This window comes from Ochlerotatus camptorhynchus, unplaced genomic scaffold (assembly GCF_037179485.1).
Source record: "Ochlerotatus camptorhynchus isolate MF236.1 unplaced genomic scaffold, CSIRO-AGI_Acam_v1.1 ptg000377l, whole genome shotgun sequence".
NCBI lineage: Eukaryota > Metazoa > Arthropoda > Insecta > Diptera > Culicidae > Ochlerotatus > Ochlerotatus camptorhynchus.
Window position 1 is genome coordinate 18,818 of NW_027040865.1, and position 72,089 is coordinate 90,906.

Here is a 72,089-nt window from a genome sequence, read left to right on the forward strand (position 1 = left end):
ATTAGGGCCCCTGTTATTTATTATGTATATTAATGACTTGCGACGTGTTTTACGATTTTGCGACATTAATCTTTTTGCAGATGATACTGTGTTATTCATTGCAGCTAAGGATTTAAATGAAGCTTTTTTACACTTGAATGAAGATTTGCGTTTTCTAAGTAGATGGTTGAAGTATAAGCAGTTAAAATTGAATACAAGTAAAACTAAATTTATGGTAATTTCGCGGAATCGAGTAAATGAGAACGTCTCTGTTGTAATTGATGATGAGACTATTGATCACGTTCGGGAGATTAAATATCTTGGCGTGATTATTGATTACACTTAAGTTGATGACTGGGCACACAGTCGCTGTGACACGGTTTGTGGAATTCCTACCGCACTAAAACCTCCTTGGACGCCTTGCCCTTTTTCCCCGGAACCACTTGTCATATTACTTTGGAGGGGGCCGAGAATTACGCACCTCAATTTACCTCAGCCAATTGGCACTTCCAGTTCGCTGATCGTCGATCATATTTGTGAGCCATTTAGCTTCCAGCGTCGCTTTCTATTCGGTTAACCCCGGTGGTGGATTCAACCTACTCTGACGAAGAATTCTTTCGGCTTCGGCTTTCAGTTCGTAATTGTGTGAGCACATTACTACTTTCTAGCTGTTCCTCTCGCCATTTTCACTGCAGTGCTGACATGATCTGCGTTACTGCTCTGCTGACGGCGTTAACGGTACCCTCCTCTCGATACATTTCTTCGGCGACATTTTCCGTGCTAAGGGCGAGCATCTCCTCTCGCACATTATCAAATCTAGGACATTCGAAGACCACGTGCTCTGGTGATTCTTTCACATTCCCACACTCCGGACAGAAGGGTAACGTTGTGTGTCCGAACCGATGCAGGTACTTCCTTAAGCAGCCATGACCAGATAGGAACTGCGTCAAGTGGAAGTTGGCTTCTCCATGCTGCCTGTTCACCCAGGACGAAAGAATCGGTATAAGCCTGTGTGTCCATTTACCGTTTTCTGCTGCATCCCACTCCTGCTGCCACTTTGCCACCATTTTTCGTACTCACCATTTTTCGTACTCCTCTGGTTTCTCTCGTCATATAGCACTCGTAGTCCTCCGCCAAGGTGATGCCAATTGAGATCATACCGGCGATAACGCATACTGCCTCCATCGAAATAGTTCTGTACGGATTAACGACTCGCATGGCCATGAACCGGAACGTACTGCTCAATTTCCTTTGGTTCTGCTTCGTTTTCAGCGCTTCAATCCAGGCTAGACCTCCGTACCTTAGTATCGATGAGGACACACTAGCCAGAAGACGCCTCTTGCTGCTGCTTTGACCAGAATTGTTCGGCATGATTCTGGTTATTGCGTTGATGACCTTCGCCGCCTTCTTGCAAGCATATTCGATGTAGCTGTTAAAGCTTAGCCGGTCATCGCATCACTCCCAGATACTTCAGCACGCGCTTTGAAACAATGGTGTGCTCTCCAACGGTGATTTCTGCCCGCTACACTGCTTTGCAGTTACTGACCGACATCACTTCTGTTTTGTTGTGGGTTATCTGCAGCGTCGCTCCTTGCATCCAGTTACCAATCGTATCTATCGCCTCGGTCGCCAGCATTTCCACTTCTTCCAGCGTCTCACCGGTAACCGTCAAGACGACATCGTCCGCAAAGCGAACGATCTCAACTCCTTTGGGCAGCTTGAGCATCAGCACGCCATTGTACATCCGTTCCACAGCGTGGGACCTAGAATGGAGCCTTGTGGAACTCCCACCGTGATTTTAAGCGATTTATGCCCCGTGTCTGTCGCGTAGACCAGGACCCGGTTCTGGAAGTAACTACTTAGAATCTTGCAGAGGTAGTCTGGAACCCTCATTCTATGGAGTGCCTTGGCGATGGCCTCCCAGCTGGAGCTATTGAATGCATTCTTCACATCAATCGTAATCACGGCGCAATATCGGTTTCCTTTCCGCTTCTGTTTGGAAGCTTTCTCGGCTCTGTCAATCACTGTCCGAATTGCATCCACCATCGATCTCCCTCTCCGGAATCCAAACTGCCTCTCCGACAATCTGTGTTCACTTTCTGTGCATTTCGTCAGCCTGTTCAGGATGATCCTCTCCAAGAGCTTTTCGACAGTATCCAGCAAGTGTACCTTCCATCTATCAGGGAGCTGACCATCGTCCAGACATTTCTGCAGCACCATCCTGAACATGTCCGGGAACGTCTGGATCGCCGCCTTCAACGCCACGTTGGGAATTCCATCCGGGCCGGGAGCTTTATTCGCCTTCAACCCTATCGCTGCTGCTATGCGCGCGTAATACAGATATAGAGCACTTATTTTAACATTTTATAAAATAACTGTATACTAGTGGGAATTTATAACTGTAACTGTAACCAGTTTGATTTTGTTTGCAAACCTGGTTAAAATTTCATAATTAATTATCTTATGATAAAATCGTCCAGCTCAAACCTTTGTAGGGGTAAAAGGTGGGACCATCATCATCATCATCAAGTTTCCTGAACTTCTGTTGCAATTTTCTGAAGATCTACAAACTTTCCTAAGGTTCAGTGAATTACCCTGAAGTCCTGCCAATTTCCTACAAAGTAAAATTATGTAAAAGTTTAGATAAAGGTATACTCAAGTTGAATTAAAATAAAGACACTGTTAAGTTAAAGTTAAGCGAAGGTTTAGTTAAAGTTAAGTTAATTTTCAGTTAAAGTTAGGTTAAATATTTGTTAAAGTAATGATAAAGCTGTAAGTTAAAAAAATGTTTAGTTTATGTTATATTAATCTTATTTCCATGGAAATTCGGGAAAACTTCAGTTCGTGGACTTCTTGGAAGTTGTTGAAAGTTTTTGGAATTTATTGACTGTTCTTGGAATTTTTTGGAAGTTCTTGGAAGTTTTTGATAGTTCTTGAAACTTCTGCAAGTATCAAGAATCACTTCACTTGGAAGTTCTTGCTATGTTAAAATTCATTCAAAGCTAATTTAAAGTTGATTTAAAGTTACGTTTATGTTTAGTTGAAGCTTTAGTTAAAGTGAAGTTTCTTCAATTGCAAAGTTTAGCTTACAATTTCAAGTTTAGTTAAAATAAAGTTGAACGTTTGTTAAAGATAATATCAAGTTGAGTTTAATTTAAGTCAATGATAAGTTGAAGTTTAGTTTAGGCTACGGTGAACATATGCGGTATATGTTTATGTTCTTCGGCCTTGACTATTTCGGCCCTCTTATGGTCAAATTCGGACGATCACAAGTCAAACGATTGGTGGCACTGTTTACGTGCCTTACCATTCGAGCAGTCCATCTGGAGGTAGTGCACTCCCTGACCGCGGAAACATGCAAGATGGCTATTCGTTGGTTCCGTGGATCACCTTTAGAGATAAGGAGCGATAACGGTAGTAAATTCCTCGGAGCTAGCCGTGAGTTGCAGCAACAGATAGCGGAAATGAACCAGCAGCTATCATCGATCTTCAATCCGCCATCCGCTCCGCACATGGGAGGATCATGAGAGCGACTAGTTAGATCTGTTAAGGTCGCATTCGTCTCATTAAACACAAGCAGGAACCCCGACGACGTCACACTGATGATCGAGGCAGAAGGTATCGTCAATTCACGTCCTTTGACGTTTGTCCCAGTTGAGTCAGAAGCCCAAGAAGCCCAAGAAGCCTTTAAGCCAAATCATTTTCTGCTTCTGAGCTCTCAGGGGGCTGCTCAGCCTCCACAACCGATGCTAGAATATCCAGAGTGCCTTATAACCAACTGGAAGCTAACGAGAAGCCTGGTTGACCAGTTTTGGCATTGTTGGGTACGGGAATACCTCCCGACATTCTGCAAGTGCACAAAATGGTTCGAGGAAGCAAAAGCAAAACCGAAGGACGCAGACCCAGTCATTATCGTTGACGAATCGATCCGGAACGGGTGGCTACCAAGACGGATTGTCTCAGTTGTGAAAGGACGCGATGGACGGGTCAGGCAAGTCCTAGTGAAGACGACAGGAGGAGTTTTACGGTGTTAAAAATGCTAAATATGTTAAAAATGTAAAAAAAAAAATCTTTTTGCGGAATTGACCTCAATTTAAAATCTCATTCTGCGTTGATATTTTTGCTAGCATTCCGTCATTTGAACCGCGTGATCTTGAACGAAACTAATTATGTAACCATGACACCAACCCTCTAGGAAGTATGGATGAAGCACTACGATTTTTCTCCAACAAAAGTACTATTCTGTCCCAGTGGCCACTAGTGTTCTAGTTTTTGGATGTAGAGCACCGCTTTGCTAAGAAAACTGAAACGAAATGAAATGCTTTTCAACGTATATACTTTGGTGACATCGTTCCGTGGCACATAAGCGTAGTTTTCACTTGATGACCTTTTCATTGATTACCAAGTAACCTTAAATCGTCACTATACAAACCATACGTTTTACGATTGGGTTCTTTAGGGGAATTGTGGACTACACTGCCCATAATTGCATATCAGTCCCATATGGATAGGAAATCAAGCAAAGATAAAACTGATATGCGATTATGGGTAGTACATGTCAAATGGAACCGAAATCCTAAATTTCATCAATTTTGGAACACTGAAATTATTTTAAATAAGTGTGATTAAATTGGTACTTTGTATGGAAGCAAGCTATCAATTTGTTAGTTTAGTGTCAAACAGTGAAGTGGCTATTTTGTATTACTCCGTTACCAAACCAATGCAACGCAACGCAAACAGTGAAGTAATTGTTTTGCTTTAAATATTAATTTAAAAATCAAAATGAAAGTAAATAGAATCGAAAAAAAATCTTTGCGCTCGGAAAGCGAAGCTCTTTCAGATGACTTATAGTAACCGATATGTTTCTCAAAATGAAATAGCCCAATTTAAGGCGCTCCAAGAGCTTTTGGAGCTATGTTGGCTGATGCAAATATTATTTTCAGTAAGGGGAAGTTCACCACTCCAAATATAATTTTTTTCGGCATGTTTTTTATTTTTTGAAAAAAATTGGGAAAACTAATCAAAAATACAAGAAAAACAGTTTTTTCCTGGTGCTCTACCTAACGGGTAAGATTTACCTCGGTACCTGGTAATTATTCTTTATTTGGGAAAACATCCTAACGGTAAGAGGTATAAAATAGTCTGACGAATGTTGCAACGAAAAGTGCACTTTTGATGATACCTGTAACAACATGGAAGCGAAAATGGGAGGTGTGAACAGTTAAACTCCTCCGGGAAATCACCCATTGCACGGTACACTCGGATACACTTTCACACTCGAATGAATGCGTGCGTCCAAACCATCTCTATTGAATGATGCCACCCACACATTCCCCTTCTCGTCCCGAGAAAATGAAATGAAATTAAGAAGTATTTAAAAACGGGCTACGATGTGCCTTCAAGGAAAAAAAAAAAACATAGTAGCCTGAGGCTTCAGCGGTTCTACTTTTTTGACACAATGTTTGTGAATATCGAAGCAAGAAGACATAACTGGAGTTTTTGCCGAGCTTTGCCAGCATGACAGCTTCGGTCGCGACGGTTGCGGCAGTGACACCAGTAGTGGAGCCGGAGCGGACTGAAACGCCAACTGCCAACACCACCCAATGAACTTCCTCGTCCGGTGGAGGTAATACTGAACGTTACTACTGGTGTTGTGGAGTGCGTCTGTCCAATGCATAGGGGTTCCCGGATTGGAAGAAGTGAGCATGAATTAAAGTGGGAACTATAGTAAGAAGACCGATTGTTGGAAGGTATCCAAATTATGAAAAGAGGCCGTTTTTCATACCACTCAGATTTTGTTATTTTTTTAAGAATTAGACCTCAAATTTCCTCCATATATTGGTAAACCTATCTACGAATTCACCAGAATTTAACAGATCAGGGCTGGCTATAATCCTTTTTGGACAACACGGGGAATTGATACAGGACCTTAAGTTACTGTTCGATGATATCAATACAAACAAACTTAATTCAGCTGAAAATGAATATATCTTTTTCCTATGTGCAACGGAATTCAACTAGTAGTATTCAACACTGACGTTTATTTTTTTATTTTCAGGGATTCTGGAAGTTTGTACCGAGCTTTGACAGCACGAGAGCTTCGGTCGCAACGGTTGCGGCAGTGAAACCAGCAGTGGTGCCGGAGCCGACTGGGACAAAGGAACTTTCTCGTCCAAAACGTCGAAAAACAATGGTAAGTCCCGTTGTTAGCCTTTTAACCAATCTTGGCTAAATTTTAGATTACATGCACAAGTGCAGGTACTTTACAAAGCATAGGTTATAATTGATTAGGTTGATTAAAGATTTCAATTATTTATTAAATTAGGCGAATGAGATATCGTAATCATCAAACGAACTAAAATAAGTAAATTTAGACAGTTTAATAGCATTAAGTAGATTATCAAAAGTTAGGATGCGGGAGGTCCGCTTAGGGAGGCAACTAGACTTTAACGCAACTGGCAACTAGCCTTTGCATATATTGTCTGTTTGCTTTAAAATATCAATTTGATATATATGTGAAAGGATTAATCTGTGGGAGATGGATTTTCGGTTTCTTTACATTTTGCAGCACAAATCTAGTGCTATGTGTCATTTCCTCAAAACCCCCCAATAACCGATCTCTATTGAAGGACCCTTGCTTTTCCCATGGCGTTCAAGTGGTCGCGCAGACTATTCAGCCATTACCCTTCCTTTATCCTCGGCTTTGGATTGACCTGCGCTCCCATTGCCCCACTAAACGCTGCAAAATGAAAATGAAATAAGTTTTGACTGCACCATGTGTAAAAAACATGTATTTTATTCTGAAACACATTAATATCGTTATCGCTTCCTATTTTGTTAATGGCTAGCCCGATGGGCTAGTTTAAAGGAATTCCCCTTACACCAACACTCGCCTCTTTTGTTCGATAGCTCGAGTTCGAAGCCCTAGAGCTTCAAGGTCGGATCCTGGCTTGTCACTACTGATCCAAAGCCCAAAAAACACACTTTCACTTTTAACTATTTTATTACGGTATCGGTGTCTGTACTGTTGGCCAGCGATGACAAGATTTTACAGCTGGTGGGGTTTCTCGGCGGCAGCTGAACGGTACGTTCCCGGAGGATGACGGGGCTCGACGGTTGTCACAGTGTGCGGGGCTCGATCGGCTGTTCGACGGTGGACTTGCTGTTCACCTGTTGTTGGTTTAAAGCGGTCGTCGGTAGCTTGCCGCTCGACGCTTGCTAAACGGGTGCAATATGGCGGTATAGCGTCCGCCCTCGCACTTTTCGACCAACGTTTTTTGCGTGGCCGGAACGAAATGTCTTTTTAGCCCGTATTTACTGGGTCCTGACTTCGTATTTGGCGGTATTGGCGGTATTTGTTCGGAACTCTTTTAACTTCCTTACTTGACTCGTATCAAACTATCGAACAATCTTGCGCAATTGCTGAAGTAGAAGAGCACCACCTCTTCAGTTTGACCCAGTAGCTTCCCCCATGACCTAAGCCCATTTCCACCTCCCTCCCACTTCTGCACCACCCCATATCCATGTCATTCTCCTGTTTCCAACACCCACCTTCATACTAGGAAGGTCATGTGCACACTAATGCTGCGTAGTGAGAGAGTTTAAACTACTATGACCACCATCCGAAAGAAATTGGTCACCTGAAGAACTTTGCTCAAGACAGAAACTTTCTATATGGCCAAGTTCGCGAGATACAGTTTATTCAGGAAACACAAATTCGAAATGGTTTGTGTTGGTGGCCTTTAACAAAGCCATGTTGTGCACTAGTTATTCTTTGTTTTATTTGGCCAAAAACGTTTTTATTTATATTTGAAAACTCTTCAATTTTGTAATGCACGAAATGATAGCAATCCCACGATATTTTCGAGTATCGGATTTGTTACCAGATTTTTAAATGGGTATTGAGTAGGATTTTTTTCATTCCTTCGGGAATATACCGGATTCAAGTGCAATATTAATAGCCATAATAAAGGGGTTGTGAGTTCAGTTGCTAAGTTTAAAAAAAAATAGGAATTCCATCTGGTCCTGAACCTTCAGTCCAAATCTCCAAGTCCAAATCTCTTAGACCATCATGGTCAAATTCGGACGATCGCTAGTCAAACGATGGGTTGCACTGTTTACGTGCCTTACCATTCGAGCAGTCCATCTGGAGGTAGTGCACTCCCTGTCCGCGGAAACATGCAAGATGGCTATTCGTAGGTTCCTGGTACGGCGTGGATCCCCTTTAGAGATAAGGAGCGATAACGGTATGTACTAAATTCCTCGGAGCTAGCCGTGAGCTACAGCAACAGATAGCGGAAATGAACCAGCAGCTATCATCGATCTTCAATCCGCCATCCGCATCCATCGTGAGAGCGACTAGTTAGATCTGTTAAGGTCGTATTCATCTCATTAAACACAAGCAGGAACGACGTCACACTGATGATCGAGGCAGAAGGTATCGTCAATTCACGTCCTTTGACGTTTGTCCCAGTTGAGTCAGAAGCCCAAGAAGCCCAAGAAGCCTTTAAGCCAAATCATTTTCTGCTTCTGAGCTCTCAGGGGGCTGCTCAGCCTCCACAACCGATGCTAGAATATCCAGAGTGCCTTATAACCAACTGGAAGCTAACGAGAAGCCTGGTTGACCAGTTTTGGCATTGATGGGTACGGGAATACCTCCCGACAATCTGCAAGCGCACAAAATGGTTCGAGGAAGCAAAAGAACCGAAGGACGCAGACCCAGTCATTATCGTTGACGAATCGATCCGGAACGGGTGGCTACCAAGACGGATTGTCTCAGTTGTGAAAGGACGCGATGGACGGGTCAGGCAAGTCCTAGTGAAGACGACAGGAGAAGTTTTACGCTGTTAAAAATGCTAAATATGTTAAAAATGTAACAAAAAAAAAAAATCTTTTTGCGGAATTGACCTCAATTTAAAATCTCATTCTGCGTTGATATTTTTGCTAGCATTCCGTCATTTGAACCGCGTGATCTTGAACGAAACTAATTATGTAACCATGACACCAACCCTCTAGGAAGTATGGATGAAGCACTACGATTTTTCTCCAACAAAAGTACTATTCTGTCCCAGTGGCCACTAGTGTTCTAGTTTTTGGCTATAGAGCACCGCTCTGCTAAGAAAACTGGAACGAAATGAATAATATCATTACTGTTATTGTTGATGTTTCACTTAGCATCTCTATACCTTTCCTTTCTTAAGATATGGTATTAAGCAAAAATATAAAGACGCACCATTTTCCAACGCTGACACTTGTTAATTTTTTATTACTTGCACAGCTTATTACAGTGCAGTTTAGATTTTATTTATTTATTTATTTATTTTGTCAAACAAAGTAGACAGTTCAAATTTTCGCGTGATTTATTTGAAACGTGATATATTTGAAAGCTATCGAATTAAACATAGAAATTACTGTCATTCTATGTCCAAAGCACGACTCAAATTCCAATTCAATGCACTGTTTTAAGTTAACTTATTTTACTTAAAAGAACTCCGAAAAAAATGCATGTTTGTTCTTCAACTTCGATCACATTAATCAGTAAAGAAAATGGTGGACGCTTCCTCGCTGCACATGTTTGTTTTTGGGCATCAAAGTTGGCAGTGACACAGCAACGACCGAAGCACAAAAATCATCGCAGCAACCATGCTGCTGGTAATAATTTTTTTTTTCACTTCACGTCAAATCACCGAATCAAGTGGATGGGTTTTGAAATGGATGCTTGAAGATTCCCGAAGAAGTCCTCAAGCAAGAACACAACTGTTCCGGGTTTTAAGTTTCAAGACTTCGTGGACCACGAGTATCGTAAGATACTCCCAAGACAAACGACTCCTCAAAAATAAGTTCTGCATTCTGAAGTGCCCTCTTGAGGTGAGTTTTTGCACTTTTTACCCCAGCATCCCATAATCCAGCGAAATTTGTTGTGATTATTCGATACATTTTTATTTCGTGTGAAATAAAGGACACAACTGGATGGCGGGCTGCTGTTTTCCAATGTTCTTTTAAATAGCTTCACCGATATCATTGAAAGCTGCTGCTTTCACAATAAACTTGATTCGAATTTTCGGGGGAATTTTCCAACTAAAAAACTGTAATGTTTTTTTTTGAATATATTTGAATTTAATATTTAATTTTGTAGGACAATCGTGTTCCTTGGACTAAAACATATAACATAAGAAAAGTTAACAACAAAATTTCAAAGTATAGTTGCTGTAATAAAGAATTTTGAGAGAAAAAAATATATATCAAGAAAGTGATTTTCCAAAGCAGATGGAATCCCTCTTCAGACAAATTGTTTTGAATGTTTTTATGTTATGTTTACATTGTTATCTTTTGTTCTCTTTTTCACTACTGTTAGTATCCAACTCTATTATTTTTTTTTGCATTTCAGGGATCCTGGAAGTTTTCCTCAAATATTTTGTTCCTGTTCAAGGGTTTACTGGAAAGCCTATTGGTAAGCAGTCTTTTTCTTGATAATGTATTTATTTTACATTTACATTCATATATATACAAATATATACATACATATGCCCAGTGTATATATACTCAAGTAAACTGCTTTTGAATAAAAAAAAAAAACAAAACAATATTGATATTTTTTGTATTTTTTTTCAGCCGGTTGGAATCACGGTAAGTAAACACGATAATATACTACTAGATACGATAATTAGCTTTTCCCGGACGCATGCTACAAGCAGCTGAGGTTCGGCGTGTAAATTTTTCACGTGATAGTAGGTCACAATTGACTTGGTAAGTGGATGTCGTGCCAGTAGGATAATAGGATGTTTCCTATTTTCGGGTATAGCCACGTGCCTGAGGCGGCCACGGATTTTAAAAATTCCGTCGACGAGAATCGTCATAATTCGTAAGTCTGAATTGGGTGCAACCTGCCTGTTTCTGGCTATTGCTGCGATGTCTTCAGCGAAAATTTCGAGTTGTGCCAACCGAGCTAGGCTGTTGGTGGCTTCAGTGAGTTCATAAGAATCCATACGCGCGATCATGGGTGGTTGCCGGGCTTACTGTTGTGACTAAAGTGACGTAGAAGAGCAGCGATACGCACGAAAGTCTTAAAAATGCACCGGTAGGGAAACGGATCTCTCTTCGTCTCTTTCTAAAGATGCTAAAAAAAAAATAGAATCCGTAGAGCACACTGCAGCAAATTATATTGTCGCCTGGACCTTATTGGAACAGCGATTTTAACAATAGAAGATTAATTGTGAAATCCTACATTGACGCCCTGTTTTCAAATTGTGCCCATGAAAAGAAAGTACCACGAATCTCTAATGCACTGGATAGATGATTTGAAGCAAAACCTGTGCATGGTTGACAACATGGGCATTCTGACGGACGGCTGGAGTGCGTTGCGGGCACACATGGTTTGTAGCTGTCTAGATGCGTCGACCCTAAAGCAGTGGGAAATCCATCATTAACAACAAATGTTCCTTAATACAAAGATCTCATCAAATTTCTACGTACTCATCTTAAAGTGCTCCAGTCGCTGACACTGTCGAAGTCTCGTTCAATCGATCCAGTCAAATCGAACTCGTTTCGATCTCAGAAGTACAAAACACGGTTACCAATACCAGCTCATCCCTCGGTATCATGCTGTTGATGTTCGGATAGGGTCTCGTTGCACCAAATTTACAATCGAAGACTGAAAAAAAAATATACCCGTGAGCTTAAAGTGAACACGGTCGATTCTTCTTGCTGAAGCATTCCATTCGGAGTTATACTGGCCGATCACAAGTTCCATGAACCGGGATCGATTGATCTGCTGCTGGGTATAGAACTGTACTTTGAACTGCTCTTAGAAGGATTCATTAAGCCGGGTCCTGAGAAGCCTGTTCTACAGAACACTGTGTTCGGATGGGTAGCACTTCATCTTCCTCGTGACCAACCTAAGGCAGCTCACGTATGTAGCACAGAACCACTCGATGACCCAATCTCCCGCTTTTGGGAAATATAATCTTACTGGTCATCTAGCACTCGTTCTCCTGAGGAACCCTTCTGTGAAGAACACTTTATAGCTAACACATTTCGTGACCAATCGGTTAGATTTGTGATCACCCTTCCGAAACGACCCGACGTGTTGTCCCAACTCGGAAGTTCTAAGGAAATAGCCACTCGTAGATTTCTTGTCCTTTAACGCAGACTTGATGTGAACCCTAAGCTCAATGAGGTTTATGCTGCATTTATTGTGGAGTATTTGCACCTCAACCATATGCAGGAAATCGACGACACTGACAACACATTCCCATCTTACTACCAACCTCATCATGATGTGGGGAGAGCTGACAGCACGTCTACCAAACTACGGGTAATGTTCGATGCCTCTTGTCGGACGGATAGCGGAGTATCCCTTAATCAAGCGTTGATAGTGGGTCCAGTGTTGCAGGACGACGTACAGGATATATCGCTTTGCTTTAGGATGCACCAGTTTGCGATTATTGCCGATGCTGAGAAATTTTATGGACAGCTTCGTCTTAACTCTGTTGATTTTTCACTGCATCGTATTCGCTGGCGTTTCTCCTCTTCAGAACCGCTCAAAACTTTCTAATTAACCTCCTACGTTACGTACGTTACTGCCTCGACACCGTAACGCTGCCGTACTGCTTCGACACTGCTTGGCCACAAGATGTCTTTTAGAGCTGTCAAATCAAGGCGCTGATCAGTTTACTCAAGCGGGGGATGTCCGACGAAGAAGGACAGGAATAGTGCAGAAAATTGCAAAACCTGTTGCAGTCTGCTGGATTCAATTTACGCAAATAGGCACCCAACTCGCCGTCTATTCTCTCAGTCAAACCACCAGAACTGCGTGAAGAACGTTTCGTGCTTGCGCTAGATTCCCCAACAACCATCAAAACCCTTGAACTCATGTGGGAACCATCGATGGATCTACTCCACTATTCCGTTCCCAAATGGTCCCAAACGAACATTATCACAAGACGAACCGTGCTGTCAGACACAGTAAACTTGTTCGACCCACTCGGGTTGATTGGCCCTGTGATAGTCCTTGCTAAAATCTTTGTCCAATGTCTGTTGCGAACGTCTGAATCCTGGGACGAATCATTAGACGAGCTCCAACAGAAGCATTGGTTAGAGTTCCGCAACTGTTTACATGCACTAGCATTTATCACCATTCCTAGATAGGCAACACCCGCCTCCGTTTGCGTATCAATTGAAATACACGGTTTCTGTGACGCTTCTGAGAAAGCCTAAGAACCGTTTCAACCGACGGGAAGATTGTCGGTCATCTATTGGCTGCCAAGTCGAAAATAGCACCTCTTTTTTTTTTCCTCTGGTTTGTTTTTTCTGTTAAAATTATATTGCATTTTATTGTTTCTATAATACTTATTCATATAAGTTCCAAATAAGATTATTTTTGTTTTAAAAACCCACATTTCAATTGCAACTACTGTAAAACTTACAATATTCTTTTATTAAGCCAACAATAGTAAGTTTTAATTGAAAATTTATTTGTTGTGTCCATTTCCCATGAATGCAAAAATATCTACCAACCATTCTTTCGTTTTCACCCGGATAAAGTGTAAACAATAACACAAAACTGTTCTCTTTTGAATTCAGCTCTTTTCCGGGTTCCACGTTAATATTATTTTGAACTGTGAATTTCGGGAAATAAGTGCAAAATTTCCAAAAATATTGAGACTTGAGGTAAGTCAGCATGCTGCAGTTGCTAAATATAAACAGTTTGTCTTTTTTTTTTCTTTGATTTGTTTTTTGTAATCAGAGATTTTATGATTCAGAAAGGTTTTCTAAATAAAATTGCAATTCTGTATATTACAAAAAAAAAAAAAAACAAAACACAAAAATAATCGCCAAATTACTATTGAATCAATAAACGTATTTCTATTTCTACTGCGTGTATTGATGATGATGATGATGGTCCCACCTCTTACCCCTACAAAGGTTTGAGCTGGACGATTTATCTTTAAGATAATTAAATGAAAATAATGACATTTTAACCAGGTTGGCAAACTAAAATCAAACTGGTTTCAGTTACAGATATAAATTCCCTCTAGAGTTTACAGTTGCTTCACAGTTGTCAGACTTCATAAAATAAATATGATTGAATCAACAAGCAATCTCTTTTAAAAACAAACATTTTTTTGTTGAACCAGCTACAAAATTTGACAGTTTACGTCAAAACCATGTAAATACGAAAACATTTTCTTTTTGATTCAACAATCCATGAGTTTTCAGGAACAAAAATACTGGATTGTTGAAACAATAATGATATCATTTTGCAGCCAAAACAAAATGAAATTCTTATTGATTTTACGTCAGATATTATTACGTTTAAAATATTTTTTCTGCGTGTTTTTCTGACAAGGTTGGAACTCTCTTTAGCACTTCTGTTGGGCCATCTCTACCAGAATTTTCAAAACAATACAGCATAGGTAAAGACCATCTTTTGGACTGACTCGATAATAACGCTACACTGACTCCGTTCAACTCTATCGCGGTGGAAGACTTTCATTGCCAAGTTTCGGAAGTGCAACATCTCACGGTCAACGGCCTTTGGGCACATGTACCTGGTATCGAAAATCCGACGGATATCATCTCCCGTGGAATGTATCCGACACAGCTGATGAGGCAACCATCACGGTTTTGGCCCTCTAACGCAACAAACATCCATGGACTTACCGGCTGAACTACTCGAAGAGAGATCCGTTTCACTAACGGTGCAGGTGCATTCACCAAATGAAATCTTTTTCATTCGGTCGTCGTTTCCGACTCTCGTGCGTATCGTTGCTCTTATAGGGTTAACTACCTCATTTCCGGCCTATTAAGCACAACCCGCACTTAGTCTTTTTTAATCTAGCGCAGTTTAGCACCAAACGGAATGTTATTATTACTGATGGCTTTCAAATTTATTTACCTTTCCGCACGTACCGCAAGATTTGAAAAAGAGAAACCAATTGTTGAGATGTTGTCAAAAGTCTAACACTGCTTCTTGACACCAAACTCGGCCTATGGATTCTAAACTCGGCCTAACGCATTGAAACGCCATCGAAACGCCAATGAATTCACATCGGCCTATCGGAGGAAGATGAAAATTGATTCGGTCGGAGCGTTTCTTTTGTTTTGGAAATAATGGGTGCAAACCTTCATACCACGCGTTCTCATTGACTTCGTTCGGTAGCTTATTTACTCAAGTATCGTAACAAACGCATATTTGACTTGTTAACTCTGAAATCATGGATTTATTTGAAGTATTCTGCTCGATAGGCCCAAAATGGGCGATTAGGCCGAAGTAGTTCTTTACCCTACGTTGCTCTTCTATGTTCCTTTAGTCACAACAACCGCCATGATCGAACGTATTCACACTTACGAATTGTGACGATTCTCGTCGACGGAACTCTTAGAATCCGTGGCCGTCTCAGGCACGCGGCTCTACCCGAAGATAGGAAACATCCTGACATCCACTTATCGAGTCAATTGTGACCTACTATCACGAGAAAAAATTACACGTCGGACCTCAGCTGCTTGTAGCATGTGTCCGGAAAAAGCTCTGGCCAATTCGCATTTGAAACATGGCACGAAGCATACACAGCAAAAAAATAATTTTGATATCACATCAAAGTGGATGCACTACAATCATGTCGAAAATTTCATGTAATTTTTATGACCACATAAATAAACAAATGCAGTAAAAGCAGCGTAATGTCAGCTCATGCATTTTATTAATAATAATTTTGTCCTTTTTAGCAAGTAATATTACACCATATTTTCGACATGATTGTAGTGCATCCACTTTGACGTGATATCAAAATTATTTTTTTGCTGTGTAGTGCACTCCGAGGGGCTGTCAACTTGAGTATATTCAATTCATACAAAATTACAGCCCATGGGAGGTTTGCCTCCAGAAAGAGTTACTCCAACGTTACCCTCCCTAAACACCGCAGTGGACCGCTCCAGTATTGTAAAGGGCTCCGTCAACAAAGTGCTTCGTACATAGCAAAAGAAAATGTAATATCGATCAACGTAATTCAAACTGATGTATGAAATAATGATGTAATAGACAAAGCCGATGTAATTTTGTTCGCAAATCTGTATACATCGTACAACGTAATTTTTTTTTTATTACACTTAAAGCGGAATGACCTCTGTGCAGCTGTTTGGATGTAATACTCAACCTCAACTATTCTTTTTTGTGTAGCCATGTCTTGTCGTGTGTCTTGTCACTAAGGCAGTTCATGTAGAGTTTGTCTACAATCTCTCCACTATTACTTTACCAGCATCTTTAGAAAGAGACGTAACGCGGTACGACAACTTGTCGATCGGCGACAGTTGGGGATTTGAGCCTATGAGGGACTTGAAAGTGTCACGGAAGGTTAACCATTCTGACACGCCAATTTCAGGAAACAATTTCCAACTAAAGGTTGGAAGTTTGACTTCTGGGAGCTTAATGCATGAATAAGGGTGATCTGTGAAATTTGCACTACCTCTGGAGTTAGTCGGTAAATTCAATTTCGTTTCCGCGGCTATCTTGTGAATTCCATGGTTAGAAAACTAAAGAGTCGCACATAATTATTTTCAAACGATTGCCGAATAAGCCGATTTGCTTATTCTGTAGCCATTGCTGCTGCTTCGTCGTTGTCGAAGGATATAAAGATGCGTACTGTTCAGAGGTTTATTTTGACTAATTTGATACTGGTTTCTATATAGGTAGTAAGGGGAAACGGCTCTAATGTTGGCCTATTGATCTAAGATTGGGCCCATCGCTAAAAATCAACTATTTATCAATTTTATCTAGATGGACGCGTTGGGACGATACTAATGGATATTTTTGGTCGCTATTGAAAATTTAGTCGATTGCTGAATTTATGTATAGGCATTTAGGCCGACATTACATCCATATATATAGGATTTCTGTGCAGAAGGGATTGATCAAAAGGCCGACTCTATCGAGATCAATTTCGCTCCCTAGCTGAAGGCCAGTGATAGCAGAGGAAAGATTGTTATTGACATTCATATGGGAGTAAACGAGATCGTTAGTGCTATCGTATACCATTGCCTATATCAGTACATGAGAGTGTGTTGAAATCGGGATAAATTGATTCTTAATCCTAGAGTTGCTCCAACATACTGAAAAGATAAATTTTTATCACAAGTGATTATTTTGAATTTAATCATGCATGACTACTGGCAATGTAATCATGGCTCGGACTCAATAAGGTGAAGCGTGAATTTGCATGCTTTTAAAGCTTTTTTGATTTCATTTATTATTGAGTGTATCCTCTTCGCGTTCAGACTCTTATCCCTCTGAAACTTTTTAACACCCCTCATTCAGACTGATTCTCTGATCCATTCCCATCTAATTTCAAAAAAAATCTCATCATTAATGTGTTTCCCCGAAAACCTAAGTAATTACTAGACTGTTAAAAAGCAACCAAGTGAGTGTCACTCCCCCTGGCACAAGAGATGGTAAAATGGCTAACTAGAAATCACTAAGGCCCTATATAGTAAAAGTATGGACGTCTGTCAGAGGTTGTTCCAAGCGAACCGACAAAATGCACCGCTTTGCTCGATTGGAACAGCTTTTTCAGTTTGGTGGTGACAGTCGTCCATACTTAGAGGGCTTTAGTAATCACCAGCCGCAAAAAAATCTCAAAAAATTTGCTAAGTTCCATCCGCAGTTTGCTAGTCTACGAGATTACGTGGTTGGCCATTTTTTTTTCATCTCGTGCGTGTAGCGCCCACGTTTATTTTTATCCGGGTCCCAAAATTGGCCTCCGATGGCCATCTACAGGAGCGGATGTTCTTTCAACGGGACCAAAGAGAACGAGTCAACTTGTTGAATATTTATAATGCTTTTGAACAAATAAAAAAAAACCAAAACAATATTGATAATTTGTGTACTTTCTTTTCAGCCGGCTGAAATCAATGTAAGTAAACACGATAATTGCACACCATTCATTATAATAATTTTAAATGTTGACGAATTGATCTGTTTGATGTGTTGAAAAGAGATTCACAGTGAAATATTTGTTGTGTTGGTGCTGTCAAAGTGATTGTGACAAAGTGAGCTTGTTTCAGTTAAAAACAATGTGTTTGTTTCCTGCCGGTATAGCCTCGATCGCGCGTGCTCTACTTTGTGGTTTTTGTTAGAACAAAGAAAAGTGATACTGTCGGTAAGGTGTGCACCCGAGTGCATAAACATAGTTGAGGCTTGTGGGGCAAAAGACACTATGATTTATCCCAGGCTACTATTGTAGAAAATCGTTAGTGATAGAACGCCAATCGAAACATTGAACGTCGTGTGATAGTGGAACCTAATGAAGGCCATGTGTTTTTTTCGTAGTTTTTAGATTTCGGAGTTGAAAGATCGTCGGTGGCAGTCGTTTGCTTACTGAGCAAAAAAAAACGGTCCAGGTCATTCATATTAATGAGATTTATGGTCAAATCACTTATTTATCGTGTATTTTGCAAAACTTGTCGTCGTTGCTGGTACCGGCTTTCAATGGTTATAACAACTAGAATAATGATAAGCCCCTCGTGGCCTTAGAGCGACCGTTTTAACTTACTGAGCAAAACATCATGAGTCTAATCTCAGGCCCATCCACATTCAAGATTCGTCAATCGTTTTCGTTTTTCGTGTTTCGTTTTTTTCGATGATTAACAAGGAGCTCGTTTACCTAGTGGCAAACGTTTCTGCTTACTGAGCAGAAGACCGTCGGTTCAATCCCAACATCCGTCGTATATGATCGTTAGGTGATTAATTCATATTATAGTTTACCAAAACGAATTATGCTGCAAACCCAACCCTCTTACCCAAAATGTTAGAATAAAGTTAAGTTATGAAAAAGCAAAAAAAAAAAATTAAATTAAATCAAGTTGAGTTTATATAAAGTTAAAGTTTAGATATTTTAAAGGAAAGCTTAAGATGAATTTAAGCTACAGCTAAGTTAAATATGTGTTAACACTATTTTATAGCTATGTTGAGTAAAATTAAAGTTAAATGGAATTTAAGTTTATGTTTAGATGAAGATGTTTAGATGAAGCAGGTCATGTCAATTAATGTTAATAAGTTAAAGTTAAGTTTAAATTATGTAAAACTAAAGTTGAGGTTATGATATAGCTTGGGTTAAGTAAAGACAAATTTGAAATATTGTTTAATTAAAGTCAAGTTGAAGTTAAGTTCAAGTTATTTCGAGATAACTTCAGGGAAACTTCGGGTCTTGTCAGTTTTTGAAACTTGAAAGTTCTTGTCCAGATAGAATTAAACCAAAGTTAACTTAGATAAAGAAATAAAAGTTAATGAATAGTTAAAAAAGTAAGTTTAAGTTGACTAAATTAAATTAGTAAAAGTTTAGTAAAACATATGTCATAGTTTTATTAGAGATAAAATCCAGTGAAGTTAAAATTAAGCCAAAGTTTAGTCAAAGTTTAGTGAAGGTTTCGTTAAAATTCAGTTAAGGTATAGTGAAAGTCAATAATATGTTAAAATTAAGTTAGAGTTATTAAAAAACTCTGCTAAAGCTCAGTACTATATAAGTTGAAGTTATGTTAAACTAAAAGTTATGTTTATTTTATTAAATAAGGTTTTGTTAAAGTTATATTAAACAAATGTTAAAGTTAAGTTGAAGTATTATTGTTCAGCTTTTAGTTAACGGTTTTGTAATACATAAGTTATGTTATGTTTGGATTAAATTAAAATGAACTTAATTTGTTAAAGTTATGTTACAGAAAATATAAAGTAAAGTTAACATTGAGTCAAAGTTTTGTTGAAGTTTATTGAAGGTTTAGTTAAAGTTTAGTTAAAGTTAAGGTAATGATACTTTAAAATTATGATGAAGCCAAGTAAGTTAGTTAGTTGAAGCTGTGTTAGAGTTTATTAAAAGCTTCGTAAAGTTTATAAGATAAAGTTAAATTTAAATAAAGTCAAAGTTTAGATAAAGGTTTATTCAAGTTGAAATAAAATAAAGACTCTGTTAAGTTAAAGTTAAGCGAAGGTTTAGTTAAAGTTAGGTTAAATATTTGTTTAAGTAATGATAAAGCTATAACTTAAAAAAGTGTTTTTGTTTAAGTTGTATTAATGTTATTTTCATGGAAATTCAGGAAATCTCCAGTTCATGGACTTCTTGGAAGTTGTTGAAAGCTTTTGAAATTTATTGACAGTTCTTGGAATATTTTGGAAGTTCTTGGAAGTTTTTGATATTTCTTGAAAATTTCATTTGCATCATTTCACTTGGAAGTTCTTGCTATGTTAAAATTCATTCAAAGGTAATTTAAAGTTGATTTAAAGTTAAGTTTATGTTGAGTTGAAGCTTTAGTTTAGTTAAAGTGAAGTGTCTTTAATTGCAAAGTTTAGCATACAAGTTCAAGTTTAGTTAAAATAAAGTTGAACGTTTGCTAACGATAAAATCAAGTTGAGTTTTATTAAGTCAATGATAAGTTGAAGTTTAGTTTAGGCTACGGTGAACATATGCTAAATATTTTTCAAAGCTAAGTTAAAGTTATGTTAAAGATAACTAAATGATAACTTTATGTTGAGTTAAAGAAAAAATTAATTTGAAGTTATTAGTTTATGTGTAATTTAAGTTAAGTTGAACATATGCTATTATTAAGTTAATGCTATTATAAGCCCAACAAACGATTCTGGCTGCAGACTAGCTCATGCAGTTTAAAAATGGCTCTATGTACTAATCTGCACCTAAAATTGTTAGTTGGAAAGTTACGTTATAGTATTATTATGAATATGACTATGACTATGACTATGACCATGACTATGACTATGACTATGACTATGACTATGACTATGACTATGACTATGATTAAGACTATGACTATGACTATGAATATGACTATGACTATAACTATGACTATAACTATGATTATGTCAATGTCTATGTCCATGGCTTTGTCTTTGTTTATATCTTTTTTTTTTTATCCTTATCTTTGTTTTAGTCTTTGTATTGGTCTTTGTTATTGTCTTTGGCTTTGGCTTTACACCAGTAACACTTGTAGATTACCTTCACGTGGTGTGTTACTGTTGCAGGCTTGCAATTGCTCATTACTGCTAAAATGCTAATTTTTAGAAATTATGAAACTATGAGATACTATAATGATAGTTTTTATTTGTAAGAAGCAAGAATGGGTGGTAAAGTTTGTGTATGACATACACAATGTATCAATTTTGCTTTCAGAAGGTCACAACTAGCGATTTTATGATCTCTGATTGCTCGCTCATCACGTTGCTCATCGTTACAGCTAATCGCTATTGTGACTCTCTAAAGGCTTAATTAACAAGTTTTATGTATCATACAACTACTTTACCTTCTCTTCTTGCATCTTGTCAATAATAATTACCATTAAACTATTTCATACCTTCATAAATCCGAAAAATAGCATTTTAGCTGAAATGAGCATTTGCAAGCTTGGTTATAAGATCTATTTCCTAAGCCCTAGTCCTGACATCTTCAAACTAGGGGAACAGGGTTTTTCAGTAATCAGAGGAACACATTTAAGTCCTTGTTACTTTTTCTGCTTTTTTAATAGTGACAAGACTCGGAGAAGTAGTCACAATGCATGTTGAATTGTAAAGTTAATGTAAATTAAATTTGAAAATTGACTATGACTATGACTTTGATTATGGCTATGACTATGACATGACTATGACTATGATTAAGACTATGAATATGAGTATGACTATGACTATGACTATGACTATGACCATGACTATGACTATGACTATGACTATGGCTATGACTAAGACTATGACTATGACTTTGACTATGACTATGACTATGACTATGACTATGACTATGACTATGACTATGACTATGACTATGACTATGACTATGACTATGACTATGACTATGACTATGACTATGACTATGACTATGACTATGACTATGACTATGACTATGACTATATGACTATATGACTATGACTATGACTATGACTATGACTATATGACTATGACTATGACTATGACTATGACTATGACTATGACTATGACTATGACTATGACTATGACTATGACTATGACTATGACTATGACTATGACTATGAATATGACTATGACTATGACTATGACTATAACTATGACTATGTCAATGTCAATGTCAATGTCTATGTCCATGGCTTTGTTATTGTCTATATCTTTATTTTTGTCTTAATCTTTATTTTAGCCTTTGTGTGTGTCTTAGTCTTTGTATTTGTCTTTGTTATTGTCTATGGCTTTGGCTTTACACCAGTAACACTAGTGGATTACCTTTACATGGTGTGTTACTGTTGCAGGCCTGCAACTGCTCATTACAGCTAAAAAGCTAATTTTTGGAATTATGAAACTATGAGATACTATAATGATAATTGTTATTTGTAAGAAGCAAGAATGGGTGGTCAAATTTGTGTATGACATACACAATTTATCAATTTCGCTTTCAGAAGGTCACAACTTGCGATTTTATGATCTCTGATTGCTCGTACATCACGTTGCTCATTGTTTTAGCTAATCGCTATTTTGACCCTCTAAAAGCTTAATAAACAAGTTTAATGTATCATATACATACTTTACCTTCTCTTCTTGCATCTTGTCACTAAGAATTACCATTAAAATATTTCATACCTTCATAAATTCGAAAAATAGCATTTGAGCTGAAATGAGCATTTGCAAGCTTGGTTTTAAGATCGATTTCCTAAGCCCTAGTCCTGACATCTTCAAACTAGGGGAACAGGATTTTTCAGTAATCAAAGGAACACATTTAAGTCCTTGTTACTTTTTTCTGCCTTTTTAATAGTGACATGACTTGGAGAAGTAGTCACAATGCATGTTGAGTTTTTAAGTTAATTTAAATTAAATTTGAAAATTAAACACCATTTTTTTTGAAAAATTGGATAATCTTCTTTGGATAAATTGACATAGTCATAGCCAATACCATAACCATAGTCATAACCAAAGCAGTTGTCTTTGTGTTTTTCTATTTCTTTGTCTTTGTCTTTGTCTACGGTTATGACTATGTCCATGACTATGACCATGACTATGACCTTGAAAGTTCTTGTAAAGATAAAATTAAACCAAAGCTAACTTAAATTAAGAAATAAAAGTTAATGTATAATTAAAAATTTAAGTTAAAGTTGAGTTAATTAAATTAAAATTAAGCCAAAGTTTAGTTAAAGTTTAGTGAAAGTTTCGTTAAATTTCAGTTAAGGTATAGTTAAAATCAATAATATGTTAAAATTTAGTGAAAGTTATAAAAAAATTATGCTAAAGCTCAGTACAATATAAATTGAAGTTACGTTAAACTAAAAGTTATGTTTAGTTAGTAAGATAAAGTTTTGTTAAAGTTATATTAAACATATTTTAAAGTTTAGTTGAAGTATTATTGCTTGGCTTTCAGTTAACGTTTAGTTATGTTTGGTTAAAATTATAGCGAAATTAATTTGTTAAATTTATGATAAAGAAAATATCAAGTTAAGTTTAACATTGAGTCAAAGTTTTGTTGAAGTTTATTGAACGTTTAGTTAAAGTTAAGGAAATGATTTTTTTAAATTATGTTAAAGGCGAGAAAAAGTTGAGAAACTGTTAAAATAAGCTAGATAGTTGAAGCTGTGTTAAAGTTAATTAAAAGTTACGTAAAGTTAATAAGATAAAGTTTAGTTTAAATAAAGTCAAAGTTTAGATAAAGGTTTATTCAAGTTATTGACTATGACTATGACTATGACTATGACCATGACTATGACTATGACTATGACTATGAATATGACTATGAGTATAACTATGACTATAACTATGATTATGTCAATGTCTATGTCCATGGCTTTGTCTTTGTCTATATCTTTTTTTTATCCTTATCTTTGTTTTAGTCTTTGTATTTTTCTTAGTCTTTGTATTTGTCTTTGTTATTGTCTTTGGCTTTGGCTTTACACCAGTAACACTTGTAGATTACCTTCACGTGGTGTGTTACTGTTGCAGGCTTGCAGTTGCTCATTACTGCTAAAATGCTAATTTTTAGAAATTATGAAACTATGAGATACTATAATGATAGTTTTTATTTGTAAGAAGCAAGAATGGCTGGTAAAGTTTGTGTGTGACATACACAATGTATCAATTTTGCTTTGAGAAGGTCACAACTAGCGATTTTATGATCTCTGATTGCTCGCTCATCACGTTGCTCATCGTTACAGCTAATCGCTATTGTGACTCTCTAAAGGCTTAATTAACAAGTTTTATGTATCATACAAATACTTTACCTTCTCTTCTTGCATCTTGTCAATAATAATTACCATTAAACTATTTCATACCTTCATAAATCCGAAAAATAGCATTTTAGCTGAAATGAGCATTTGCAAGCTTGGTTATAAGATCTATTTCCTAAGCCCTAGTCCTGACATCTTCAAACTAGGGGAACAGGATTTTTCAGTAATCAGAGGAACACATTTGAGCCCTTGCTACTTTTTATGCCTTTTTATTAGTGACAAGACTCGGAGAAGTAGTCACAATGCATGTTGAATTATAAAGATAATGTAAATTAAATTTGAAAATTGACTATGACTATGACTTTGATTATGGCTATGACTATGACATGACTATGACTATGACTATGATTAAGACTATGACTATGACTATGACTATGACTATGACTATGACTATGACTATGACTATGACTATGACTATGACTATGACTATGACTATGACTATGACTATGACTATGACTATGACTATGACTATGACTATGACTATGACTATGACTATGACTATGACTATGACTATGACTATGACTATGACTATGACTATGACTATGACTATGACTATGACTATGACTATGACTATGACTATGACTATGAATATGACTATGACTATAACTATGAGTATAACTATGACTATGTCAATGTCAATGTCAATGTCTATGTCCATGGCTTTGTTATTGTCTATATCTTTTTTTTTGTGTCTTAATCTTTATTTTAGCCTTTGTGTGTGTCTTAGTCTTTGTATTTGTCTTTGTTATTGTCTATGGCTTTGGATTTAAACCAGTAACACTAGTGGATTACCTCTACGTGGTGTGTTACTGTTGCAGGCCTGCAACTGCTCATTACAGCTAAAAAGCTAATTTTTGGAATTATGAAACTATGAGATACTATAATGATAATTGTTATTTGTAAGAAGCAAGAATGGGTGGTCAAATTTGTGTATGACATACACAATTTATCAATTTCGCTTTCAGAAGGTCACAACTTGCGATTTTATGATCTCTGATTGCTCGCTCATCACGTTGCTCATTGTTACAGCTAATCGCTATTGTGACCCTCTAAAAGCTTAATTAACAAGTTTAATGTATCATATACATACTTTACCTTCTCTTCTTGCATCTTGTCACTAAGAATTACCATTAAAATATTTCATACCTTCATAAATTCGAAAAATAGCATTTTAGCTGTAATGAGCATTTGCCAGCTTGGTTATAAGATCTATTTCCTAAACCCTAGTCCTGACATCTTCAAACTAGGGGAACAGGATTTTTCAGTAATCAAAGGAACACATTTAAGTCCTTGTTACTTTTTATGCCTTTTTAATAGTGACATGACTCGGAGAAGTAGTCACAATGCATGTTGAGGTTTTAAGTTAATTTAAATTAAATTTGAAAATTAAACACCATTTTTTTTGAAAGATTGGATAATCTTCTTTGGATAAATTGACATAGTCATAGCCAATACCAGAACCATAGTCATAACCAAAGCAGTTGTCTTTGTGTTTTTCTATTTCTTTGTCTTTGTCTTTGTCTACGGTTATGACTATGTCCATGACTATGACCATGACTATGACCTTGAAAGTTCTTGTAAAGATAAAATTAAACCAAAGCTAACTTAAATTAAGAAATAAAAGTTAATGTATAATTAAAAATTTAAGTTATAGTTGAGTTAATTAAATTAAAATTAAGCCAAAGTTATGTTAAAGTTTAGTGAAAGTTTCGTTAAAATTCAGTTAAGGTATAGTTAAATTCAATAATATGTTAAAATTTAGTGAAAGTTATAAAAAAATTATGCTAAAGCTCAGTACAATATAAATTGAAGTTATGTTAAACTAAAAGTTATGTTTAGTTAGTAAGATAAAGTTTTGTTAAAGTTATATTAAACATAATTTAAAGTTAAGTTGAAGTATTATTGCTTGGCTTTCAGTAAACTTTAAGTTATGTTTGGTTAAAATTATAGCGAAATTATTTTGTTAAATTTATGCTAAAGAAAATATCAAGTTAAGTTAACATTGAGTCAAAGTTTTGTTGAAGTTTATTGAACGTTTAGTTAAAGTTTAGTTAAAGTTTAGTTAAAGTTAAGGAAATGATTTTTTTTTTAAATTATGTTAAAGCCAAGAAAAAGTTAAGAAACTGTTAAAAGTTTAAATAAAGTCAAAGTTTAGATAAAGGTTTATTCAAGTTGAATTAAAATAAAGACACTGTTAAGTTTAAGTTAAGCGAAGGTTTAGTTAAAGTTAAGTAAATTTTCAGTTAAAGTTAGGTTAAATATTTGTTAAAGTAATGATAAAGCTATAACTTAAAAAAGTGTTTATTTTAAGTTATTTTAATGTTATTTCCATGGAAATGCAGGAAAACTCCAGTTCGTGGACTTCTTGGAAGTTGTTGAAAGCTTTAGAAATTTATTGACTGTTCTTGGAATATTTTGGAAGTTCTTGGAAGTTTTTGATATTTCTTGAAAGTTCTGTAAGTATCAAGAATCATTTCACTTGGAAGTTCTTGCTATGTTAAAATTCATTCAAAGGTAATTTAAAGTTGATTTAAAGTTAAGTTTATGTTTAGTTGAAGCTTTAGTTTAGTTAAAGTGAAGTGTCTTTAATTGCAAAAGTTAGCATACAAGTTCAAGTTTAGTTAAAATAAAGTTGAACGTTTGCTAACGATAAAATCAAGTTGAGTTTCATTAAGTCAATGATAAGTTGAAGTTTAGTTTAGGCTACGGTGAACATATGCTAAATATTTTTTAAAGCTAAGTTAAAGTTATGTTAAAGATAACTAAATGATAACTTTATGTTGAGTTGAAGAAAAGATTAATTTGAAGTTATTAGTTTATGTGTAATTTAAGTTAAGTTGAACATATTCTATTTTTAAGGTTATGCTATTATAAGCCCAACAAACGATTCTGGCTGCAGACTAGCTTATGCAGTTTAAAAATGACTAAAATATATACGTACCCTAATTAACAAAGCACAAGCAATAAAAAATCTTAATTTGGCCACTAAATACTACAGGGGTGCACCAATAAACAAAAAATAAGTTGCAATAGAAATGAAGAAAAAGGCAATAAACAAATAAAAAGCTTCTTTTAATAATTTGAATGTGAGCGGTGAAAATGGCAAAAAGGGCAATAGTAAATAAAATACGCTCAATTATATAAGGATGAATATCCACTAAATTATGAAATTTGAGCACTAAATAACTCACTTTCGTCACCTGCAGTTGAACATATTTTCCCATAAAAGTGGCAAAATGAGCAATGTTATATTGAATAACCGCAATAAATAAATCTAAAATGTCCCACACAAAGCGCACAGTTATCACTGTTTTAATCCAATTATGCTGTAAAATCGTGATTATTTCCCCAAGAAAAAAAAATGAAAATATCTTTTAAAAACTGAAAAAGTTCCAGGATCCAGAAGATACATGTATGCTTGAACATGAGGATGAGCCATCGTAAAATATGAATCGTTCTTAAAGAAAAGAAAATAATTCATGCAGGAAAGTAAAAATGAGCAATTAAAAACGAACACTGCGCAATATAAAATAAAACAAAATTCCAATGATATTCAGGAAATATTCCTTTAAATTGAAAGTTTATGAGCCAATAACCCCGATCAATTTCCATATGGTATTTTCAAGACAGCGATAAGTAGTGATACTGTGTCTTGGCTAACAAAGTCGATGTCGATAAAGAAGATTAACGAATGTGGGTCTCATTGAAAAAGGTACCATTAAACAAAATCAAAAGAGCACTAAAAACAGCTGTTTGAGCAATATATACGTCGAAAAAGAGCACTAGAAAATGCCATTTGAGCAATATAAAGGTAAAAAAAGACACAAAAAGCACAATGAATGTCCCAGGGAAAATTTCAAAAACGCTCAACAAAAAATAAGAAATGAGCAAGAAACGTATAAAATTAGCACTCTGAGAAATAAGTTGAGCATTTTATAGGCCATGAAGGTCACTAAGAACGAAAACAATATCTTTTGAAAACCTGCAAATCTTCATCGAACCATAGACAAACAGACATAACACTCGCATCTTGTACATCGAACACGCATTTAACGATCAATTTAAATATGTGTTAGTTGATAACACCTCCGCCGGTGGCGCCCATAGTTAATTTTCTTGCGTTTGATGTTTACACACTACTGCTATCTGTTGAGCGTGCTACCCGTGACAGTGTTCTCAACAGATGGCGGTAATGTTTTAGAGAAGATGGTTTACAGTGGAAACTATTCAATGTGTTATGTCTGCTTGTCTGTGATCGAACTATCGCCTCATTTTTTTTAACAACAATCAAATGAAGGCAAGATTAAATTAACTATGGGGGCCACCGGCGGAGGTGTTATCAACTAACACATATTTAAATTGACCGGTAAATGCGTGTTCGATGTACAAGATGCGAGTGTTATGTCTGTTTGTCTATGGTTCGATGAAGATTTGCAGGTTTTCAAAAGATATTGTTTTCGTTCTTAGTGACCTTCATGGCCTATAAAATGCTCAATTTATTTTTTAGAGTGCTAATTTTATACGTTTCTTGCTCGTTTCTTATTTTTGTTGAGCGTTTTGAAACTTTCCCTGGGACATTCATTGTGCTTTTTGTGTCTTTTTTTACCTTTATATTGCTCAAATGGCATTTTCTAGTGCTCTTTTGTGACGTATATATTGCTCAAACAGCTGTTTTTAGTGCTCTTTTGATTTTGTTTAATGGTACCTTTTTCAATGAGACCCACATTCGTTAATCTTCTTTATCGACATCGACTTTGTTAGCCAAGACACAGTATCACTACTTATCGCTGTCTTGAAAATACCATATGGAAATTGATCGGGGTTATTGACTCATAAACTTTCAATTTAAAGGAATATTTCCTGAATATCATTGGAATTTTGTTTTATTTTATATTGCGCAGTGTTCGTTTTTAATTGCTCATTTTTACTTTCCTGCATGACTTATTTTCTTTTCTTTAAGAACGATTCATATTTTACGATGGCTCATACTCATGTTCAAGCATACATTTATCTCCTAATTCCTGGAACTTTTTCAGTTTTTAAAAGATATTTTCATTTTTTTTCTTGGGGAATTAATTACGATTTTACAGCATAATTGGATTAAAACAGTGATAACTGTGCGCTTTGTGTGGGACATTTTAGATTTATTTATTGCGGTTATTCAATATAACATTGCTCATTTTGCCACTTTTATGGGAAAATATGTTCAACTGCAGGTGACGAAAGTGAGTTATTTAGTACTCAAATTTCATAATTTAGTGGAGATTCATCCTTATTTAATTGAGCGTATTGTATTTACTATTGCCCTTTTTGCCATTTTTACCGCTCACATTCAAATTATTAAAAGAAGCTTTTTATTTGTTTATTGCCTTTTTCTTCATTTTTATTTCAACTTGTTTTTTGTTTATTGGTGCTCCCCTGTAGTATTTAGTGGCCAATTTGAGATTTTTTATTGCTCATTTCGCTTTTTTTATTGATGATTAATTGTGCTGCCGTTTAAAAATGGCTCTATATACGAATCTGCACCTAAAATTGTTAGTTGGAAAGTTACGTTATAGTATTATTATGAATATGACTATGACTATGACTATGACTATGACTATGACCATGACTATGACCATGACTATGAATATGACTATGACTATGAATATGACTATGACTATGACTATGACTATGACTATGACTATGACTATGACTATAACTATGACTATGACTATGACTATGACTATGACTATGACTATGATTAAGACTATGACTATGACTTTGAATATGACTATGACTATAACTATGACTAACTATGATTATGTCAATGTCTATGTCCATGGCTTTGTCTTTGTCTATATCTTTTTTTTTATCCTTATCTTTGTTTTAGTCTTTGTATTTTTCTTAGTCTTTGTATTTGTCTTTGTTATTGTCTTTGGCTTTGGCTTTACACCAGTAACACTTGTAGATTACCTTCACGTGGTGTGTTACTGTTGCAGGCTTGCAGTTGCTCATTACCAGCTAAAATGCTAATTTTTAGAAATTATGAAACTATGAGATACTATAATGATTGTTTTTACTTGTAAGAAGCAAGAATGGGTGGTAAAGTTTGTGTATGACATACACAATGTATAAATTTTGCTTTCAGAAGGTCACAACTAGCGATTTGATGATCTCTGATTGCTCGCTCATCACGTTGCTCATCGTTACAGCTAATCGCTGTTGTGACTCTCTAAAGGCTTAATTAACAAGTTTTATGTATCATACAAATACTTTACCTACTCTTCTTGCATCTTGTCAATAATAATTACCATTAAACTATTTCATACCTTCATAAATCCGAAAAATAGCATTTTAGCTGAAATGAGCATTTGCAAGCTTGGTTATAAGATCTATTTCCTAAGCCCTAGTCCTGACATCTTCAAACTAGGGGAACAGGATTTTTCAGTAATCAGAGGAACACATTTGAGCCCTTGCTACTTTTTATGCCTTTTTATTAGTGACAAGACTCGGAGAAGTAGTCACAATGCATGTTGAATTGTAAAGTTAATGTAAATTAAATTTAAAAATTGACTATGACTATGACTTTGATTATGGCTATGACTATGACTATGACCATGACTATGACCATGACCATGACCATGACTATGACTATGACTATGACTATGACTATGACTATGGCTATGTCTATGACTATGACTATGACTATGACTATGACTATGACTATGACTATGACTATGACTATGACTATGACTATGACTATGACTATGACTATGACTATGACTATGACTATGACTATGACTATGACTATGACTATGACTATGACTATGACTATGACTATGACTATGACTATGACTATGACTATGACTATGACTATGACTATGACTATGACTATGACTATGACTATGACTATGATTAAGACTATGACTATGACTATGAATATGACTATGACTATAACTATGACTAACTATGATTATGTCAATGTCTATGTCCATGGCTTTGTCTTTGTCTATATCTTTTTTTTTATCCTTATCTTTGTTTTAGTCTTTGTATTTGTCTTAGTCTTTGAATTTGTCTTTGTTATTGTCTTTGGCTTTGGTTTAACACCAGTAACACTTGTAGATTACCTTCACGTGGTGTGTTACTGTTGCAGGCTTGCAGTTGCTCATTACTGCTAAAATGCTAATTTTTAGAAATTATGAAACTATGAGATACTATAATGATTGTTTTTACTTGTAAGAAGCAAGAATGGGTGGTAAAGTTTGTGTATGACATACACAATGTATAAATTTTGCTTTCAGAAGGTCACAACTAGCGATTTGATGATCTCTGATTGCTCGCTCATCACGTTGCTCATCGTTACAGCTAATCGCTGTTGTGACTCTCTAAAGGCTTAATTAACAAGTTTTATGTATCATACAAATACTTTACCTACTCTTCTTGCATCTTGTCAATAATAATTACCATTAAACTATTTCATACCTTCATAAATCCGAAAAATAGCATTTTAGCTGGAATGAGCATTTGCAAGCTTGGTTATAAGATCTATTTCCTATGCCCTAGTCCTGACATCTTCAAACTAGGGGAACAGGATTTTTCAGTAATCAGAGGAACACATTTGAGCCCTTGCTACTTTTTATGCCTTTTTATAAGTGACAAGACTCGGAGAAGTAGTCACAATGCATGTTGAATTGTAAAGTTAATGTAAATTAAATTTGAAAATTGACTATGACTATGACTTTGATTATGGCTATGACTATGACATGACTATGACTATGACTATGACTATGGCTATGACTATGACTATGGCTATGACTATGACTATGACTATGACTATGACTATGACTATGACTATGACTATGACTATGACTATGACTATGACTATGACTATGACTATGACTATGACTATGGCTATGACTATGACTATGACTATGACTATGACTATGACTATGACTATGACTATGACTATGACTATGACTATGACTATGACTATGACTATGACTATGACTATGACTATGACTATGACTATGACTATGACTATGACTATGACTATGACTATGACTATGACTATGACTATGACTATATGACTATGACTATGACTATGACTATATGACTATGACTATGACTATTACTATGACCATGACTATGACTATGACTATGACTATGACTTTGACTATGAATATGACTATGACTATGACTATAACTATGACTAACTATGATTATGTCAATATCTATGTCCATGGCTTTGTCTTTGTCTATATCTTTTTTTTTATCCTTATCTTTGTTTTAGTCCTTGTATTTGTCTTAGTCTTTGTATTTGTCTTTGTTATTGTCTTTGGCTTTGGCTTTACACCAGTAACACTTGTAGATTACCTTCACGTGGTGTGTTACTGTTGCAGGCTTGCAATTGCTCATTACTGCTAAAATGCAAATTTTTAGAAATTATGAAACTATGAGATACTATAATGATAGTTTTTATTTGTAAGAAGCAAGAATGGGTGGTAAAGTTTGTGTATGACATACACAATGTATCAATTTTGCTTTCAGAAGGTCACAACTAGCGATTTTATGATCTCTGATTGCTCGCTCATCACGTTGCTCATCGTTACAGCTAATCGCTATTGTGACTCTCTAAAGGCTTAATTAACAAGTTTTATGTATCATACAAATACTTTACCTACTCTTCTTGCATCTTGTCAATAAGAATTACCATTAAACTATTTCATACCTTCATAAATCCAAAAAAATAGCATTTTAGCTGTAATGAGCATTTGCAAGCTTGGTTATAAGATCTATTTCCTAAACCCTAGTCCTGACATCTTCAAACTAGGGGAACAGGATTTTTCAGTAATCAAAGGAACACATTTAAGTCCTTGTTACTTTTTCTGCCTTTTTAATAGTGACATGACTCGGAGAAGTAGTCACAATGCATGTTGAGTTTTTAAGTTAATTTAAATTAAATTTGAAAATTAAACACCATTTTTTTGAAAGATTGGATAATCTTCTTTGGATAAATTGACATAGTCATAGCCAATACCATAACTATAGTCATAACGAAAGCAATTGTCTTTGTGTTTTTTCTATTTCTTTGTCTTTGTCTTTGTCTACGGTTATGACTATGTCCATGACTATGATCATGGCTATGACCTTGAAAGTTCTTGTTAAGATAAAATTATACCAAAGTTAACTTAAATTAAGAAATAAAAGTTAATGTATAATTTAAAAGTTAAGTTATAGTTGAGTTAATTAAATTAAAATTAAGCCAAAGTTTAGTTAAAGTTCAGTGAAGGTTTCGTTAAAATTCAGTTAAGGTATAGTTAAAGTCAATAATATGTTAAAATTTAGTGAAAGTTATAAAAAAATTATGCTAAAGCTCAGTACAATATAAATTGAAGTTATGTTAAACTAAAAGTTATGTTTAGTTAGTAAGATAAAGTTTTTTTAAAGTTATATTAAACATATTTTAAAGTTAAGTTGAAGTATTATTGCTTGGCTTTCAGTTAACGTTAAGTTATGTTTGGTTAAAATTATAGCGAAATTAATTTGTTAAATTTATGATAAAGAAAATATCAAGTTAAGTTTAACATTGAGTCAAAGTTTTGTTAAAGTTTATTGAACGTTTAGTTAAAGTTTAGTTAAAGTTAAGGAAATGATTTTTTTTTTTAAATTATGTTAAAGCCAAGAAAAAGTTAAGAAACTGTTAAAAGTTTAAATAAAGTCAAAATTTAGATAAAGGTTTATTCAAGTTGAATTAAAATAAAGACACTGTTAAGTTAAAGTTAAGCGAAGGTTTAGTTAAAGTTAAGTTAATTTTCAGTTAAAGTTAGGTTAAATATTTGTTAAAGTAATGATAAAGCTGTAAGTTAAAAAAATGTTTAGTTTATGTTATATTAATCTTATTTCCATGGAAATTCGGGAAAACTTCAGTTCGTGGACTTCTTGGAAGTTGTTGAAAGTTTTTGGAATTTATTGACTGTTCTTGGAATTTTTTGGAAGTTCTTGGAAGTTTTTGATAGTTCTTGAAACTTCTGCAAGTATCAAGAATCACTTCACTTGGAAGTTCTTGCTATGTTAAAATTCATTCAAAGCTAATTTAAAGTTGATTTAAAGTTACGTTTATGTTTAGTTGAAGCTTTAGTTAAAGTGAAGTTTCTTCAATTGCAAAGTTTAGCTTACAATTTCAAGTTTAGTTAAAATAAAGTTGAACGTTTGTTAAAGATAATATCAAGTTGAGTTTAATTTAAGTCAATGATAAGTTGAAGTTTAGTTTAGGCTACGGTGAACATATGCGGTATATGTTTATGTTCTTCGGCCTTGACTATTTCGGCCCTCTTATGGTCAAATTCGGACGATCACAAGTCAAACGATTGGTGGCACTGTTTACGTGCCTTACCATTCGAGCAGTCCATCTGGAGGTAGTGCACTCCCTGACCGCGGAAACATGCAAGATGGCTATTCGTTGGTTCCGTGGATCACCTTTAGAGATAAGGAGCGATAACGGTAGTAAATTCCTCGGAGCTAGCCGTGAGTTGCAGCAACAGATAGCGGAAATGAACCAGCAGCTATCATCGATCTTCAATCCGCCATCCGCTCCGCACATGGGAGGATCATGAGAGCGACTAGTTAGATCTGTTAAGGTCGCATTCGTCTCATTAAACACAAGCAGGAACCCCGACGACGTCACACTGATGATCGAGGCAGAAGGTATCGTCAATTCACGTCCTTTGACGTTTGTCCCAGTTGAGTCAGAAGCCCAAGAAGCCCAAGAAGCCTTTAAGCCAAATCATTTTCTGCTTCTGAGCTCTCAGGGGGCTGCTCAGCCTCCACAACCGATGCTAGAATATCCAGAGTGCCTTATAACCAACTGGAAGCTAACGAGAAGCCTGGTTGACCAGTTTTGGCATTGTTGGGTACGGGAATACCTCCCGACATTCTGCAAGTGCACAAAATGGTTCGAGGAAGCAAAAGCAAAACCGAAGGACGCAGACCCAGTCATTATCGTTGACGAATCGATCCGGAACGGGTGGCTACCAAGACGGATTGTCTCAGTTGTGAAAGGACGCGATGGACGGGTCAGGCAAGTCCTAGTGAAGACGACAGGAGGAGTTTTACGGTGTTAAAAATGCTAAATATGTTAAAAATGTAAAAAAAAAAAATCTTTTTGCGGAATTGACCTCAATTTAAAATCTCATTCTGCGTTGATATTTTTACTAGCATTCCGTCATTTGAACCGCGTGATCTTGAACGAAACTAATTATGTAACCATGACACCAACCCTCTAGGAAGTATGGATGAAGCACTACGATTGTTCTCCAACAAAAGTACTATTCTGTCCCAGTGGCCACTAGTGTTCTAGTTTTTGGATGTAGAGCACCGCTTTGCTAAGAAAACTGAAACGAAATGAAATGCTTTTCAACGTATATACTTTGGTGACATCGTTCCGTGGCACATAAGCGTAGTTTTCACTTGATGACCTTTTCATTGATTACCAAGTAACCTTAAATCGTCACTATACAAACCGTACGTTTTACGATTGGGTTCTTTAGGGGAATTGTGGACTACACTGCCCATAATTGCATATCAGTCCCATATGGATAGGAAATCAAGCAAAGATAAAACTGATATGCGATTATGGGTAGTACATGTCAAATGGAACCGAAATCTTAAATTTCATCAATTTTGGAACACTGAAATTATTTTAAATAAGTGTGATTAAATTGGTACTTTGTATGGAAGCAAGCTATCAATTTGTTAGTTTAGTGTCAAACAGTGAAGTGGCTATTTTGTATTACTCCGTTACCAAACCAATGCAACGCAACGCAAACAGTGAAGTAATTGTTTTGCTTTAAATATTAATTTAAAAATCAAAATGAAAGTAAATAGAATCGAAAAAAAATCTTTGCGCTCGGAAAGCGAAGCTCTTTCAGATGACTTATAGTAACCGATATGTTTCTCAAAATGAAATAGCCCAATTTAAGGCGCTCCAAGAGCTTTTGGAGCTATGTTGGCTGATGCAAATATTATTTTCAGTAAGGGGAAGTTCACCACTCCAAATATAATTTTTTTCGGCATGTTTTTTATTTTTCGAAAAAAATTGGGAAAACTAATCAAAAATACAAGAAAAACAGTTTTTTCCTGGTGCTCTACCTAACGGGTAAGATTTACCTCGGTACCTGGTAATTATTCTTTATTTGGGAAAACATCCTAACGGTAAGAGGTATAAAATAGTCTGACGAATGTTGCAACGAAAAGTGCACTTTTGATGATACCTGTAACAACATGGAAGCGAAAATGGGAGGTGTGAACAGTTAAACTCCTCCGGGAAATCACCCATTGCACGGTACACTCGGATACACTTTCACACTCGAATGAATGCGTGCGTCCAAACCATCTCTATTGAATGATGCCACCCACACATTCCCCTTCTCGTCCCGAGAAAATGAAATGAAATTAAGAAGTATTTAAAAACGGGCTACGATGTGCCTTCAAGGAAAAAAAAAAAACATAGTAGCCTGAGGCTTCAGCGGTTCTACTTTTTTGACACAATGTTTGTGAATATCGAAGCAAGAAGACATAACTGGAGTTTTTGCCGAGCTTTGCCAGCATGACAGCTTCGGTCGCGACGGTTGCGGCAGTGACACCAGTAGTGGAGCCGGAGCGGACTGAAACGCCAACTGCCAACACCACCCAATGAACTTCCTCGTCCGGTGGAGGTAATACTGAACGTTACTACTGGTGTTGTGGAGTGCGTCTGTCCAATGCATAGGGGTTCCCGGATTGGAAGAAGTGAGCATGAATTAAAGTGGGAACTATAGTAAGAAGACCGATTGTTGGAAGGTATCCAAATTATGAAAAGAGGCCGTTTTTCATACCACTCAGATTTTGTAATTTTTTTAAGAATGAGACCTCAAATTTCCTCCATATATTGGTAAACCTATCTACGAATTCACCAGAATTTAACAGATCAGGGCTGGCTATAATCCTTTTTGGACAACACGGGGAATTGATACAGGACCTTAAGTTACTGTTCGATGATATCAATACAAACAAACTTAATTCAGCTGAAAATGAATATATCTTTTTCCTATGTGCAACGGAATTCAACTAGTAGTATTCAACACTGACGTTTATTTTTTTATTTTCAGGGATTCTGGAAGTTTGTACCGAGCTTTGACAGCACGAGAGCTTCGGTCGCAACGGTTGCGGCAGTGAAACCAGCAGTGGTGCCGGAGCCGACTGGGACAAAGGAACTTTCTCGTCCAAAACGTCGAAAAACAATGGTAAGTCCCGTTGTTAGCCTTTTAACCAATCTTGGCTAAATTTTAGATTACATGCACAAGTGCAGGTACTTTACAAAGCATAGGTTATAATTGATTAGGTTGATTAAAGATTTCAATTATTTATTAAATTAGGCGAATGAGATATCGTAATCATCAAACGAACTAAAATAAGTAAATTTAGACAGTTTAATAGCATTAAGTAGATTATCAAAAGTTAGGATGCGGGAGGTCCGCTTAGGGAGGCAACTAGACTTTAACGCAACTGGCAACTAGCCTTTGCATATATTGTCTGTTTGCTTTAAAATATCAATTTGATATATATGTGAAAGGATTAATCTGTGGGAGATGGATTTTCGGTTTCTTTACATTTTGCAGCACAAATCTAGTGCTATGTGTCATTTCCTCAAAACCCCCCAATAACCGATCTCTATTGAAGGACCCTTGCTTTTCCCATGGCGTTCAAGTGGTCGCGCAGACTATTCAGCCATTACCCTTCCTTTATCCTCGGCTTTGGATTGACCTGCGCTCCCATTGCCCCACTAAACGCTGCAAAATGAAAATGAAATAAGTTTTGACTGCACCATGTGTAAAAAACATGTATTTTATTCTGAAACACATTAATATCGTTATCGCTTCCTATTTTGTTAATGGCTAGCCCGATGGGCTAGTTTAAAGGAATTCCCCTTACACCAACACTCGCCTCTTTTGTTCGATAGCTCGAGTTCGAAGCCCTAGAGCTTCAAGGTCGGATCCTGGCTTGTCACTACTGATCCAAAGCCCAAAAAACACACTTTCACTTTTAACTATTTTATTACGGTATCGGTGTCTGTACTGTTGGCCAGCGATGACAAGATTTTACAGCTGGTGGGGTTTCTCGGCGGCAGCTGAACGGTACGTTCCCGGAGGATGACGGGGCTCGACGGTTGTCACAGTGTGCGGGGCTCGATCGGCTGTTCGACGGTGGACTTGCTGTTCACCTGTTGTTGGTTTAAAGCGGTCGTCGGTAGCTTGCCGCTCGACGCTTGCTAAACGGGTGCAATATGGCGGTATAGCGTCCGCCCTCGCACTTTTCGACCAACGTTTTTTGCGTGGCCGGAACGAAATGTCTTTTTAGCCCGTATTTACTGGGTCCTGACTTCGTATTTGGCGGTATTGGCGGTATTTGTTCGGAACTCTTTTAACTTCCTTACTTGACTCGTATCAAACTATCGAACAATCTTGCGCAATTGCTGAAGTAGAAGAGCACCACCTCTTCAGTTTGACCCAGTAGCTTCCCCCATGACCTAAGCCCATTTCCACCTCCCTCCCACTTCTGCACCACCCCATATCCATGTCATTCTCCTGTTTCCAACACCCACCTTCATACTAGGAAGGTCATGTGCACACTAATGCTGCGTAGTGAGAGAGTTTAAACTACTATGACCACCATCCGAAAGAAATTGGTCACCTGAAGAACTTTGCTCAAGACAGAAACTTTCTATATGGCCAAGTTCGCGAGATACAGTTTATTCAGGAAACACAAATTCGAAATGGTTTGTGTTGGTGGCCTTTAACAAAGCCATGTTGTGCACTAGTTATTCTTTGTTTTATTTGGCCAAAAACGTTTTTATTTATATTTGAAAACTCTTCAATTTTGTAATGCACGAAATGATAGCAATCCCACGATATTTTCGAGTATCGGATTTGTTACCAGATTTTTAAATGGGTATTGAGTAGGATTTTTTTCATTCCTTCGGGAATATACCGGATTCAAGTGCAATATTAATAGCCATAATAAAGGGGTTGTGAGTTCAGTTGCTAAGTTTAAAAAAAAATAGGAATTCCATCTGGTCCTGAACCTTCAGTCCAAATCTCCAAGTCCAAATCTCTTAGACCATCATGGTCAAATTCGGACGATCGCTAGTCAAACGATGGGTTGCACTGTTTACGTGCCTTACCATTCGAGCAGTCCATCTGGAGGTAGTGCACTCCCTGTCCGCGGAAACATGCAAGATGGCTATTCGTAGGTTCCTGGTACGGCGTGGATCCCCTTTAGAGATAAGGAGCGATAACGGTATGTACTAAATTCCTCGGAGCTAGCCGTGAGCTACAGCAACAGATAGCGGAAATGAACCAGCAGCTATCATCGATCTTCAATCCGCCATCCGCATCCATCGTGAGAGCGACTAGTTAGATCTGTTAAGGTCGTATTCATCTCATTAAACACAAGCAGGAACGACGTCACACTGATGATCGAGGCAGAAGGTATCGTCAATTCACGTCCTTTGACGTTTGTCCCAGTTGAGTCAGAAGCCCAAGAAGCCCAAGAAGCCTTTAAGCCAAATCATTTTCTGCTTCTGAGCTCTCAGGGGGCTGCTCAGCCTCCACAACCGATGCTAGAATATCCAGAGTGCCTTATAACCAACTGGAAGCTAACGAGAAGCCTGGTTGACCAGTTTTGGCATTGTTGGGTACGGGAATACCTCCCGACATTCTGCAAGTGCACAAAATGGTTCGAGGAAGCAAAAGCAAAACCGAAGGACGCAGACCCAGTCATTATCGTTGACGAATCGATCCGGAACGGGTGGCTACCAAGACGGATTGTCTCAGTTGTGAAAGGACGCGATGGACGGGTCAGGCAAGTCCTAGTGAAGACGACAGGAGAAGTTTTACGCTGTTAAAAATGCTAAATATGTTAAAAATGTAACAAAAAAAAAAATCTTTTTGCGGAATTGACCTCAATTTAAAATCTCATTCTGCGTTGATATTTTTGCTAGCATTCCGTCATTTGAACCGCGTGATCTTGAACGAAACTAATTATGTAACCATGACACCAACCCTTTAGGAAGTATGGATGAAGCACTACGATTTTTCTCCAACAAAAGTACTATTCTGTCCCAGTGGCCACTAGTGTTCTAGTTTTTGGCTATAGAGCACCGCTCTGCTAAGAAAACTGGAACGAAATGAATAATATCATTACTGTTATTGTTGATGTTTCACTTAGCATCTCTATACCTTTCCTTTCTTAAGATATGGTATTAAGCAAAAATATAAAGACGCACCATTTTCCAACGCTGACACTTGTTAATTTTTTATTACTTGCACAGCTTATTACAGTGCAGTTTAGATTTTATTTATTTATTTATTTATTTTGTCAAACAAAGTAGACAGTTCAAATTTTCGCGTGATTTATTTGAAACGTGATATATTTGAAAGCTATCGAATTAAACATAGAAATTACTGTCATTCTATGTCCAAAGCACGACTCAAATTCCAATTCAATGCACTGTTTTAAGTTAACTTATTTTACTTAAAAGAACTCCGAAAAAAATGCATGTTTGTTCTTCAACTTCGATCACATTAATCAGTAAAGAAAATGGTGGACGCTTCCTCGCTGCACATGTTTGTTTTTGGGCATCAAAGTTGGCAGTGACACAGCAACGACCGAAGCACAAAAATCATCGCAGCAACCATGCTGCTGGTAATAATTTTTTTTTTCACTTCACGTCAAATCACCGAATCAAGTGGATGGGTTTTGAAATGGATGCTTGAAGATTCCCGAAGAAGTCCTCAAGCAAGAACACAACTGTTCCGGGTTTTAAGTTTCAAGACTTCGTGGACCACGAGTATCGTAAGATACTCCCAAGACAAACGACTCCTCAAAAATAAGTTCTGCATTCTGAAGTGCCCTCTTGAGGTGAGTTTTTGCACTTTTTACCCCAGCATCCCATAATCCAGCGAAATTTGTTGTGATTATTCGATACATTTTTATTTCGTGTGAAATAAAGGACACAACTGGATGGCGGGCTGCTGTTTTCCAATGTTCTTTTAAATAGCTTCACCGATATCATTGAAAGCTGCTGCTTTCACAATAAACTTGATTCGAATTTTCGGGGGAATTTTCCAACTAAAAAACTGTAATGTTTTTTTTTGAATATATTTGAATTTAATATTTAATTTTGTAGGACAATCGTGTTCCTTGGACTAAAACATATAACATAAGAAAAGTTAACAACAAAATTTCAAAGTATAGTTGCTGTAATAAAGAATTTTGAGAGAAAAAAATATATATCAAGAAAGTGATTTTCCAAAGCAGATGGAATCCCTCTTCAGACAAATTGTTTTGAATGTTTTTATGTTATGTTTACATTGTTATCTTTTGTTCTCTTTTTCACTACTGTTAGTATCCAACTCTATTATTTTTTTTTGCATTTCAGGGATCCTGGAAGTTTTCCTCAAATATTTTGTTCCTGTTCAAGGGTTTACTGGAAAGCCTATTGGTAAGCAGTCTTTTTCTTGATAATGTATTTATTTTACATTTACATTCATATATATACAAATATATACATACATATGCCCAGTGTATATATACTCAAGTAAACTGCTTTTGAATAAAAAAAAAAAACAAAACAATATTGATATTTTTTGTATTTTTTTTCAGCCGGTTGGAATCACGGTAAGTAAACACGATAATATACTACTAGATACGATAATTAGCTTTTCCCGGACGCATGCTACAAGCAGCTGAGGTTCGGCGTGTAAATTTTTCACGTGATAGTAGGTCACAATTGACTTGGTAAGTGGATGTCGTGCCAGTAGGATAATAGGATGTTTCCTATTTTCGGGTATAGCCACGTGCCTGAGGCGGCCACGGATTTTAAAAATTCCGTCGACGAGAATCGTCATAATTCGTAAGTCTGAATTGGGTGCAACCTGCCTGTTTCTGGCTATTGCTGCGATGTCTTCAGCGAAAATTTCGAGTTGTGCCAACCGAGCTAGGCTGTTGGTGGCTTCAGTGAGTTCATAAGAATCCATACGCGCGATCATGGGTGGTTGCCGGGCTTACTGTTGTGACTAAAGTGACGTAGAAGAGCAGCGATACGCACGAAAGTCTTAAAAATGCACCGGTAGGGAAACGGATCTCTCTTCGTCTCTTTCTAAAGATGCTAAAAAAAAAATAGAATCCGTAGAGCACACTGCAGCAAATTATATTGTCGCCTGGACCTTATTGGAACAGCGATTTTAACAATAGAAGATTAATTGTGAAATCCTACATTGACGCCCTGTTTTCAAATTGTGCCCATGAAAAGAAAGTACCACGAATCTCTAATGCACTGGATAGATGATTTGAAGCAAAACCTGTGCATGGTTGACAACATGGGCATTCTGACGGACGGCTGGAGTGCGTTGCGGGCACACATGGTTTGTAGCTGTCTAGATGCGTCGACCCTAAAGCAGTGGGAAATCCATCATTAACAACAAATGTTCCTTAATACAAAGATCTCATCAAATTTCTACGTACTCATCTTAAAGTGCTCCAGTCGCTGACACTGTCGAAGTCTCGTTCAATCGATCCAGTCAAATCGAACTCGTTTCGATCTCAGAAGTACAAAACACGGTTACCAATACCAGCTCATCCCTCGGTATCATGCTGTTGATGTTCGGATAGGGTCTCGTTGCACCAAATTTACAATCGAAGACTGAAAAAAAAAATATACCCGTGAGCTTAAAGTGAACACGGTCGATTCTTCTTGCTGAAGCATTCCATTCGGAGTTATACTGGCCGATCACAAGTTCCATGAACCGGGATCGATTGATCTGCTGCTGGGTATAGAACTGTACTTTGAACTGCTCTTAGAAGGATTCATTAAGCCGGGTCCTGAGAAGCCTGTTCTACAGAACACTGTGTTCGGATGGGTAGCACTTCATCTTCCTCGTGACCAACCTAAGGCAGCTCACGTATGTAGCACAGAACCACTCGATGACCCAATCTCCCGCTTTTGGGAAATATAATCTTACTGGTCATCTAGCACTCGTTCTCCTGAGGAACCCTTCTGTGAAGAACACTTTATAGCTAACACATTTCGTGACCAATCGGTTAGATTTGTGATCACCCTTCCGAAACGACCCGACGTGTTGTCCCAACTCGGAAGTTCTAAGGAAATAGCCACTCGTAGATTTCTTGTCCTTTAACGCAGACTTGATGTGAACCCTAAGCTCAATGAGGTTTATGCTGCATTTATTGTGGAGTATTTGCACCTCAACCATATGCAGGAAATCGACGACACTGACAACACATTCCCATCTTACTACCAACCTCATCATGATGTGGGGAGAGCTGACAGCACGTCTACCAAACTACGGGTAATGTTCGATGCCTCTTGTCGGACGGATAGCGGAGTATCCCTTAATCAAGCGTTGATAGTGGGTCCAGTGTTGCAGGACGACGTACAGGATATATCGCTTTGCTTTAGGATGCACCAGTTTGCGATTATTGCCGATGCTGAGAAATTTTATGGACAGCTTCGTCTTAACTCTGTTGATTTTTCACTGCATCGTATTCGCTGGCGTTTCTCCTCTTCAGAACCGCTCAAAACTTTCTAATTAACCTCCTACGTTACGTACGTTACTGCCTCGACACCGTAACGCTGCCGTACTGCTTCGACACTGCTTGGCCACAAGATGTCTTTTAGAGCTGTCAAATCAAGGCGCTGATCAGTTTACTCAAGCGGGGGATGTCCGACGAAGAAGGACAGGAATAGTGCAGAAAATTGCAAAACCTGTTGCAGTCTGCTGGATTCAATTTACGCAAATAGGCACCCAACTCGCCGTCTATTCTCTCAGTCAAACCACCAGAACTGCGTGAAGAACGTTTCGTGCTTGCGCTAGATTCCCCAACAACCATCAAAACCCTTGAACTCATGTGGGAACCATCGATGGATCTACTCCACTATTCCGTTCCCAAATGGTCCCAAACGAACATTATCACAAGACGAACCGTGCTGTCAGACACAGTAAACTTGTTCGACCCACTCGGGTTGATTGGCCCTGTGATAGTCCTTGCTAAAATCTTTGTCCAATGTCTGTTGCGAACGTCTGAATCCTGGGACGAATCATTAGACGAGCTCCAACAGAAGCATTGGTTAGAGTTCCGCAACTGTTTACATGCACTAGCATTTATCACCATTCCTAGATAGGCAACACCCGCCTCCGTTTGCGTATCAATTGAAATACACGGTTTCTGTGACGCTTCTGAGAAAGCCTAAGAACCGTTTCAACCGACGGGAAGATTGTCGGTCATCTATTGGCTGCCAAGTCGAAAATAGCACCTCTTTTTTTTTCCTCTGGTTTGTTTTTTCTGTTAAAATTATATTGCATTTTATTGTTTCTATAATACTTATTCATATAAGTTCCAAATAAGATTATTTTTGTTTTAAAAACCCACATTTCAATTGCAACTACTGTAAAACTTACAATATTCTTTTATTAAGCCAACAATAGTAAGTTTTAATTGAAAATTTATTTGTTGTGTCCATTTCCCATGAATGCAAAAATATCTACCAACCATTCTTTCGTTTTCACCCGGATAAAGTGTAAACAATAACACAAAACTGTTCTCTTTTGAATTCAGCTCTTTTCCGGGTTCCACGTTAATATTATTTTGAACTGTGAATTTCGGGAAATAAGTGCAAAATTTCCAAAAATATTGAGACTTGAGGTAAGTCAGCATGCTGCAGTTGCTAAATATAAACAGTTTGTCTTTTTTTTTTCTTTGATTTGTTTTTTGTAATCAGAGATTTTATGATTCAGAAAGGTTTTCTAAATAAAATTGCAATTCTGTATATTACAAAAAAAAAAAAAAACAAAACACAAAAATAATCGCCAAATTACTATTGAATCAATAAACGTATTTCTATTTCTACTGCGTGTATTGATGATGATGATGATGGTCCCACCTCTTACCCCTACAAAGGTTTGAGCTGGACGATTTATCTTTAAGATAATTAAATGAAAATAATGACATTTTAACCAGGTTGGCAAACTAAAATCAAACTGGTTTCAGTTACAGATATAAATTCCTTCTAGAGTTTACAGTTGCTTCACAGTTGTCAGACTTCATAAAATAAATATGATTGAATCAACAAGCAATCTCTTTTAAAAACAAACATTTTTTTGTTGAACCAGCTACAAAATTTGACAGTTTACGTCAAAACCATGTAAATACGAAAACATTTTCTTTTTGATTCAACAATCCATGAGTTTTCAGGAACAAAAATACTGGATTGTTGAAACAATAATGATATCATTTTGCAGCCAAAACAAAATGAAATTCTTATTGATTTTACGTCAGATATTATTACGTTTAAAATATTTTTTCTGCGTGTTTTTCTGACAAGGTTGGAACTCTCTTTAGCACTTCTGTTGGGCCATCTCTACCAGAATTTTCAAAACAATACAGCATAGGTAAAGACCATCTTTTGGACTGACTCGATAATAACGCTACACTGACTCCGTTCAACTCTATCGCGGTGGAAGACTTTCATTGCCAAGTTTCGGAAGTGCAACATCTCACGGTCAACGGCCTTTGGGCACATGTACCTGGTATCGAAAATCCGACGGATATCATCTCCCGTGGAATGTATCCGACACAGCTGATGAGGCAACCATCACGGTTTTGGCCCTCTAACGCAACAAACATCCATGGACTTACCGGCTGAACTACTCGAAGAGAGATCCGTTTCACTAACGGTGCAGGTGCATTCACCAAATGAAATCTTTTTCATTCGGTCGTCGTTTCCGACTCTCGTGCGTATCGTTGCTCTTATAGGGTTAACTACCTCATTTCCGGCCTATTAAGCACAACCCGCACTTAGTCTTTTTTAATCTAGCGCAGTTTAGCACCAAACGGAATGTTATTATTACTGATGGCTTTCAAATTTATTTACCTTTCCGCACGTACCGCAAGATTTGAAAAAGAGAAACCAATTGTTGAGATGTTGTCAAAAGTCTAACACTGCTTCTTGACACCAAACTCGGCCTATGGATTCTAAACTCGGCCTAACGCATTGAAACGCCATCGAAACGCCAATGAATTCACATCGGCCTATCGGAGGAAGATGAAAATTGATTCGGTCGGAGCGTTTCTTTTGTTTTGGAAATAATGGGTGCAAACCTTCATACCACGCGTTCTCATTGACTTCGTTCGGTAGCTTATTTACTCAAGTATCGTAACAAACGCATATTTGACTTGTTAACTCTGAAATCATGGATTTATTTGAAGTATTCTGCTCGATAGGCCCAAAATGGGCGATTAGGCCGAAGTAGTTCTTTACCCTACGTTGCTCTTCTATGTTCCTTTAGTCACAACAACCGCCATGATCGAACGTATTCACACTTACGAATTGTGACGATTCTCGTCGACGGAACTCTTAGAATCCGTGGCCGTCTCAGGCACGCGGCTCTACCCGAAGATAGGAAACATCCTGACATCCACTTATCGAGTCAATTGTGACCTACTATCACGAGAAAAAATTACACGTCGGACCTCAGCTGCTTGTAGCATGTGTCCGGAAAAAGCTCTGGCCAATTCGCATTTGAAACATGGCACGAAGCATACACAGCAAAAAAATAATTTTGATATCACATCAAAGTGGATGCACTACAATCATGTCGAAAATTTCATGTAATTTTTATGACCACATAAATAAACAAATGCAGTAAAAGCAGCGTAATGTCAGCTCATGCATTTTATTAATAATAATTTTGTCCTTTTTAGCAAGTAATATTACACCATATTTTCGACATGATTGTAGTGCATCCACTTTGACGTGATATCAAAATTATTTTTTTGCTGTGTAGTGCACTCCGAGGGGCTGTCAACTTGAGTATATTCAATTCATACAAAATTACAGCCCATGGGAGGTTTGCCTCCAGAAAGAGTTACTCCAACGTTACCCTCCCTAAACACCGCAGTGGACCGCTCCAGTATTGTAAAGGGCTCCGTCAACAAAGTGCTTCGTACATAGCAAAAGAAAATGTAATATCGATCAACGTAATTCAAACTGATGTATGAAATAATGATGTAATAGACAAAGCCGATGTAATTTTGTTCGCAAATCTGTATACATCGTACAACGTAATTTTTTTTTTATTACACTTAAAGCGGAATGACCTCTGTGCAGCTGTTTGGATGTAATACTCAACCTCAACTATTCTTTTTTGTGTAGCCATGTCTTGTCGTGTGTCTTGTCACTAAGGCAGTTCATGTAGAGTTTGTCTACAATCTCTCCACTATTACTTTACCAGCATCTTTAGAAAGAGACGTAACGCGGTACGACAACTTGTCGATCGGCGACAGTTGGGGATTTGAGCCTATGAGGGACTTGAAAGTGTCACGGAAGGTTAACCATTCTGACACGCCAATTTCAGGAAACAATTTCCAACTAAAGGTTGGAAGTTTGACTTCTGGGAGCTTAATGCATGAATAAGGGTGATCTGTGAAATTTGCACTACCTCTGGAGTTAGTCGGTAAATTCAATTTCGTTTCCGCGGCTATCTTGTGAATTCCATGGTTAGAAAACTAAAGAGTCGCACATAATTATTTTCAAACGATTGCCGAATAAGCCGATTTGCTTATTCTGTAGCCATTGCTGCTGCTTCGTCGTTGTCGAAGGATATAAAGATGCGTACTGTTCAGAGGTTTATTTTGACTAATTTGATACTGGTTTCTATATAGGTAGTAAGGGGAAACGGCTCTAATGTTGGCCTATTGATCTAAGATTGGGCCCATCGCTAAAAATCAACTATTTATCAATTTTATCTAGATGGACGCGTTGGGACGATACTAATGGATATTTTTGGTCGCTATTGAAAATTTAGTCGATTGCTGAATTTATGTATAGGCATTTAGGCCGACATTACATCCATATATATAGGATTTCTGTGCAGAAGGGATTGATCAAAAGGCCGACTCTATCGAGATCAATTTCGCTCCCTAGCTGAAGGCCAGTGATAGCAGAGGAAAGATTGTTATTGACATTCATATGGGAGTAAACGAGATCGTTAGTGCTATCGTATACCATTGCCTATATCAGTACATGAGAGTGTGTTGAAATCGGGATAAATTGATTCTTAATCCTAGAGTTGCTCCAACATACTGAAAAGATAAATTTTTATCACAAGTGATTATTTTGAATTTAATCATGCATGACTACTGGCAAAGTAATCATGGCTCGGACTCAATAAAGTGAAGCGTGAATTTGCATGCTTTTAAAGCTTTTTTGATTTCATTTATTATTGAGTGTATCCTCTTCGCGTTCAGACTCTTATCCCTCTGAAACTTTTTAACACCCCTCATTCAGACTGATTCTCTGATCCATTCCCATCTAATTTCAAAAAAAATCTCATCATTAATGTGTTTCCCCGAAAACCTAAGTAATTACTAGACTGTTAAAAAGCAACCAAGTGAGTGTCACTCCCCCTGGCACAAGAGATGGTAAAATGGCTAACTAGAAATCACTAAGGCCCTATATAGTAAAAGTATGGACGTCTGTCAGAGGTTGTTCCAAGCGAACCGACAAAATGCACCGCTTTGCTCGATTGGAACAGCTTTTTCAGTTTGGTGGTGACAGTCGTCCATACTTAGAGGGCTTTAGTAATCACCAGCCGCAAAAAAATCTCAAAAAATTTGCTAAGTTCCATCCGCAGTTTGCTAGTCTACGAGATTACGTGGTTGGCCATTTTTTTTTCATCTCGTGCGTGTAGCGCCCACGTTTATTTTTATCCGGGTCCCAAAATTGGCCTCCGATGGCCATCTACAGGAGCGGATGTTCTTTCAACGGGACCAAAGAGAACGAGTCAACTTGTTGAATATTTATAATGCTTTTGAACAAATAAAAAAAAACCAAAACAATATTGATAATTTGTGTACTTTCTTTTCAGCCGGCTGAAATCAATGTAAGTAAACACGATAATTGCACACCATTCATTATAATAATTTTAAATGTTGACGAATTGATCTGTTTGATGTGTTGAAAAGAGATTCACAGTGAAATATTTGTTGTGTTGGTGCTGTCAAAGTGATTGTGACAAAGTGAGCTTGTTTCAGTTAAAAACAATGTGTTTGTTTCCTGCCGGTATAGCCTCGATCGCGCGTGCTCTACTTTGTGGTTTTTGTTAGAACAAAGAAAAGTGATACTGTCGGTAAGGTGTGCACCCGAGTGCATAAACATAGTTGAGGCTTGTGGGGCAAAAGACACTATGATTTATCCCAGGCTACTATTGTAGAAAATCGTTAGTGATAGAACGCCAATCGAAACATTGAACGTCGTGTGATAGTGGAACCTAATGAAGGCCATGTGTTTTTTTCGTAGTTTTTAGATTTCGGAGTTGAAAGATCGTCGGTGGCAGTCGTTTGCTTACTGAGCAAAAAAAAACGGTCCAGGTCATTCATATTAATGAGATTTATGGTCAAATCACTTATTTATCGTGTATTTTGCAAAACTTGTCGTCGTTGCTGGTACCGGCTTTCAATGGTTATAACAACTAGAATAATGATAAGCCCCTCGTGGCCTTAGAGCGACCGTTTTAACTTACTGAGCAAAACATCATGAGTCTAATCTCAGGCCCATCCACATTCAAGATTCGTCAATCGTTTTCGTTTTTCGTGTTTCGTTTTTTTCGATGATTAACAAGGAGCTCGTTTACCTAGTGGCAAACGTTTCTGCTTACTGAGCAGAAGACCGTCGGTTCAATCCCAACATCCGTCGTATATGATCGTTAGGTGATTAATTCATATTATAGTTTACCAAAACGAATTATGCTGCAAACCCAACCCTCTTACCCAAAATGTTAGAATAAAGTTAAGTTATGAAAAAGCAAAAAAAAAAAATTAAATTAAATCAAGTTGAGTTTATATAAAGTTAAAGTTTAGATATTTTAAAGGAAAGCTTAAGATGAATTTAAGCTACAGCTAAGTTAAATATGTGTTAACACTATTTTATAGCTATGTTGAGTAAAATTAAAGTTAAATGGAATTTAAGTTTATGTTTAGATGAAGATGTTTAGATGAAGCAGGTCATGTCAATTAATGTTAATAAGTTAAAGTTAAGTTTAAATTATGTAAAACTAAAGTTGAGGTTATGATATAGCTTGGGTTAAGTAAAGACAAATTTGAAATATTGTTTAATTAAAGTCAAGTTGAAGTTAAGTTCAAGTTATTTCGAGATAACTTCAGGGAAACTTCGGGTCTTGTCAGTTTTTGAAACTTGAAAGTTCTTGTCCAGATAGAATTAAACCAAAGTTAACTTAGATAAAGAAATAAAAGTTAATGAATAGTTAAAAAAGTAAGTTTAAGTTGACTAAATTAAATTAGTAAAAGTTTAGTAAAACATATGTCATAGTTTTATTAGAGATAAAATCCAGTGAAGTTAAAATTAAGCCAAAGTTTAGTCAAAGTTTAGTGAAGGTTTCGTTAAAATTCAGTTAAGGTATAGTGAAAGTCAATAATATGTTAAAATTAAGTTAGAGTTATTAAAAAACTCTGCTAAAGCTCAGTACTATATAAGTTGAAGTTATGTTAAACTAAAAGTTATGTTTATTTTATTAAATAAGGTTTTGTTAAAGTTATATTAAACAAATGTTAAAGTTAAGTTGAAGTATTATTGTTCAGCTTTTAGTTAACGGTTTTGTAATACATAAGTTATGTTATGTTTGGATTAAATTAAAATGAACTTAATTTGTTAAAGTTATGTTACAGAAAATATAAAGTAAAGTTAACATTGAGTCAAAGTTTTGTTGAAGTTTATTGAAGGTTTAGTTAAAGTTTAGTTAAAGTTAAGGTAATGATACTTTAAAATTATGATGAAGCCAAGTAAGTTAGTTAGTTGAAGCTGTGTTAGAGTTTATTAAAAGCTTCGTAAAGTTTATAAGATAAAGTTAAATTTAAATAAAGTCAAAGTTTAGATAAAGGTTTATTCAAGTTGAAATAAAATAAAGACTCTGTTAAGTTAAAGTTAAGCGAAGGTTTAGTTAAAGTTAGGTTAAATATTTGTTTAAGTAATGATAAAGCTATAACTTAAAAAAGTGTTTTTGTTTAAGTTGTATTAATGTTATTTTCATGGAAATTCAGGAAATCTCCAGTTCATGGACTTCTTGGAAGTTGTTGAAAGCTTTTGAAATTTATTGACAGTTCTTGGAATATTTTGGAAGTTCTTGGAAGTTTTTGATATTTCTTGAAAATTTCATTTGCATCATTTCACTTGGAAGTTCTTGCTATGTTAAAATTCATTCAAAGGTAATTTAAAGTTGATTTAAAGTTAAGTTTATGTTGAGTTGAAGCTTTAGTTTAGTTAAAGTGAAGTGTCTTTAATTGCAAAGTTTAGCATACAAGTTCAAGTTTAGTTAAAATAAAGTTGAACGTTTGCTAACGATAAAATCAAGTTGAGTTTTATTAAGTCAATGATAAGTTGAAGTTTAGTTTAGGCTACGGTGAACATATGCTAAATATTTTTCAAAGCTAAGTTAAAGTTATGTTAAAGATAACTAAATGATAACTTTATGTTGAGTTAAAGAAAAAATTAATTTGAAGTTATTAGTTTATGTGTAATTTAAGTTAAGTTGAACATATGCTATTATTAAGTTAATGCTATTATAAGCCCAACAAACGATTCTGGCTGCAGACTAGCTCATGCAGTTTAAAAATGGCTCTATGTACTAATCTGCACCTAAAATTGTTAGTTGGAAAGTTACGTTATAGTATTATTATGAATATGACTATGACTATGACTATGACCATGACTATGACTATGACTATGACTATGACTATGACTATGACTATGACTATGATTAAGACTATGACTATGACTATGAATATGACTATGACTATAACTATGACTATAACTATGATTATGTCAATGTCTATGTCCATGGCTTTGTCTTTGTTTATATCTTTTTTTTTTTATCCTTATCTTTGTTTTAGTCTTTGTATTGGTCTTTGTTATTGTCTTTGGCTTTGGCTTTACACCAGTAACACTTGTAGATTACCTTCACGTGGTGTGTTACTGTTGCAGGCTTGCAATTGCTCATTACTGCTAAAATGCTAATTTTTAGAAATTATGAAACTATGAGATACTATAATGATAGTTTTTATTTGTAAGAAGCAAGAATGGGTGGTAAAGTTTGTGTATGACATACACAATGTATCAATTTTGCTTTCAGAAGGTCACAACTAGCGATTTTATGATCTCTGATTGCTCGCTCATCACGTTGCTCATCGTTACAGCTAATCGCTATTGTGACTCTCTAAAGGCTTAATTAACAAGTTTTATGTATCATACAACTACTTTACCTTCTCTTCTTGCATCTTGTCAATAATAATTACCATTAAACTATTTCATACCTTCATAAATCCGAAAAATAGCATTTTAGCTGAAATGAGCATTTGCAAGCTTGGTTATAAGATCTATTTCCTAAGCCCTAGTCCTGACATCTTCAAACTAGGGGAACAGGGTTTTTCAGTAATCAGAGGAACACATTTAAGTCCTTGTTACTTTTTCTGCTTTTTTAATAGTGACAAGACTCGGAGAAGTAGTCACAATGCATGTTGAATTGTAAAGTTAATGTAAATTAAATTTGAAAATTGACTATGACTATGACTTTGATTATGGCTATGACTATGACATGACTATGACTATGATTAAGACTATGAATATGAGTATGACTATGACTATGACTATGACTATGACCATGACTATGACTATGACTATGACTATGGCTATGACTAAGACTATGACTATGACTTTGACTATGACTATGACTATGACTATGACTATGACTATGACTATGACTATGACTATGACTATGACTATGACTATGACTATGACTATGACTATGACTATGACTATGACTATGACTATGACTATGACTATGACTATGACTATGACTATATGACTATATGACTATGACTATGACTATGACTATGACTATATGACTATGACTATGACTATGACTATGACTATGACTATGACTATGACTATGACTATGACTATGACTATGACTATGACTATGACTATGACTATGACTATGAATATGACTATGACTATGACTATGACTATAACTATGACTATGTCAATGTCAATGTCAATGTCTATGTCCATGGCTTTGTTATTGTCTATATCTTTATTTTTGTCTTAATCTTTATTTTAGCCTTTGTGTGTGTCTTAGTCTTTGTATTTGTCTTTGTTATTGTCTATGGCTTTGGCTTTACACCAGTAACACTAGTGGATTACCTTTACATGGTGTGTTACTGTTGCAGGCCTGCAACTGCTCATTACAGCTAAAAAGCTAATTTTTGGAATTATGAAACTATGAGATACTATAATGATAATTGTTATTTGTAAGAAGCAAGAATGGGTGGTCAAATTTGTGTATGACATACACAATTTATCAATTTCGCTTTCAGAAGGTCACAACTTGCGATTTTATGATCTCTGATTGCTCGTACATCACGTTGCTCATTGTTTTAGCTAATCGCTATTTTGACCCTCTAAAAGCTTAATAAACAAGTTTAATGTATCATATACATACTTTACCTTCTCTTCTTGCATCTTGTCACTAAGAATTACCATTAAAATATTTCATACCTTCATAAATTCGAAAAATAGCATTTGAGCTGAAATGAGCATTTGCAAGCTTGGTTATAAGATCTATTTCCTAAACCTTAGTCCTGACATCTTCAAACTAGGGGAACAGGATTTTTCAGTAATCAAAGGAACACATTTAAGTCCTTGTTACTTTTTTCTGCCTTTTTAATAGTGACATGACTTGGAGAAGTAGTCACAATGCATGTTGAGTTTTTAAGTTAATTTAAATTAAATTTGAAAATTAAACACCATTTTTTTTGAAAAATTGGATAATCTTCTTTGGATAAATTGACATAGTCATAGCCAATACCATAACCATAGTCATAACCAAAGCAGTTGTCTTTGTGTTTTTCTATTTCTTTGTCTTTGTCTTTGTCTACGGTTATGACTATGTCCATGACTATGACCATGACTATGACCTTGAAAGTTCTTGTAAAGATAAAATTAAACCAAAGCTAACTTAAATTAAGAAATAAAAGTTAATGTATAATTAAAAATTTAAGTTAAAGTTGAGTTAATTAAATTAAAATTAAGCCTAAGTTTAGTTAAAGTTTAGTGAAAGTTTCGTTAAATTTCAGTTAAGGTATAGTTAAAATCAATAATATGTTAAAATTTAGTGAAAGTTATAAAAAAATTATGCTAAAGCTCAGTACAATATAAATTGAAGTTACGTTAAACTAAAAGTTATGTTTAGTTAGTAAGATAAAGTTTTGTTAAAGTTATATTAAACATATTTTAAAGTTTAGTTGAAGTATTATTGCTTGGCTTTCAGTTAACGTTTAGTTATGTTTGGTTAAAATTATAGCGAAATTAATTTGTTAAATTTATGATAAAGAAAATATCAAGTTAAGTTTAACATTGAGTCAAAGTTTTGTTGAAGTTTATTGAACGTTTAGTTAAAGTTAAGGAAATGATTTTTTTAAATTATGTTAAAGGCGAGAAAAAGTTGAGAAACTGTTAAAATAAGCTAGATAGTTGAAGCTGTGTTAAAGTTAATTAAAAGTTACGTAAAGTTAATAAGATAAAGTTTAGTTTAAATAAAGTCAAAGTTTAGATAAAGGTTTATTCAAGTTGTTGACTATGACTATGACTATGACTATGACCATGACTATGACTATGACTATGACTATGAATATGACTATGAGTATAACTATGACTATAACTATGATTATGTCAATGTCTATGTCCATGGCTTTGTCTTTGTCTATATCTTTTTTTTATCCTTATCTTTGTTTTAGTCTTTGTATTTTTCTTAGTCTTTGTATTTGTCTTTGTTATTGTCTTTGGCTTTGGCTTTACACCAGTAACACTTGTAGATTACCTTCACGTGGTGTGTTACTGTTGCAGGCTTGCAGTTGCTCATTACTGCTAAAATGCTAATTTTTAGAAATTATGAAACTATGAGATACTATAATGATAGTTTTTATTTGTAAGAAGCAAGAATGGCTGGTAAAGTTTGTGTGTGACATACACAATGTATCAATTTTGCTTTGAGAAGGTCACAACTAGCGATTTTATGATCTCTGATTGCTCGCTCATCACGTTGCTCATCGTTACAGCTAATCGCTATTGTGACTCTCTAAAGGCTTAATTAACAAGTTTTATGTATCATACAAATACTTTACCTTCTCTTCTTGCATCTTGTCAATAATAATTACCATTAAACTATTTCATACCTTCATAAATCCGAAAAATAGCATTTTAGCTGAAATGAGCATTTGCAAGCTTGGTTATAAGATCTATTTCCTAAGCCCTAGTCCTGACATCTTCAAACTAGGGGAACAGGATTTTTCAGTAATCAGAGGAACACATTTGAGCCCTTGCTACTTTTTATGCCTTTTTATTAGTGACAAGACTCGGAGAAGTAGTCACAATGCATGTTGAATTATAAAGATAATGTAAATTAAATTTGAAAATTGACTATGACTATGACTTTGATTATGGCTATGACTATGACATGACTATGACTATGACTATGATTAAGACTATGACTATGACTATGACTATGACTATGACTATGACTATGACTATGACTATGACTATGACTATGACTATGACTATGACTATGACTATGACTATGACTATGACTATGACTATGACTATGACTATGACTATGACTATGACTATGACTATGACTATGACTATGACTATGACTATGACTATGACTATGACTATGACTATGACTATGACTATGACTATGACTATGACTATGACTATGACTATGACTATGACTATGACTATGACTATGACTATGACTATGACTATGACTATGACTATGACTATGACTATGACTATGACTATGACTATGAATATGACTATGACTATAACTATGAGTATAACTATGACTATGTCAATGTCAATGTCAATGTCTATGTCCATGGCTTTGTTATTGTCTATATCTTTTTTTTTGTGTCTTAATCTTTATTTTAGCCTTTGTGTGTGTCTTAGTCTTTGTATTTGTCTTTGTTATTGTCTATGGCTTTGGATTTAAACCAGTAACACTAGTGGATTACCTCTACGTGGTGTGTTACTGTTGCAGGCCTGCAACTGCTCATTACAGCTAAAAAGCTAATTTTTGGAATTATGAAACTATGAGATACTATAATGATAATTGTTATTTGTAAGAAGCAAGAATGGGTGGTCAAATTTGTGTATGACATACACAATTTATCAATTTCGCTTTCAGAAGGTCACAACTTGCGATTTTATGATCTCTGATTGCTCGCTCATCACGTTGCTCATTGTTACAGCTAATCGCTATTGTGACCCTCTAAAAGCTTAATTAACAAGTTTAATGTATCATATACATACTTTACCTTCTCTTCTTGCATCTTGTCACTAAGAATTACCATTAAAATATTTCATACCTTCATAAATTCGAAAAATAGCATTTTAGCTGTAATGAGCATTTGCCAGCTTGGTTATAAGATCTATTTCCTAAACCCTAGTCCTGACATCTTCAAACTAGGGGAACAGGATTTTTCAGTAATCAAAGGAACACATTTAAGTCCTTGTTACTTTTTATGCCTTTTTAATAGTGACATGACTCGGAGAAGTAGTCACAATGCATGTTGAGGTTTTAAGTTAATTTAAATTAAATTTGAAAATTAAACACCATTTTTTTTGAAAGATTGGATAATCTTCTTTGGATAAATTGACATAGTCATAGCCAATACCAGAACCATAGTCATAACCAAAGCAGTTGTCTTTGTGTTTTTCTATTTCTTTGTCTTTGTCTTTGTCTACGGTTATGACTATGTCCATGACTATGACCATGACTATGACCTTGAAAGTTCTTGTAAAGATAAAATTAAACCAAAGCTAACTTAAATTAAGAAATAAAAGTTAATGTATAATTAAAAATTTAAGTTATAGTTGAGTTAATTAAATTAAAATTAAGCCAAAGTTATGTTAAAGTTTAGTGAAAGTTTCGTTAAAATTCAGTTAAGGTATAGTTAAATTCAATAATATGTTAAAATTTAGTGAAAGTTATAAAAAAAATATGCTAAAGCTCAGTACAATATAAATTGAAGTTATGTTAAACTAAAAGTTATGTTTAGTTAGTAAGATAAAGTTTTGTTAAAGTTATATTAAACATAATTTAAAGTTAAGTTGAAGTATTATTGCTTGGCTTTCAGTAAACTTTAAGTTATGTTTGGTTAAAATTATAGCGAAATTATTTTGTTAAATTTATGCTAAAGAAAATATCAAGTTAAGTTAACATTGAGTCAAAGTTTTGTTGAAGTTTATTGAACGTTTAGTTAAAGTTTAGTTAAAGTTTAGTTAAAGTTAAGGAAATGATTTTTTTTTTAAATTATGTTAAAGCCAAGAAAAAGTTAAGAAACTGTTAAAAGTTTAAATAAAGTCAAAGTTTAGATAAAGGTTTATTCAAGTTGAATTAAAATAAAGACACTGTTAAGTTTAAGTTAAGCGAAGGTTTAGTTAAAGTTAAGTAAATTTTCAGTTAAAGTTAGGTTAAATATTTGTTAAAGTAATGATAAAGCTATAACTTAAAAAAGTGTTTATTTTAAGTTATTTTAATGTTATTTCCATGGAAATGCAGGAAAACTCCAGTTCGTGGACTTCTTGGAAGTTGTTGAAAGCTTTAGAAATTTATTGACTGTTCTTGGAATATTTTGGAAGTTCTTGGAAGTTTTTGATATTTCTTGAAAGTTCTGTAAGTATCAAGAATCATTTCACTTGGAAGTTCTTGCTATGTTAAAATTCATTCAAAGGTAATTTAAAGTTGATTTAAAGTTAAGTTTATGTTTAGTTGAAGCTTTAGTTTAGTTAAAGTGAAGTGTCTTTAATTGCAAAAGTTAGCATACAAGTTCAAGTTTAGTTAAAATAAAGTTGAACGTTTGCTAACGATAAAATCAAGTTGAGTTTCATTAAGTCAATGATAAGTTGAAGTTTAGTTTAGGCTACGGTGAACATATGCTAAATATTTTTTAAAGCTAAGTTAAAGTTATGTTAAAGATAACTAAATGATAACTTTATGTTGAGTTGAAGAAAAGATTAATTTGAAGTTATTAGTTTATGTGTAATTTAAGTTAAGTTGAACATATTCTATTTTTAAGGTTATGCTATTATAAGCCCAACAAACGATTCTGGCTGCAGACTAGCTTATGCAGTTTAAAAATGACTAAAATATATACGTACCCTAATTAACAAAGCACAAGCAATAAAAAATCTTAATTTGGCCACTAAATACTACAGGGGTGCACCAATAAACAAAAAATAAGTTGCAATAGAAATGAAGAAAAAGGCAATAAACAAATAAAAAGCTTCTTTTAATAATTTGAATGTGAGCGGTGAAAATGGCAAAAAGGGCAATAGTAAATAAAATACGCTCAATTATATAAGGATGAATATCCACTAAATTATGAAATTTGAGCACTAAATAACTCACTTTCGTCACCTGCAGTTGAACATATTTTCCCATAAAAGTGGCAAAATGAGCAATGTTATATTGAATAACCGCAATAAATAAATCTAAAATGTCCCACACAAAGCGCACAGTTATCACTGTTTTAATCCAATTATGCTGTAAAATCGTGATTATTTCCCCAAGAAAAAAAAATGAAAATATCTTTTAAAAACTGAAAAAGTTCCAGGATCCAGAAGATACATGTATGCTTGAACATGAGGATGAGCCATCGTAAAATATGAATCGTTCTTAAAGAAAAGAAAATAATTCATGCAGGAAAGTAAAAATGAGCAATTAAAAACGAACACTGCGCAATATAAAATAAAACAAAATTCCAATGATATTCAGGAAATATTCCTTTAAATTGAAAGTTTATGAGCCAATAACCCCGATCAATTTCCATATGGTATTTTCAAGACAGCGATAAGTAGTGATACTGTGTCTTGGCTAACAAAGTCGATGTCGATAAAGAAGATTAACGAATGTGGGTCTCATTGAAAAAGGTACCATTAAACAAAATCAAAAGAGCACTAAAAACAGCTGTTTGAGCAATATATACGTCGAAAAAGAGCACTAGAAAATGCCATTTGAGCAATATAAAGGTAAAAAAAGACACAAAAAGCACAATGAATGTCCCAGGGAAAATTTCAAAAACGCTCAACAAAAAATAAGAAATGAGCAAGAAACGTATAAAATTAGCACTCTGAGAAATAAGTTGAGCATTTTATAGGCCATGAAGGTCACTAAGAACGAAAACAATATCTTTTGAAAACCTGCAAATCTTCATCGAACCATAGACAAACAGACATAACACTCGCATCTTGTACATCGAACACGCATTTAACGATCAATTTAAATATGTGTTAGTTGATAACACCTCCGCCGGTGGCGCCCATAGTTAATTTTCTTGCGTTTGATGTTTACACACTACTGCTATCTGTTGAGCGTGCTACCCGTGACAGTGTTCTCAACAGATGGCGGTAATGTTTTAGAGAAGATGGTTTACAGTGGAAACTATTCAATGTGTTATGTCTGCTTGTCTGTGATCGAACTATCGCCTCATTTTTTTTAACAACAATCAAATGAAGGCAAGATTAAATTAACTATGGGGGCCACCGGCGGAGGTGTTATCAACTAACACATATTTAAATTGACCGGTAAATGCGTGTTCGATGTACAAGATGCGAGTGTTATGTCTGTTTGTCTATGGTTCGATGAAGATTTGCAGGTTTTCAAAAGATATTGTTTTCGTTCTTAGTGACCTTCATGGCCTATAAAATGCTCAATTTATTTTTTAGAGTGCTAATTTTATACGTTTCTTGCTCGTTTCTTATTTTTGTTGAGCGTTTTGAAACTTTCCCTGGGACATTCATTGTGCTTTTTGTGTCTTTTTTTACCTTTATATTGCTCAAATGGCATTTTCTAGTGCTCTTTTGTGACGTATATATTGCTCAAACAGCTGTTTTTAGTGCTCTTTTGATTTTGTTTAATGGTACCTTTTTCAATGAGACCCACATTCGTTAATCTTCTTTATCGACATCGACTTTGTTAGCCAAGACACAGTATCACTACTTATCGCTGTCTTGAAAATACCATATGGAAATTGATCGGGGTTATTGACTCATAAACTTTCAATTTAAAGGAATATTTCCTGAATATCATTGGAATTTTGTTTTATTTTATATTGCGCAGTGTTCGTTTTTAATTGCTCATTTTTACTTTCCTGCATGACTTATTTTCTTTTCTTTAAGAACGATTCATATTTTACGATGGCTCATACTCATGTTCAAGCATACATTTATCTCCTAATTCCTGGAACTTTTTCAGTTTTTAAAAGATATTTCATTTTTTTTCTTGGGGAATTAATTACGATTTTACAGCATAATTGGATTAAAACAGTGATAACTGTGCGCTTTGTGTGGGACATTTTAGATTTATTTATTGCGGTTATTCAATATAACATTGCTCATTTTGCCACTTTTATGGGAAAATATGTTCAACTGCAGGTGACGAAAGTGAGTTATTTAGTACTCAAATTTCATAATTTAGTGGAGATTCATCCTTATTTAATTGAGCGTATTGTATTTACTATTGCCCTTTTTGCCATTTTTACCGCTCACATTCAAATTATTAAAAGAAGCTTTTTATTTGTTTATTGCCTTTTTCTTCATTTTTATTTCAACTTGTTTTTTGTTTATTGGTGCACCCCTGTAGTATTTAGTGGCCAATTTGAGATTTTTTATTGCTCATTTCGCTTTTTTTATTGATGATTAATTGTGCTGCCGTTTAAAAATGGCTCTATATACGAATCTGCACCTAAAATTGTTAGTTGGAAAGTTACGTTATAGTATTATTATGAATATGACTATGACTATGACTATGACTATGACTATGACCATGACTATGACCATGACTATGAATATGACTATGACTATGAATATGACTATGACTATGACTATGACTATGACTATGACTATGACTATGACTATAACTATGACTATGACTATGACTATGACTATGACTATGACTATGATTAAGACTATGACTATGACTTTGAATATGACTATGACTATAACTATGACTAACTATGATTATGTCAATGTCTATGTCCATGGCTTTGTCTTTGTCTATATCTTTTTTTTTATCCTTATCTTTGTTTTAGTCTTTGTATTTTTCTTAGTCTTTGTATTTGTCTTTGTTATTGTCTTTGGCTTTGGCTTTACACCAGTAACACTTGTAGATTACCTTCACGTGGTGTGTTACTGTTGCAGGCTTGCAGTTGCTCATTACCAGCTAAAATGCTAATTTTTAGAAATTATGAAACTATGAGATACTATAATGATTGTTTTTACTTGTAAGAAGCAAGAATGGGTGGTAAAGTTTGTGTATGACATACACAATGTATAAATTTTGCTTTCAGAAGGTCACAACTAGCGATTTGATGATCTCTGATTGCTCGCTCATCACGTTGCTCATCGTTACAGCTAATCGCTGTTGTGACTCTCTAAAGGCTTAATTAACAAGTTTTATGTATCATACAAATACTTTACCTACTCTTCTTGCATCTTGTCAATAATAATTACCATTAAACTATTTCATACCTTCATAAATCCGAAAAATAGCATTTTAGCTGAAATGAGCATTTGCAAGCTTGGTTATAAGATCTATTTCCTAAGCCCTAGTCCTGACATCTTCAAACTAGGGGAACAGGATTTTTCAGTAATCAGAGGAACACATTTGAGCCCTTGCTACTTTTTATGCCTTTTTATTAGTGACAAGACTCGGAGAAGTAGTCACAATGCATGTTGAATTGTAAAGTTAATGTAAATTAAATTTAAAAATTGACTATGACTATGACTTTGATTATGGCTATGACTATGACTATGACCATGACTATGACCATGACCATGACCATGACTATGACTATGACTATGACTATGACTATGACTATGGCTATGTCTATGACTATGACTATGACTATATGACTATGACTATGACTATGACTATATGACTATGACTATGACTATGACTATGACTATGACTATGACTATGACTATGACTATGACTATGACTATGACTATGACTATGACTATGACTATGACTATGACTATGACTATGACTATGACTATGACTATGACTATGACTATGACTATGACTATGAATATGACTATGACTATGACTATAACTATGAGTATAACTATGACTATGTCAATGTCAATGTCAATGTCTATGTTCATGGCTTTGTCTTTGTCTATATCTTTATTTTTGTCTTAATCTTTATTTTAGCCTTTGTGTGTGTCTAAGTCTTTGTATTTGTCTTTGTTATTGTCTATGGCTTTGGATTTACACCAGTAACACTAGTGGATTACCTCTACATGGTGTGTTACTGTTGCAGGCCTGCAACTGCTCATTACAGCTAAAAAGCTCATTTTTGGAATTATGAAACTATGAGATACTATAATGATAATTGTTATTTGTAAGAAGCAAGAATGCGTGGTCAAATTTGTGTATGACATACACAATTTATCAATTTCGCTTTCAGAAGGTCACAACTTGCGATTTTATGATCTCTGATTGCTCGCTCATCACGTTGCTCATTGTTACAGCTAATCGCTATTGTGACCCTCTAAAAGCTTAATTAACAAGTTTAATGCATCATATACATACTTTACCTTCTCTTCTTGCATCTTGTCACTAAGAATTACCATTAAAATATTTCATACCTTCATAAATTCGAAAAATAGCATTTTAGCTGTAATGAGCATTTGCAAGCTTGGTTATAAGATCTATTTCCTAAACCTTAGTCCTGACATCTTCAAACTAGGGGAACAGGATTTTTCAGTAATCAAAGGAACACATTTAAGTCCTTGTTACTTTTTCTGCCTTTTTAATAGTGACATGACTCGGAGAAGTAGTCACAATGCATGTTGAGTTTTTAAGTTAATTTAAATTAAATTTGAAAATTAAACACCATTTTTTTTGAAAGATTGGATAATCTTCTTTGGATAAATTGACATAGTCATAGCCAATACCATAACCATAGTCATAACCAAAGCAGTTGTCTTTGTGTTTTTCTATTTCTTTGTCTTTGTCTTTGTCTACGGTTATGACTATGTCCATGACTATGACCATGACTATGACCATGACTATGACCTTGATAGTTCTGGTTAAGATAAAATTATACCAAAGTTAACTTTAATTAAGAAATAAAAGTTAATGTATAATTTAAAAGTTAAGTTATAGTTGAATTAATTAAATTAAAATTAATCCAAAGTTTAGTTAAAGTTCTGTGAAGGTTTCTTTAAAATTCAGTTAAGGTATAGTTTAAGTCAATAATATGTTAAAATTTAGTGAAAGTTATAAAAAAATTATGCTAAAGCTCAGTACAATATAAATTGAAGTTTTGTTAAACTAAAAGTTATGTTTAGTTAGTAAGATAAAGTTTTGTTAAAGTTATATTAAACATATTTTAAAGTTAGGTTGAAGTATTATTGCTTGGCTTTCAGTTAACGTTTAGTTATGTTTGGTTAAAATTAAGCGAAATTAATTTGTTAAATTTATGATAAATAAAATATCAAGTTAAGTTTAACATTGAGTCAATGTTTTGTTGAAGTTTATTGAACGTTTTGTTAAAGTTAAGTTAAAGTTAAGGAAATGATTTTTTTTTAAATTATGTTAAAGCCAAGAAAAAGTTAAGAAACTGTTAAAAGTTTAAATAAAGTCAAAGTTTAGATAAAGGTTTATTCAAGTTGAATTAAAATAAAGACACTGTTAAGTTAAAGTTAAGCGAAGGTTTAGTTAAAGTTAAGTAAATTTTCAGTTAAAGTTAGGTTAAATATTTGTTAAAGTAATGATAAAGCTATAACTTAAAAAAGTGTTTATTTTAAGTTATATTAATGTTATTTCCATGGAAATGCAGGAAAACTCCAGTTCGTGGACTTCTTGGAAGTTGTTGAAAGCTTTTGAAATTTATTGACTGTTCTTGGAATATTTTGGAAGTTCTTGGAAGTTTTTGATATTTCTTGAAAGTTCTGTAAGTATCAAGAATCATTTCACTTGGAAGTTCTTGCTATGTTAAAATTCATTCAAAGGTAGTTTATATTAACTTTAAAGTTAAGTTTATGTTTAGTTGAAGCTTTAGTTTAGTTAAAGTGAAGTGTCTTTAATTGCAAAGTTTAGCATACAAGTTCAAGTTTACTTAAAATAAAGTTGAACGTTTGCTAACGATAAAATCAAGTTGAGTTTCATTATGTCAATGATAAGTTGAAGTTTAGTTTAGGCTAGGGTGAACATATGCTAAATATTTTTTAAAGCTAAGTTAAAGTTATGTTAAAGATAACTAAATGATAACTTTATGTTGAGTAAAAGAAAAAATTAATTTGAAGTTATTAGTTTATGTGTAATTTAAGTTAAGTTGAACATATGCTATTATTAAGTTAATGCTATTATAAGCCCAACAAACGATTCTGGCTGCAGACTAGCTTATGCAGTTTAAAAATGGCTCTATGTGCTAATCTGCACCTAAAATTGTTAGTTGGAAAGTTACGTTATAGTATTATTATGAATATGACTATGACTATGACTATGACTATGACTATGACTATGACTATGACTATGACTATGACTATGACTATGACTATGACTATGACTATGACTATGACCATGACTATGACCATGACTATGAATATGACTATGACTATGAATATGACTATGACTATAACTATGACTAACTATGATTATGTCAATATCTATGTCCATGGCTTTGTCTTTGTCTATATCTTTTTTTTTATCCTTATCTTTGTTTGAGTCTTTGTATTTGTCTTAGTCTTTGTATTTGTCTTTGTTATTGTCTTTGGCTTTGGCTTTACACCAGTAACACTTGTAAATTACCTTCACGTGGTGTGTTACTGTTGCAGGCTTGCAATTGCTCATTACTGCTAAAATGCTAATTTTTAGAAATTATGAAACTATGAGATACTATAATGATAGTTTTTATTTGTAAGAAGCAAGAATAGGTGGTAAAGTTTGTGTATGACATACACAATGTATCAATTTTGCTTTCAGAAGGTCACAACTAGCGATTTTATGATCTCTGATTGCTCGCTCATCACGTTGCTCATCGTTACAGCTAATCGCTATTGTGAACCTCTGAAGGCTTAATTAACAAGTTTTATGTATCATACAAATACTTTACCTTCTCTTCTTGCATCTTGTCAATAATAATTACCATTAAACTATTTCATACCTTCATAAATCCGAAAAATAGCATTTTAGCTGAAATGAGCATTTGCAAGCTTGGTTATAAGATCATTTCCTAAGCCCTAGTCCTGACATCTTCAAACTAGGGGAACAGGATTTTTCAGTAATCAGAGGAACACATTTGAGCCCTTGCTACTTTTTATGCCTTTTTATTAGTGACATGACTCGGAGAAGTAGTCACAATGCATGTTGAATTGTAAAGTTAATGTAAATTAAATTTGAAAATTGACTATGACTATGACTTTGATTATGGCTATGACTATGACATGACTGTGACTATGACTATGACTATGACTATGAATATGACTATGACTATAACTATGAGTATAACTATGACTATGTCAATGTCAATGTCAATGTCTATGTCCATGGCTTTGTTATTGTCTATATCTTTATTTTTGTCTTAATCTTTATTTTATCCTTTGTGTGTGTCTTAGTCTTTGTATTTGTCTTTGTGATTGTCTATGGCTTTGGATTTACACCAGTAACACTAGTGGATTACCTCTACATGGTGTGTTACTGTTGCAGGCCTGCAACTGCTCATTTCAGCTAAAAAGCTAATTTTTGGAATTATGAAACTATAGTGATATTATGCTAAATATTTGTTTAAGTTATTTTAAAGTTATGTTAAAGATACTTAATGATAATTTTATGTTGAGTTGAAGAAAAAGTTATTTTAAGGTTATTACTTCTGCTTGAAAGTTTTATGAACATCTTGAAGTTTCTCTGAACATATCGAAAGTTTTTTGTATTACTTGGAAATTCTATGAACAACTTGGAATATTTACGACCATCTCGGAAGTTTTTTTTTTTAACATTCTCGAATTTCTACGATCTGTTAGGAAGTTCTATGAAAATCTTGGAATCTCCGAGCCTACCTCGGAAATTCTAAGAAGAACACTGTTCGGAGGACTGCTCGGAAATTCAATGAACATTCAAGTTCTAAAAATTTATGTGTAGACTTACAAAAAAAAAAAAAAAAAAAAAAACTATTTTGATCGTTACGATGGTGATGATGGATTTTTAATATTTGGTTTTATAGTAGTAGTCAAAAAAAAAAAGAAAGTAGTCTACAAAAGTTTGAGCCTCGCGCGCGTTATACAGATATAGAGGACTAATTTTAACATTTGATAAAATAACTGTATACTGTAGTGGGAATTTATATCTGTAGCTGTAACCAGTTCGATTTTGTTTGCAAACCTGGTTAAAATGTCATAATTAATTATCTTAATTAATCAATCGTCCAGCTCAAACCTTTGTAGGGGTAAGAGGTGGGACCATCATCATCATCATCAAATTTCCTGATCTTCTGTTGCAATTTTCTGAAGATCTACAAACTTCCCTAAAGTTCAGTGAATTTCCCTGAAGTCCTGCCAATTTCCTAAAAGTTCTGTGAACTTTTCAAAAGTACTCCATATTAGTCTAGAGATCTACGAACATCCATGAAGTTCTGTTAATTTCTCTCACGATCTTTGAACTTGCCTGCATTTCAGAAAATGTTCAAATCATAGTGTCTCATAGTTTCATAATTCCAAAAATTAACATTTTAGCTGTAATGAGCAATTGCAAGTCTGGCCATAACCATAGCCATAGCCATAACTAAAGCCATAACTATAGCCTTTGTCTTTGTCTGTGCCTTTGTCTTTGTCTTTGTCTTTGTCTTTGTCTTTGTCTTTGTATTTGTCTTTGTATTTGTCTTTGTCTTTGTCTTTGTCTTTGTCTTTGTCTTTGTCTTTGTCATTAACTTTGTCTTTGGCTTTGGATATACACCAGTAACGCTGGTAGATTACCTTTACGTGGTGCGTTACTGTTATAAGATCTATTTCCTAAACCCAAGTTCTGACATCTTCAAACTAGGGTAGCAGGATTTTTCAGTAATCAAAGGAACACATTTTAGTCCTTGTTACTTTTTATACCTTTTTAATAGTGAACTCGGAGAAGTAGTCACAACACATGTTGTAAAGTTAATTTAAATAAAATTTGAATATTAAACGACGTTTTTTTTGAAAAATTGGATAATTTTCTTTGGATAAATTGACATAGTCAAAGTCATAGCCATAGCCATAGTCATAGCCATAGCCATAACCATAGCAGATATAGCCATAACCATAGCCATAACCATAGCCAAGCTTGCAAATGCTCATTACAGCCAAAATGCTAATTTTTGGATTTATGAAGCTATGAAATTTGTTAATGGTAATTCTTAGTGACAAGGTGCAAGAAGAGAAGGTAAAGCATTTGTATGATACATAAAACGTGTTAATTTAGCTTTCAGAGGTTCACAATAGCGATTAGCTGTAACGATGAGCAACGTGATGAGCGAGCAATCAGAGATCATAAAATCGCTAGTTGTGACCTTCTGAAAGCAAAATTTATAAATTGTGTATGTCATACACAAACTTTACCACCCATTCTTGTTTCTTACAAATAAAAATTATCATAGCATCTCATAGTTTCATAATTCCAAAAATCAACATTTTAGCTGTAATGAGCAATTGCAAGTCTGGCTATAGCCATAGCCATATTCATAACTATAGCTATAACTATAGCCTTTGTCTTTGTTTGCAACTATTATTTAACTTTTTAACTACACATTAACTTTTATATCTTAATTTAATTTAACTTTGATTTAATTTTATCTTAACAAGAACTTTCAAGTTTCAAAAACTGACAAGAACTGAAGTTTCCCTGAAATTGCCTGGAAATAACTTGAACTTAACTTGAACTTAACTTTAACTAAACATTAACATAACTTTTATATAACATTAACATAACTTTAACTAACTTTTATTGACTATAGGTCAGCTTCATCTAAACATTAATTTAACTTCCATTTTACTTTAACTTAACTCAACATAACTATAAAATAGCTTTAACACATATTTAACTTAGCTGTAGATAAATTTTATCTTAAGCTTCACTAATAATTATCTTAACTTAAACTTTATATTAACTTGAATTAATTTTACTTTTTTGTTTTATCATAACTTTAACTAATTAACTAAACTTTACTTTAACATTTTGGGTAGGAGGGTTGGGTTTGCAGCATAATTCGTAATGGTAAACTATAAGATGAATTAATGTCCTAACGATCATATACGAAGGATCTTAGGATTGAACCGACGGTCTTCTGCTCAGTAAGAATTTTAAGACTAGCCATAGCCATAGCTATAGCCATAGCCATAGCCATAGCCATAGCCATAACCATAGCCATAACCAAAGCCAAGCTTGCATTTGCAAGCTTGGCTTTGGTTATGGCTATGGTTATGGCTATGGCTATGGCTATGGCTATGGCTATGGCTATGGCTATGGCTATGGCTATGGCTATGGCTTTGGCTCTGGCTATGACTAGTCTTAAAATTCTTACTGAGCAGAAGACCGTCGGTTCAATCCTAAGATCCTTCGTATATGATCGTTAGGACATTAATTCATCTTATAGTTTACCATTACGAATTATGCTGCAAACCCAACCCTCTTACCCAAAATGTTAAAGTAAAGTTTAGTTAATTAGTTAAAGTTAGGATAAAGCAAAAAAATAAAATTAAATTAAGTTAATATAAAGTTTAAGTTAAGATAATTATAAGTGAAGCTTAAGATAAAATTTATCTACAGCTAAGTTAAATATGTGTTAAAGCTATTTTATAGTTATGTTGAGTAAAGTTAAAGTAAAATGGAAGTTAAGTTAATGTTTAGATGAAGCTGACCTATAGTCAATAAAAGTTAATTAGTTAAAGTTAAGTTAAAGTTATATAAAAGTCATGTTAATGTTTAGTTAAAGTTAAGTTGAAGTTAAGTTCAAGTTATTTCCAGGCAATTTCAGGGAAACTTCATTTCTTGTCAGTTTTTGAAACTTGAAAGTTCTTGTTAAGATAAAATTAAACCAAAGTTAAATTAAATTAAGAAATAAAAATTAATGTGTAGTTAAAAAGTTAAGTAATAGTTGAGTTAATTAAATTAGTAAAATATATGTCAAAGTTTTATGAGAGATAAAAACCAGTTAAGTTAAGACTAAGCCAAACTTTAGTTAAAGTTTAGGGAAGGTTTCGTTAAAATTCAGTTAAGTTATAATTAAAGCCAATGATATGTTAAAATTAAGTTAAAATTATTAGAAAATTATGTTAAAACTCAGTACAATATAAGTTGAAGTTATGTTAAACTAAAAGTTATGTTTAGTTAATAACATAAAGTTTTGTTAAAATTATATTAAACGTATGTTAAAGTAAAGTTGAAGCATTATTGTTTTGATTTCAGTTAACGTTTAGTTACAGATAAGTTAAGTAATGTCTGGTTAAAATTATAGCGAAGTTAATTTGTTAAAGTTATGTTACAGAAAATATCAAGTTAAGTTAACGTTGAGTCAAAGTTTAGTTAAAGTTTATTGAAGGTTTAGTTAAAGGTAAGGTAATCATGTTTTCAAATTTTGTTAAAGCCAAGAAAAAGTCAAGATACTGTTAAAATAAGCTAGTTAGTTGAAGCTGTGTTAAAGTTTATTAAAAGTTTCGTAAAGTTTATAAGATAAAGTTAAGTTTAACTAAAGTCAAAGTTTAGAAAAAGGTTTATTCAAGTTGAATTAAAATTAAGACACTGTAAAGTTAAAGTTTAGCAAAGCTTTAGTTAAAGTTAAGTTAATTTTCAGCTAAAGTTAGGTTAAATATTTGGTAAAGTAATGATAAAGCTTAAACTAAAAGAAGTGTTAAGTTTAAGTTTTAATAATGTTATTTCCATGGAAATTCAGGAAACTCCAGTTCGTGGACTTCTTGGAAGTTGTTGAAAGCTTTTGGAATTTATTGACTGTTCTTGGAATATTTTGGAAGTTCTTGGAAGTTTTTGGTACTGCTTGATACTTCTGCAAGTATCAACAATCACTTCACTTGGAGGTTTTTTGCTATGTTAAAATGAATTCAAAGTTAATTTAAATTAACTTTAAAGTTAAGTTTATGTTTAGATTAGTTAAAGTGAAGTTTCTTTTGTTACAAAATTTAGCTTACAAGTTCAAGTTTAGTTAAAATAAAGTTGAACTTTTGCTTAAGATAAAATCAAGTTGAGTTTAATTTAAGTCAATGATAAGTTGAAGTTAAGTTTAGGCTATAGTGATATTATGCTAAATATTTGTTTAAGTTATTTTAAAGTTATGTTAAAGATACTTAATGATAATTTTATGTTGAGTTGAAGAAAAAGTTATTTTAAGGTTATTACTTCTGCTTGAAAGTTTTATGAACATCTTGAAGTTTCTCTGAACATATCGAAAGTTTTTTGTATTACTTGGAAATTCTATGAACAACTTGGAATATTTACGACCATCTCGGAAGTTTTTTTTTTTAACATTCTCGAATTTCTACGATCTGTTAGGAAGTTCTATGAAAATCTTGGAATCTCCGAGCCTACCTCGGAAATTCTAAGAAGAACACTGTTCGGAGGACTGCTCGGAAATTCAATGAACATTCAAGTTCTAAAAATTTATGTGTAGACTTACAAAAAAAAAAAAAAAAAAAAAAAACTATTTTGATCGTTACGATGGTGATGATGGATTTTTAATATTTGGTTTTATAGTAGTAGTCAAAAAAAAAAAGAAAGTAGTCTACAAAAGTTTGAGCCTCGCGCGCGTTATACAGATATAGAGGACTAATTTTAACATTTGATAAAATAACTGTATACTGTAGTGGGAATTTATATCTGTAGCTGTAACCAGTTCGATTTTGTTTGCAAACCTGGTTAAAATGTCATAATTAATTATCTTAATTAATCAATCGTCCAGCTCAAACCTTTGTAGGGGTAAGAGGTGGGACCATCATCATCATCATCAAATTTCCTGATCTTCTGTTGCAATTTTCTGAAGATCTACAAACTTCCCTAAAGTTCAGTGAATTTCCCTGAAGTCCTGCCAATTTCCTAAAAGTTCTGTGAACTTTTCAAAAGTACTCCATATTAGTCTAGAGATCTACGAACATCCATGAAGTTCTGTTAATTTCTCTCACGATCTTTGAACTTGCCTGCATTTCAGAAAATGTTCAAATCATAGTGTCTCATAGTTTCATAATTCCAAAAATTAACATTTTAGCTGTAATGAGCAATTGCAAGTCTGGCCATAACCATAGCCATAGCCATAACTAAAGCCATAACTATAGCCTTTGTCTTTGTCTGTGCCTTTGTCTTTGTCTTTGTCTTTGTCTTTGTCTTTGTCTTTGTATTTGTCTTTGTATTTGTCTTTGTCTTTGTCTTTGTCTTTGTCTTTGTCTTTGTCTTTGTCATTAACTTTGTCTTTGGCTTTGGATATACACCAGTAACGCTGGTAGATTACCTTTACGTGGTGCGTTACTGTTATAAGATCTATTTCCTAAACCCAAGTTCTGACATCTTCAAACTAGGGTAGCAGGATTTTTCAGTAATCAAAGGAACACATTTTAGTCCTTGTTACTTTTTATACCTTTTTAATAGTGAACTCGGAGAAGTAGTCACAACACATGTTGTAAAGTTAATTTAAATAAAATTTGAATATTAAACGACGTTTTTTTTGAAAAATTGGATAATTTTCTTTGG

General features: G+C 34.8%; 1 long non-coding RNA gene across 1 annotated transcript; it reads left to right on the forward strand.

Moving 5' to 3' along the window:
* The first annotated feature begins 10,589 nt into the window (after window positions 1-10,589).
* LOC135710302 (uncharacterized) lies at window positions 10,590-41,722 on the forward strand. Its single transcript, XR_010518413.1, has 3 exons — window positions 10,590-10,605; window positions 17,871-17,885; window positions 41,660-41,722. It is a non-coding gene; the product is annotated as an uncharacterized LOC135710302 (long non-coding RNA).
* The last annotated feature ends 30,367 nt before the right edge of the window (window positions 41,723-72,089 follow it).